This window comes from Diabrotica virgifera, chromosome 7, assembly GCF_917563875.1.
Source record: "Diabrotica virgifera virgifera chromosome 7, PGI_DIABVI_V3a".
In the NCBI taxonomy this organism is placed as follows: domain Eukaryota; kingdom Metazoa; phylum Arthropoda; class Insecta; order Coleoptera; family Chrysomelidae; genus Diabrotica; species Diabrotica virgifera.
In genome coordinates, this window is record NC_065449.1 from 174854122 (window position 1) to 174926210 (window position 72089).

The window sequence follows — 72089 nt, forward strand, 5'->3', positions numbered from 1 at the left end:
TTACATCTAAACGAACTTCCGTTACGCCACCTTTTAATCCAACTTGATGGTGTTACTCAAGGTCCGAAAGCTTTTTCTGGTGCCATTGGAAAATCAATACAAGCTTGTGAAACCCTCCCTTTAGTCAGATTCTCGAAAATTGTGAGTAACACTATTCCTGATTTAGATAGAAAGATTTTGAGTACTTATCAGCAATATTTGTATGATATGTTGCATGCAGTATCATCTGGAGAATGCAGCGAAGACCTTGCGAGGATTAAACCAGGACCAGTCGTACATTCAAGATGGGTGACAACGGCGAGTAGAATCCTTCGGTTATATGTCGCATCGGAGCATCCCTCCGAAAATCTGGTACACTTAGCTAAATTTATCATGAAAGTATATGGTCCATTATGGTTCAGTATCAAATGTAAGCCATTGTGTACTGAAGGTCCACGACATTTGTGGAGATTGATTGCATATTCAAGATATATGCCGACTGATTTAAGGAAGATAGTAGATGGGGTAATACAAAGGAATGGCTATTTTGGCCACTCAGAGAACCTGCTTCTAGCGATGTTGGCAGATACCAGAGAGCACATCCGCAAGTTAGCCTGCCGCAGAATAATTGCTTCTAGAAAAGAGAACAAAAATTCAACATCTGTCAGACAATTTCGCGTACCTCCTTTAAACATGCAGGCAGAGGATTATACAGATATAATTTACTGGTATGAAACAGATAGGTCAGAACCACCAATAATAAAGCACGTCTCCGACAAGGACCTGGAAAGTTTTGTATCTGGTCAAGAAACTGCAGCACCCTTTCTAGATTTGTCCAAGTTCCCCTGCCACACTCAGGCCACTGAAAGATGTGTACATTTAGTTACAGAGGCATCATCTAAAGTTTGTGGAGAGGAAAAACGAGATGGTTTCATAAAATCTCGAATCGAGTCCAGGAAGCTAATGAAATCATTTAATTCTAAGTCAGAATTTAAGTTTAAATAACCTTTTGTTCCTTTTAATAATAATATACGTTATAAGTTAAATATTTGTTAATAATAACATATTTTTTTAAATCGGTACACGTTTCTTTTAAGGTAAATACGTTTTGGCAGCTTAAGTGTTTTGTTGAATTGTTAGTTTTATTTTTCTTACCTACATTATTGTTCCTACACTCACTTTTAATATTTAATATTACCTTATAGAAATGTAACGAGTCGTATTACCGTCAATAAATGTATTATTTCGTTAATTTGTTTAAATTTCAGCTAAAATTGTATTATCTACATGAAATAGGATTTTTTTATTTTCCGTTAGGTCTTTGGGGCACCTCCAAAAATGTTCCGAGAGCCTCCAAATTTTGAACACAGACTTTTTAAACATTCAAGAAGAGTTTACATATAGGGCCGTATCGAAAAATTTTTCCAAAAAAAAAAAAATTTTTAGGAGGTTGGGGCACCTGAAGGGGTTGATGTAAAAAAAAATTTTTGGCAAAAAACTTACTTTTATGAATGGCAACTTTTGCCACAAGGGCCATTATCAAATTCGAAAAAAAGTTTTTTTCGATCCATCCTATTATATAGTATCCTCTACTCATACAAAACTCTAGAAATATTTTCCCATTTATATTAATTGTGTGTTCTCAGTGCCTACCTATAGCTCCTTGTCATTTCATGTTTTCGTTTCCCACTCTAGCGTTGAAATTATTGAATACAGAAGTCGTCATTTTTTAATTTATTTCTGTCAACCATTTTTAAATATAAAATGATATTTTATAATCATTATCTAATGAATTTTCCTATCTCGGAGTTCAGTAAATCGGAGCTGTTGATAATAACAAAAATTGTTATAATTATAACAGTAAATAAATAAATTCCGCATAAAAGATATCAAAACCCTAGAAATCTGGTGACAGTGGGTGTTAAATAATAGATTAGAATGTTAAAATGCGATATTCTTTTCCTGTGTAATCAAAATTATAAATACCAAATAATATATGATTTTTGTTTAGTAAGTCACCATGATTTCGTCTATAGTTATTCTCTTATTTATTTACTCGAGTGAGTATGTTGTGTCAGAAAAAGTAAGTTAGTATTCTTTTATTAACAAATTACCAGTGTTAATAACACTAATATTGAAAGTATCGATATTTAAACTAATTTTTTTATTAAATTTTTTATCCCAAATTATTATTATTTTTAGATCACTATAACATTCATAAACGACTTTATAAATTGGATCTGCTTAGTATATTCTACCATCATACGTGTATTATATTATTAGTGTTACTGTTTTATTCTATTTTTAAAACAACTGTTAGTTTAATATCATATTTTTTGGGAATTTATTACTTCTGTTAAATGAAATCTTCATCCTCATTTTCATATTTTTTTGTAGATTTTATAATTTATTTATTTACTTACTAATCCGTGGCTTTAGACGGCATATTCTGCTGGCCTTTTACCACAAACCAATCGTCATTTTTTCTTGTCGAATAAATCTTCTTAAGTGAGGTCCCTTTCTTCCATTGCTGTTTTTATTTGTGCGTTCCACTATAATCTAGAGCTTTCCTTTTTCTAGTTTAGTCCAGAAAGCCACTGCGCATCCGCTAGGAAAAATATTCCGATTCGGATGTTTTGCACAATCTTACTCAAAATGAACCCCTTTTAACAAATTTGCATGTTGCCAGGACCATGAATAGGTCAAAAAAATTTTAAACGTATTTTTTTTTGGTTTCTTCCTAAAATTATTTTTTTTTGCATGGTACAAAGTTTTTTTAGGTTTTTTGGATTATTCCAAACAGAAAAGGTCTTTAGTGACTTTTCTCTAAAGTTGATAGTTTTTGACATATAAGCGATTAAAAATTGAAAAATTGCGAAATCGGCCATTTTTAACCCTCAAAATCTCTGTAAAAAACTAAAAATTTGAATGTTGCTAAGGTAGGTAGATATTCTTTAATCTTCGTCGGGCGGCATAGGTACAATTGTAACTTTTGAGTTTTCAAATTCTGATAACTTTTTTTTAACGAGATAGAGACTTGAACTTTTGTGACATCTCTACTACAGTTATCCAGTAGATTATGTGAGCCAAATATAATAACAAAGAAATCTTTATTCAGTTCGCAGCAGGGTGCTTAAATTGTTCCTACCCCCATAAACGACGGCATAGGTACATTTGTATATTGTATTTTTTTTTAATAAATGTTATAAAAAACAATAGATGTTGTATTTAAGTGATAGTTTATTTGTTTCAAAATACAAAAATGAATGGTAGTGTGGATTTTCGCAATACATAGATGTCGGAAAAAGAATTTTCGTCACAAAGGTAAAAAACATACTACACAACTCTGTCTCGTTTTAAGCTGTTTTTTTTCTCTCGTTTTGGCAAACATGGCATCTTTCGGTTACTGGAGTAGATCCGCGAATGGAGTAGATCCAGTTTGGGCTGACTATCGGAGAATAGGCCATTTTTGGGAAAAGTTATTTACCAGCAACTTTATTGCTGGAATCGAAGCTTGTGATTATATATATTAATAATATAGGTATGCAAAGTCCGCAGATAGTGTGCTACTTTTTTTAAAAACAAAATGGCGCCCGAAAATCGTTTTTTTCTTCAATTATGGCTCTATAACTCCGAAGATTTTAACTTTACAACAAAAACACTCAAGTAAAAATTCACCGTAATTAAATTCTGCATAGAGATATGTTTTATCTGATCTGCTCCGACGAAAATTTTCCTCCGAAAAATCCGGGTTCTCCCAACAAAATCTTTAATTTTCAAATAAAGTTTTAGATAATTAATTATCTACCAATAATTAAATAATTTTGTGAGTTAAGGTGGTATGACACAATGTTAAAATTTATATAGTTTTTAGGTACAGTTACCGTCACTATTTCAAAACCAATCTTCAACTTAGGGGTATGTACGTGAACTGTAGACTTTCTATTTTAATAGTATCTAGTTAAAATTTACAAAGAAAGCAGTATATTTTTTATAACTGTACTTAAAGGAGTCCATGTCATAACTTACTTAGTAACTTGCTAGAAAAATTCGTTTTGCATAATAATTTTTGAACTTGGGTGGAAAATAACTACCAGAAACGATTAACTATGCAAAAAGCTTTATTTTAAACAAAATTTCATTGTCCATACTGCTATAATTTTTAAATTAACTGTACCTAAAAGTAAAAATTTTAGTTAAAAGCTGCAATCTGGGGATTTTGTTGAAATTACAGCAATAAGTTGGCATTTTTCTAGTGATAAATTAGTTCCGCTGTCACTTAATAGATGAGAAGATGAGTTCACGTGTTATTTAGTAGATGGCAGCAGTGATGTATTAAATGGAGACAGATGCGCGTTTGCCGGATTTTAAGAAAATCTACAAACAATTGAAAACGAGTTTTGTAACCACGGAAATACGATGAATCACGCGGTTTTGGTTAGAAAAGTGGCCCCACCACCTCCCAGTACACATTTTGGACCTTGTTTGACTTTCACTTTCAATCATGATTGTATAACGTCACAGTGTCTTAACTAGAGAATTAACATATCGGAAAAAAACGAGAAAAATTGGGAAAAAACAGGTTTTTTTCCGTTTTTTTCCAGACCATTGGAAAAATTGGAAAAAATGGGAAAATTTGAAGATATTTTTTAATTGAGACTTAAGTGTACTTAAATTAAGAGACTTTAATTGTAAGTGTCAAAACCAAAACTTCAAAAGTAGAGAGCACATTATTTAACCAAATTGCTTAGGGCCGATTTCTCATATCGAGTTCAACTCCAGTTTAACCTGAACTTTTAGTAAACGTCAGTTTAAAGTCAAAATCGTCTTTCTCAATTCCCGTTCAACCGATGGCAGTTTAAACTTGAACGATGCTTGAACGGTGGAATTCGGCCGTTCAAAGATTTCAGAACTCAGTTCAGATGATTTCATGGACTACGCATGCGTTGTATTAACACGAAACGCTGTCATAATATAAATATATCCTATTTTATTATATTAAGCCTAACGATAAACGATAACATTATTTGTGTTTTTATAATATTTATTTATAATTATTAAAATGACTATTTGACTATAAATACTTAAATTTAATTTTATTCAAAAACAGCATAAAAAAGGTAGTTCAAAATGGCGACAGTTTTTTGCCTTTTGCCATCTATTGGCATTTCTCGAAAGCTGTAGAACGAGCACTGACATGAACGCGCAATGAGAAATGCATTCCAAACAGAACCGGAGATCACCTGTGAACCCGGTTCAACTGAACCATAGATTAACGCAGGTATGAGAAATCGACCCTTAGTGGTATATTTTTATCTGAGTCTAAATCTGAATCTTCAGACCAAGCATGTGATTCAGACTCGATCTCCGCTTCACCATCCTGAACGGATAACACAACATGATTTTTGTCAGTCTCTTTTAAAAGTGGATCTAGTCTAGTATCGTAAATAAATATCTGTTTTTCGTTTATAACCAAATTTAAATATTTTATATAATATATATTTTAACTTATAAATTTTATCCTGCGATAACATATTTTTTTTTGCTTGTATGTATGAGGCCGTGTAAAGACCAGTTTCTTTCTGAAGAAGCGGAAGATGGAGGTCCATTTAAAATTCGGAAGGCAATTGGCATAAGTGGCTGCGATGTACATAAACCTGGCTACCATATAACGGGATTAGTAAATACTACATATTTGCACTATCCCATAAAGAATTTCGACTAAAAAATCCAGTTTTTGTTTTAAATTGGGCTAGATTTGCCACCACCTTCCCTACATCTAGGTTTAGGCCCAATCTTTTCACCTCCGAATAAATAGTTATCGGGAAGTTTATCCGGCAGATTACATGTAAATCTGTCAAATAAACTTTCCGATAACTATATATTCGGAGGTGAAAAGACCGGGCCTTAGTAGTAAACAAGCCATTTCAGAAATAAAGTCTATTGCTTCCATTAGTTGGTCTTCATTGCATCAAGAGGCTGCAAAGTGCAAATCATTAGCTTTGAACAAAATTCGTAGCGTTTTTCAACATACATAATTTAGCAAGCTTTCGATAAGAGAACTAGTCTGGTTAACTTGTTGGGGAATATTTTTTAATATTGCGTCTTTTTTATACCTACTTAAAGACAAATGGCACTTCTGATAATATAGATCTATCGAATTCTACTAAATTTATCGATTTTGATACGGGATGCAGAATTTGTTTAGTATATTGTAACAAATGTCAATTTTCCCGTATTTTTCCATTTTTTCCTGTTTTTTTCCGGAAAAAAACAGGTTTTTTCCTGCATCCAATTTTTCCGGAAATTTTAAATCTCTAGTCTTAACAATACCAAAGAATACTCCATCCAAGGAGTATTGGATGGAGTATTCTTTGACAATACAAATATATATTTTTTATGCCTGAAACCGTGACGTTATACGAATGGTTGAAAGTTAAACGAGGCTCAAATGTCTCAAAGTGTTTACTGGGGGATTATACTAGTTTTGACATAATACATAGATAACATAAGTAAGCTCTAGTATGTTATGTGGGGCGGATCTAAAAACAATTTCAGTTTTATTCACTTTCTGGCAAATTTATTTTTTATATGGCCACAAATAATGCATTCTTCGGATACAATTAGCGTCTCTTTGTAAAGACGATGACGTCGACATTTTTACACACATTACACATGCCAATGGCCATTAGTATTTGTTGAGGCATTATCCTAATAAAAAAATTGTAGACAAAACAATATTGTATAATCATTGATTAATTTATGTCAAATATTTCCGTAAGTGAAAAAAAATATTGAAATTTACTGGAGTAATAATTAGATAAACCGATATGCAGACGATACAGTTGTGGTTGCTAGCAGTACCGATTAACTTCAGCATCTTATGGACATGCCTGCCATACCCGGGTACCTACAAAGAGCGAGTGAAAAAAGAGAATTTAACCTTCAACATAAATAAAACAAAAATGGACACTGGTGAGCAAAACTCAAAAACTTGCCAGACAATTGAAAATAAAAAACCAATTCAACACGTAGAATTATATGTATACCTTGGAACAGTCGTCAGCTCGAAATGGGATCAAACAACCGAAATACGATGTAGAATCGAAAAAGCCAGAGCTACATTTAACATGAGAAATATATTCAATCATTGCGACATATCTGTCCCACTAACAATACGGCTGCTAAAATGCTATGTATTTCCAGTTTTGTTATATGGAGCAGAGACCTGGACAATAACGGAAACATCGAAAAGGCTAGAGGTATTCGAAATGTGGGTGTACCGACGTATCCTCAAAATATTCTGGACGACCCACACCACCAACGAAGAGGTATTGCGCCGAATGGGAAAACAAAAAGAAATATCTTTCACAATTAAAAAACGAAAACGTGAACACCTCGGTCATGAACACCTCGGTCATGTATAAATAGAGAGTAAACGTGGACCCGGAAGAAGAAGACACTCATGGCTTCAAAACTTACGCCAATGGTTTGGACTAACATCGATCGAGTTATAGAGACGCTGTAAACAAAATTAAAATTGCTATGATGATAGCCAACGTCCACAACGGACAAGGCACATGAAGAAGAAGAATTAGAAATGAGATGAAAATGTAAAATTTTCCGAGGAAAAAAACTTCCCGTGTTGACATTCGATATGAAAAAAATTGTTATTGTAGTGACGCTGTGACTTTGAAAAGGCGTTTTATTGTGTAGAATGTAGAATATTGGGCCACAATAAACTCCTGATACCTGATATAGGTACAGATATACAGACCTGATAGAGAACATATACAGGAATGCCTCAACTAGAATAAAATTATGTATATGTAGGAACAGAACCAGTTCAACTAAAACGAAGAGTTAGACAGGAATACAATATATCCAAAACTATTTAATCAAGCGCTGGAAGATGTCTTCAAAAAATATTTACTTACGATATGCCAACGATATAATCTTAATCGCTGATATAAAAGTAGCATTAAAAACCATGCTAGAAGAATTAAACGCTGAAGCCGAAAAAATAGGACTGAGGACGAAAACTCCTCGATCACGTTAGGTCAAAATATAATAGAACCACAAATCACGTGGTTTTGTTTAGAAAAGTGGCCCCTCCCCCTGCCAGTAAACATTTTGGACTTTGTTTGAGTTTCAATCATGATTGTAATCCGTCTGTGGCTCAGTGGTAAGAACGCCTACCTTTGGACCTAAAGGTCGTGAGTTCGAATCTCACCTTGGTGGAGAATTTTTCATTTATTAAAAATTAATAAATGAAAATAGTTTCTCTCCTTGTGGGATCGGTACTCACCGGAGGGACCGCAGACGTTCGGATACAATTAACGTTTCTTTGCAAAAACAATGACTTCGACTTTGCTAAGTAACAAGACATTTACCCAACACACACACTACACATTACACTCATATGTATACCTTGGAACAGTCGTCAACTCGAAATGGGATCAAACAACCGAAATACGATCTAGAATTGAAAAGACCAGAGCAACATCTAATAACATGAGAAATATATTTTTATCAAATTCAACATATTATTATCTATCCCACTAAAAATACGGCTCTTGCCCTGAAGAATGAGTAGCGGCAATCTCTGTTCATTCCTCATAACATGGCCAAGATATTCTACTTTGCGCTCTTTGATATAATGTGTGTTAATAATCTCGCATTCCTTGCCCATTCTACGTAAGACCTCAACATTAGTCACACGACACATCCACGAAATTCTTAAAATGCGACTGTAATACCACATCTCGAATGCCTTGAGTTTTCTTAAAGAAGTTTCGGAAAGAGTCCAGGCTTCTATTCAGTATAATAATCTAGAAAATACATAGGATCTGATAATAGAAATTTTGTTAACAAGTGGTAAATGTGACTTCTGAAACGAGACTTCATCATTATGAACGCTGATCTCGCTTTTCCTATGCGTTGTTTTATTTCACTAGAGTGGTCTCATTGACTGTTTATGTAGGTACCAAGGTATGTGTAGCTGTCCACTCTGTCAATTGGTTGTTGGTTAACCAAAAGCCGTGTATGTAATATATTTCGCTCTTAATGACTACCATTACTTTCTTTTTTTTTCGTATTGAAATTCCATGTTCACTACTTATGTCTTATATGCGCGACATTATTCTTTGCAAATCATCTAGGCTATCTGCAAAAACTACTGCGTCGTCGGGATATCTAATGTTGTTTAGATCTATCATTTAATCCAGTTTCCTCCAAGGTGGTTATGATGAGTATGTGAGCTTATCATGTTGTACTCTATCAAATGCCTTTTTGTAGTCGATAAAACAAATATATAGGTACGTCACAGTTGACATATCTGCACCTCTGCATAAGCACTTGGACAGTCAATAGAGCCTCTCGGGTGCCTAAGGGCAAGGCATTGCGGAATTCAATCTTTGTCCATGATACTTGTTCTTCGTATTTTTTATATATTCTGCCGTATATCACTTTTAAAAATGTTTTAAGTAAGTGGCTCATTAGGCTAATTATTATTCTGCTTCGCATATTGAAATGAGAAATGAAATGAAAATGTGAAATTTTCCGAGGAAAAAACTTCTCTTGTTGATAAAACATTAAATATGAAAAAGTTTGTAGTGACGCTGTTTTTCAATTGACTTACGTATTTTACATTTATTAAAAATACTAATTTTATACTCGATCTTCATTCTGAGAATTAGCATAATTCTTTTTTGGTCATTAGATAGGCACTTATTTGTATTTCAAATAATTGCAAATTTCTTTAGTTTGAAATCAATCTTTTTGAGCAGGTAAAGAATTACGAATTGCCGTCTGTAAATACAATATTAAATAATAAACTATTTCCAAATGAATGAACGTTTATTATCTAATAATGACAATTTACCCTAGGCAGGTAAAGAAAGGATTAAAAACGGTCGTATGTAAATACAACGTACGATTGAGAGCGAAATGTGCCGAATCGTAACTTGAGAGTGCGTGGCATCAATGCTGTGTCGTTCAGAGAACTAAATTTAATAATAAAATATATGTACGTGCTGCCATATATTCAAAGAATTGTTAAACGTTAGTTTACAAATTCGCCACCTATTTTGACCATAGCGTACTAATACCCCCTTAAAAGCTTTCTTGGTTTGGATTATAGTTCCAGAAGCTGGTGAAAATTGAACGCATATTTAAGCAATTATGATATTCTGATCAAACTTTGAAATCTTATAAAGATGAGATGCATATTTAACATTTTGTCGACAAAATATAAATTCTTTATTTTTTTGCATAATCTTTAAATGATTAAAAAAAATAGTTATAAACAAATTAACGTTTATCAGAAAGTTTTTATTATATTCTAATTTTAAAAAATAGTTAAAATGCGTATTTCAAATATCTTGAAAATGAATGTTTTAAAACGTTTTTTGAAACCATTTGCAAAAAAGTAATGAAACAGCAAAGTAAACATACGATTACTGCGTTTTTTATAATTTTTTTAATTCTTTCAAAGCGTAAAAGTGAGTTTAAAGTACAAGCTAATTACTTACAAAGAATTTGTAAATAAGGTTTTGGCTTCTGCAGTTATAATCTATACCAAGAAAGCTTTTATTTCACTAAGTTATTTAATTATTGATAAGTAATTACTTGCCCAAAAAATTTATTTGAAATTTCGAGATTTTGTTGGGAAACCCACATTTTCCGAGGAAACTTTTCGTCGGAGCAAATCGGGAAAAACATGCCAATATGCAGAATTAAATTTGGGTGAATTTTTATTTGAGTGCTTTTGGTGTAAAGTTAAAATCTTCAGAGTTATAGACCAATAATTTTAAAACACACGATTTGGGGGCGCCATTTTGTTAATAGAAAAAGTAGCACACTATCTGCGGACTTTGTATACCTATATTATTATTATATAGGATCATATTATTCGATTCCAGCAAATGAAATTGCCGGTAAATAACCTTTCTTTGTACTTTCCTAATTAGACCAGCGTATTATAACTTTTTTTTTTCATAATTTAATAATTATGAAAAAAAAACGAAAAATTTATATTTTGTCGATAAAATATTAAATAAGCATCTCATCTTTATAATCTCTATAACTTTGATCGATGTATCATGATTATTTTGGTAATTATTGCGATCGTAAATTGTTAATTAACAATTGAATGGTTGCTAAAATATTCGTTTAATTTTCACCGGCTTGTGGAATTACAATCGATATCAAGAAAGCTTTGATTTCACTAAGTTATTTAATCATTGATTAATAATTACTTACCTAAGACTTTATTTGAAAATTAGAGTTTTTTTGGGAAAACCCGCATTTTTCGAGGAAAATTTTCGTCGGAGCAAATCGGGAAAAACATACTAGTCCAGGGCGGATCTGTTTTGAGATGGACGTTGAGAGGTGACTCAAATTTTTTTGCAGAAATTGCTTAAAAATAAATCAAATAATAATATTTGAGTTATCCTCCCTCTCAAAAAGGTCCGGAACATTGTTTAAATAATCAAAATGTCAAAAATTGAAAGAAAAATTCGATTTTTTTCTTCGTTTTTTGATTATAACTTTAAAAGTATTCACTTCCGAGAAAAGTTGTACTGACATAAAAGTTGCGTATTTAAATTTTCTACAATATAAAATTGGTTAAGAATTTAAAGAATAGTCACCCTAGTTGCAAAATAGCAATAATTGCGAAAAAAACATACAAAAACAAGTATTCGCATTTTACGTTTTTCAACCATTTATGCTACAATTAGGACCTTTATATTTCACCCAGAAAAACCTTATGATACAGTAAAACAATACTGTAAATTTCTTTAAGATCGGTTTAACAGATTTTGCAAAATAAATTTTGCAATCCAGCTTTCGCAAAAAAAATTCATTTTTTCAAAATGTTACAGGACTGAAAATAAAGCAGATAGCAAGTTAAACTTTTTTTTGCTTATAGCAGTATACTGTACCTTTCATATGCAATTTTCAAAATTAAAATCGATTAATTACCACGGCGTCAGAAAATTTTTGAAATAAACAATAATTTTTGGTGCTACGCGCAGGACAGCGGTGTTCGATTCACACAAGTTGATTTCCACCAAAACTTCTTCCAATCTTTATCTAATATATTATTTTCTTACTCTATATTTTGTTGTATTTTAATATTTTAATTCCACAAAAATCAAACTAATTTTATTATTGTTTGTGAAATATTGTTTAAACAATTGCATATGTTTAAAAATAATAAACTTTTATTATTTAAGTTAAAATATATGAACAAATAAAGTTTTTGCTAATAAAAGTGTTATTTCAAAGGATAGAGTATGTGTTTTTATTTTGCAATAAACAAATTTATTTATTTATATCGAAATGTAATAAAAATTAAAATGTATCAATCATTATCAAAGGTCATTGCAATGCTCAATCAGAGCAAACTATCCGCTGTCCTGCGCGTAGCACCAATAATTAATGTTTATTTAAAAAAATTCCTGACGCCGTGGTGTTAATCGATTTTAATTTTGCAAAATGGCGAATAAAAGGTACAGTACATTTCTATAAGCAAAAAAATTTTCAATTTGCTATCTGCTTTATTTTCAGTCCTGTAACATTTTGAAAAAATGAATATTTTTTACGAAAGCTGGATTGAAAAATTTATTTTGCAAAATCTATTTAACCGATCTTAATAAAATTTACAGTGTTATTTTATTATATCATAAGGTTTTTCTGAGTCAAATATGAAGGTCGAAAGTATAGTATAAATGGTTGAAAAACGTAAAATGCGAATACTTGTTTTTGTATGGTTTTTTTCGCAATTATTGCTATTTTGCAACAAGGGTAACTATTTTTTAAATTTTTAACCAATTCTGTATTGTAGTAAATTTAATTATACAACTTTTATGTTAGTACAACTTTTCTCGAAAATGAATACTTTTAAAGTTATAATCAAAAAACCAAGAAAAAAATCGAATTTTTCTTTAATTTTTTGACATTTTGATTATTTAAACAATGTTCCGGACCTTTTTGAAAGGGAGGATAACTCAAATATTATTATTTGATTTATTTTCAAGTCATTTCTGCAAAAAAATTTGAGTCACCTCTCAACGTCCAAATGTACTAATATTTTTACAGATGCGCCCTGGTCTATACCTCTATGCAGAATTTAATTGCGGTGAATTTTTATTTGGGTATTTTTGTTGTAATGTTAAAATCTTTGGAGTTATAGAGCAATAATAGAAAAAAATACGATTTATCGGCGCCATTTTGTTTATAAAAAAAGTAGCACACTATCTGCGGACTTTGCATACCTAAATTATTAATATATAGGATCTTATGATTCGATTCCAGCAATAAAATTGCTGGTAAATAACTTTTCCCTGAATTTTGCTAATTAGCCCAGAGTAGTATATCTACATAGTAACTTTTATACATCTACAATAGGGAAATTTTATTGCTCACTTCCTCAGTTTGTCATATATATTCCACAAATGCGACTAGTACATTTTATTTACTTTAAAAATACAATCGATTTTTTTCTAGTTGTCTGCTGCTACCCCTGCTGATGTAAAATTAACAAAACTATTAGACGTTAAATTTGAAAGTAGAACCAGTTCGTTGAGGAGTGATTTTGGAAGGTTCCTCTATCCTCAAACTGAAGATATCGATTTAGGTAAAGTTCTTGCTGGCTTCTTGAAACAACATAAATATACCTTTTTTCATTAGAAATTCATAAAATATTATTCTAGTAGGAGAGGAAAGTAGGTTAAATTTGCAGTTACTCGAGCGTTATGGGGCCTATTGGGTTGTGAAGATTAGGCCCTAAAACCAAACAACGTTAAGTTTTTCATTTATGTGGGGACTTTTCCTTTTTTGATTTAATTTTCCATTTCCAACAATCGCTTATTCGGATTATAGCGCCATCTGTCCGAAATTCGAAAAAATATCTCAAATAAAAGTTTCTTATATTTTACGTAAGAAATCCAAATCTGCCATAAAAATTGGGGCCCCTTTTTAAGATTTGAGAGTAACCGCCCAACCCAACTCCATGGGGGTCGTGTTTGGTGTTATTCGATAGATTTTTCAAAAATACGAAATACTAATATTTTGCAGTTTTCGATCTGATGTTTATTTCGCGAAATATCGTCGGGTTTCTATTTAAAATTTTAAATGTACGCCCACTCCTTTCCGTGGGGGGTGGTGTTTAGTATCAATCGATATATTTTTGAAAAACATTAAACATGTATTTTTAGTTTTTCACTTATTAATTATTCACTTTTTATGTGAAATTTTGTGACTCACACATTTCCTTACGCCCCGCTCCGTCAGATTTAAACATACACTGTTCTGTATACCTTATCTTAATCTGACAATTTCGAGATTTTCTAAGGATATATTTATTTTTCGAGTCCCCCTTAACGAACTCCCCTGTATTAAAATCCAATATATGCTAGGGGTACATTAACAGTGTACAAGGGTTCTCCCCATATGTGATAATCTGACACGCTCCCCTACCAGTGCTACTCCTCGTATCTAATACAAAATGTTATTTTATGGTGCACAACAACGCTAAATACAGACACATCGATTTTGGACGGTCGATTTTAAATCAGCCGTCCAAATTCCGATACTGAACCACATTATGTTACAACCTTAGAATATAAAATAAACTAGGAAGGAGTACAATGCGAAATGATTTCTCGCCAAGAAGAAGGTTGCAAATGGCGATCAGCTGTCAGATTTGTTTTCTATCTCCAGTGACGTACATTTGAAAGAGGGAAGAAAAGAAATTCTTAACGATTTTATTACATCTTTGATGTTAAACAAACAGCTATATATCAAGTGAAAATACGTATTAATATAATGTTTTGTTGAAAAGTCAGTTAAATAACATTTTATTATGCTAATAACTTTAGTTAATTAATTGCATATACAGGAGCATTACCAGATGATACGCCTATGCACACAGCTAATCCAATACACAAAACACCTTCTACCTCGTTGACATAAACTTATGAGTCATCCACAGACGTTCAAGATGGCCGGTTACGCTAAAAATTTAAGGTGTTGTTGATATATGACAGACTCCTTGCTGTTTATTTTATATTCTAAGGTTACAACAGGACATCTCAGCCATGCCGGCACCGATAAGCGGTCGGAGGAGGGTGTGAAATGTCGCGTTCTCACACTATGACATGACATGTGGTAGACTATCGGAATTTGGACGGTCGATATAAAATCGACCATCCAAAATCAGTATTAGTCCATTGAAATGTTACATTTAGTGTGCATTTCTTAGAGGACTCAATTTTATTTTTTTATTGTCTAGGGGGGCTTAATAGAAGCTTAAGATCAAGTTTTTGGGATTGAGGCCCTTGTCCCCCGGCCGTCATCTTGGAAAAAGTGATGCAAAGGGCTTTCGCGCCGTATCTCGTAAACTAGCTACCTTCAGAAAATTTAATTTCACATAAAATGAAGCAAATTAAATTTTCTAAAATTGTATATCTATTACTTTTTATCGTAAAGTGAACAACAAAAAAGTTATAAACAAATATAACAGAAAATTTTGTAAGAAATTTCCTTTTGGAGGTTATAATTTTTTTTACGTTCATTTCACAATAAGATAACATCATAGCGATTTTGTAGAGGATTTTTCAATAAATAATTTTCACTATAAAGTTGTTTAATTTTATTTATTATCTAGGTTTTACAGCGCTCCAAACTTGACCAGATTCTCGAATTCTCGTAGAAAAATAATGCTTTTCTATCTATATATTAGACGAGCGGCATTAACCGTTATGCCAACCACGAAAATCAAATTTAAGGTGAATGATCAATTTTGGTCTATTTTTGTGTTTTCGAGGTCGCTGAATCCGAATGTGAAGTTTATTTTTATCTAGAGTTGGTGGAACATGTTAAAAAAATAAATTTTATACAAAAATGCCAAAAATCGATTTGTCGCTGTAAATATTTCCTTTTAAAGATTTTACTGTGTCATCTTTGAAGTATGTAGATAACAATGAAATTTGTCCAAAATGTTTAAACACATTAAAAAAGGAGTTGTGAATTTATTAACATTTTGTCATCATATTTCGTTAGTTTCATGTTTACTTAAAAAAGTTGAGCGACAAACTTTTTAGTTTATAATTTTAACCAACACAACAATAAAATATAGTTCATGAAGAAGTTTTTTGGAAAATTTTAAGTCAAAATATTTAATAGGAAAAAAGTTATGTTACTTTATATACAAGCGGCACACTCCAAAAAACGCTTATATTTCGAGATCCTGACCACGGTATGGTGAATGGCTAATTTTCATCATACTTTATGATTTTGATCTCAAAAATCGTTTTTTTGCTCTGCTTAAGAATTTTGCATTTTGCGGTTTCGTCATTCTTCTTCTGAAGCGGCGAATTTGTCCTCAATCAACTTCTTGGGCCTTTTCTATATATGCTTAGAGTTATAAGTTTTATAGTGGGAATAAAAGTCAAAAACAGATTAATAATAGCATAGAAATGTTAAAATCATGATAAATTGTATGAATAAAAATATATACAGGGTGTCCAGAAACTCTACCGACAAACGAATACAGGAGATTCCTCAGATAATTTTAAGATAATTTAACCCAATTCACCTAGTCCAAAAATGCTTCCTAAGGGAGCTAGAGCTCTTTGAAGATGGCGTCATGTAATTAGTTTTTCTTAAATACCTCCAGAACGCTTCTATTTAGAAAAACGAAAATTGGTATACGTATTTACTTTCCAGAAATGAATCGATTCCATCCATTGCGAATTTCTAGTACAACTCATAGGCGTCCGTTTTGGGTAGGGCAACGGTTATTTTATCGCCTAACTTTTTTGTCTTTAATTTTTAAGCATTTTTGACTCTGAATTATTTAATTGTGAGTTATTCTAGTACTAAAAGTTACTCTTAGTTTAAGTCGATAGGATACACCATTTGATAGAAAAATCGATTTGAAAATTTTTCGTTCCTTGAATTAAAAAAAAAGATACAAAAAAACTATTTAGAAAGATGAAAACTGGTACATTTATTTATATTCCAGAGATTAATCGATTTCATTAATGGCTAATTTCTAGTACCGGTCATATTTGTCCGTTTTGGGTAGGTCAACAGTTATTTTATAGCATATCTTTATTGTCTTTAATTTTTAAGTATTTTTGACACTAGATTATTCAATTATGAGATATTCGAGTACTAAAAGTTACTCTTTCTTTAAGTTGGTAAAATACATCGGTTTTTTTTAACTGTTTTTTTCAAATTCCCAGAACTAAAAACTTTCAAATCGGTTTTTCTAGAAAACGGTGTATCCTATCGACTTAAAGTAAGAGTACCATTTAGTACTAGAATACCTCACAACTTAATAATCCAGTATCAAAAATGCTTAAAAGTTGAAGATAAAAAAGTTATGCGATAAAATAACCGTTGCCCTACCCAAAACGAACGCCTATGACCGGTACTAGAAATTCGCAATGGATGGAATCGATTCATTTCAGGAAAGTAAATAAGTATACCAATTTTCGTTTTTCTAAATAGAAGCGTTCTGGAGGTATTTAAGAAAAACTAATTACATGGCGCCATCTTCAAAGAGCTCTAGCTCCCTTAGGAAGCATTTTCGGACTAGGTGAATTGGGTTAAATTGTCATAAAATTATCTGAGGAATCTCCTGTCTTCGTTTGTCGGTAGAGTTTCTGGACAGCCTGTATAGATAGAAAAGTAAGCCCAACTTTTGTTTTTATTGTATCCCTATGAGCATTTGAGAATCTGGTCAAGTTTGGAGCGCTGTAAAACCTATATAAATAAATAGAATTAAACAACTCTATAGTCGAAATTGTTCACTGAAAAACCCTCTACAAAATTGCTATAATGTTATTTTATTTTAAAATAAACTGAAAAAAGTTATAACCTCCAAAAGGAAACTTGTTAAAAAAAATTTACATATTGTAACGTGACTATTGTAATTACTTATAATTACAATAAAACTAGCGGTTCGTATTTATTTACGACTTTATTATTTATTTATACAAGTTTACTTTACAAACTTTAGCTTAAGACTAAACTGTATTTACAAATATGCCCGTATTTATACCCAGTTGTTATTCTGGAACAATCGACGCCCATCTCTAGCTATCAGCGTGTTCCGCCTACGGGTCGTATGTTCGAGAAGTTCCTCCTCCTTTCCGCCGAGGCCTAGATCATTCGATGACGTCATTCTCGAGGTGTTTACTGTTATACGGCGGTCGGCCAAGTTTTCTCTTTTGTTACAATATTTTTGGTTATATCTTTTTTGTTGGTCACTTGACGATAAAAAGTAGCAGATACAAAATTGTGGAACATTTAATTTGCTACATTTTATGTTTAATTAGATTTTCCGTGGGGTTGGTAGTTTACGAGATATAGCGCGAAACCACTTTGCACCCCATTTCCAAGATGACGACCGGAGGACAAGGATGGCGACCCCAAAAACTTGAACTTAAGCTTCTACTGATCCCCTCTACACATTAAAGAAATCAAATTGACTCCTCTAAGAAATGCAAGGTACGGCCTAAAAAATGTAACATTTTAATGGACTATATTTGTGTGTGTACTTAGCGTAAGGCATTAGAATTTTATAATACATATATTATCAATCAGCTTATGCCTGAAAAGTTTTTTTAAACTATTTAAACCATGTCAGCTTTTTTAAAAACGTCCTTTTATGTTTTTATAACTATAACAACTTGAGAACGACTGGATTTATTTGGCTTAGATAATGTAAACGTAGGATATATGACGCACAATTCGGGTTTTTGTCAGATCTCAAACGGTAATACCGATAATAACAAGATGATTGGTGTTTATGGACTATCAGGTACTCCCAGAAAATTCCAGCTAAATCGTACAATAAGAACTACTATGTATAATTTAAAAAATAAAAAAAGTCAACTTTTGCGTCACATTCCCCACAAGGGGGTGAGGGGAATATGCCGCACTAAAATCCGTCCCACCTTGACTTTACAGTATAAGGAACATAGGCAATGCAGTTGTTATTGTTATGAGTGTTTTAGCGCCGTGATGCCGATTTGATCAAAAATAATTTGTAATCGAACATTACGGAGAATAAATTAATACTGCTTTAGAAAGGCATTCTCAAATTTTAGGATTCATATGCGTTTAAGTTTGTTTGATACACTATAGTTATTACGCATATGAATCCTAAAATTGTGGATTGTCTTTCTACAACAGTTTTAATTTAATCTCTCTAATGTTCGATTACAAATTATTTTTAATAAAATCGGCATTACGGCGCTAAAACTCTCATAGGGACTGTATTGCCTATGTTCCTTATACTGTAAAGTCGAGGTGGGACCGACTAAGGTGTTAGGGATATGGCTTATGGGAAATTGCATGTACCTAAATCAAAAATAAAAGCTCAGAGTGATTAACCTTGCAATTTTTAATGGGATTGGATAAAATAAAGCTGTCTACATAACTGAATCAAAATTTAAATATTCAAGACGAACATTAGATTTTGGCAAGATTTTCTTAATTTGTTCCCTTTTGACAATGCCGATGTGAGAAAGGCACAAGGCTAGTGGAAAGGCTAGTGGAAAGATGAACTGAACCATTCTTTTCTTCATGAAGTTAACTTCTTCACCATCATTATTGATGCTAATGACCCCCACATAACATAATGGTTTGTTCTTTCCTGGAAACTCAATCAATACGTAGTCGTCGACGTTAACACTTTTTACACATTGGAGGAAATCTTTCTCATCTAAAATTTCATCATCGGAGGATTTTTCATCCCACTTCCCCCCCCAGATGATGATGGCAATTCTTCTTCTAGTGAGATTTTTTATGTTATTAATTATTATTTTTTTTCTGATATGACGCGCGTCATATCCCCCACAACAAAAGCGCGTCATATCCCCGACTCTACGCCATTTTAAGCAGAAAAATGCAAATACATAGTAAACAATAAAGAGTATGTGTCTAAATAAGTCAATAGAACAAAAATTTTTAAAAGAAGACAAATTATAACACTTTGAAATTAGTAAGATGCAATTTTTATGGTGTTTACCTGCAAAAATGTACATAACATCAAAGCTCCCTCCACAATGGATCGCTATACACTAACTTAAACAGGCTTCACCTGGTGGCAATGATGGGTACTACCGCTTCACAAGACCTTTTCCGCGCAAGCATGCAGAATTTGAAAGATTTTGAAAATGCGTCATATCCCCCGCGTTTACCTACTAACCTACAAGTTATTTTTCACAAAAACAGTTATTGAAATTGTTTTAGGAACCAAAGATGAATACTTTCAAGTTCCCTTAAAGTTGTTATTTGGGATAGATTATAGGCAAAACGGAATTCAAGGGAATGAAAAAACTGTTTCAAGTATGTTTGACCAATGTAAATATTTGGTTGGTAGAAGTCAAACACCATTTTGTCGTTTGAACCTGGTTGCGAAAAATTCAGAAACTAATCATCCAAGAAGTTGTAGAGAAATTCTAGAAGCTGGTGAGGCAATATTTTTTAATAATCAATTTATTTATCCTCTGAAACACATCATTTTAGAGGTTTCTGTCTAGACATTATTATTTGCTTTATTTAATTGTGAGAACTGAATATTTTATATTTTTATTAGAAATAAGGGGTATACTAATAAAAATCAATATTTAGGAAACAATAAATCTGGTGTATACCAAATTAAACCACGGACCAGCAGCAAACCATTCGCTGTACTGTGTGATATGGAAACTAAGGGTGGCGGCTGGACCCATATCCAAAAGAGATTTGACGGATCACAGGACTTTTATCTACCTTGGAGAGATTACAAATTCGGTTTTGGTGAACTATTGGGTGAATTTTGGCTTGGACTTGAAAATATTTATCACATGACTGGTAATACCTTATTCATAGATTTTTTATCAAATTAGCTTAAGGCTTAAAATAGTATCATCTGCACAGCGTTAACAGTTAAGAGGAAGAGTAACAAAGTTATCAACTTTGTTACTCTATGCTGGTAACTGTCACTATAATACATTTTTGTCTATTTTATATGCATAAGGGACATTTTATTTTTACATCATTTTTTTTTTATTTTTCCTCATAGAATTGTTTCGGGTTATCACTACTTATCAAAGAATAATATTTTTTTCATATTTTTAATGTTATTTTCTTATTTAAAAAGAAATATTAAAATACTAGTTAGTGTGCACCTATTGGACATCTTACGTAATTGGAAAGATATTTAAAGTTCGAACTTCCATGTTATACTTGCCTTGCTCATGATTATCTTTTGAAACTTTAAATCAGATCAGACCCACACTCAACCAAACTATTAATATGAAATCATCTGATATTTTTTATTATTTTAACAATTTATTGCTAAATTAAATTTTCTTCCATCGCATCTCTCAGGAGCCTAACTACAGGTTATAGAACCAAATCAACATACCTGCGAGCTCTTACAGTTGGTTGGATGAAGATAAAAGGATTTTTTTACCCGTGTTGAGCTGCCCCCCCCCCCCCACTTCCAAAAATTAAAAACAAACAGCCCTGATTTTTGAGCTATTTATGAGCTTTCATATTCCGCAAACTAAAAATTTTGAGCTCGTTCCACTGAGCAGGAATTTAATACTTTATTGGGGGGCTGAGTCAGCCCCCCCCCTACTTAAAAATAGGAATATTGAATCGGTTTTTGCGGCAGAATTACGAGCTATTTATGAGCTCTTGAAATTATATAGTTTCGATTTTTGAGCTCATCCCCTTCACCCCCCAAACAACCCTTTAATTGATTTAACTTAAGAGAAAAATGCTGAGAAAACTTAAAATATATCGTATTGCGGATATAATTCCTATAGCTTATATACTCTAAGAATAAACTATTAAATCACGTGCATTTCGATTATTGAGCTACAACCCCTTCGCAAGAAAACCACCCTATCTTCCCGGCTTAAGAAAAAGTTGTACTTAAAATGCATTAAATTAATTATTTGGCGACTACATACCATTTAATAATTTATAAGCTACCAAATTACGCGCATTTAGATCAGTAAATTGCAAATTATTTTGTATAGTGCAGTCACTGAAGGTAAAAATCAACGATTACCTTCAATTTCGGTGAACCTTCATCGATTTTCACGAAAATTGGTCAGTGGTTAGAGGATACCTCAAGAAACAAAGGTGACATGGTACCACCTTGCGCCTTTACCCTGAGGGTGAATACCGCCCCTTCTCAGGGGTGAAAATTATTTTATAAATAATAACTGCACAAATCTATAAAAGAATAAATTATAAGCAAAATTTATTATATAAAGTTAATAAAATAAGTCAATACTTTTTAAGTTATTAAAGACCAAAAATTTTAATTATTCGTGAAAAAAATGCATGTTTTGAAGTGGTTTTTCGTAAATCACTGAAAAACTGTAAGTTTTTACAAAAAAGTTAATAGAAGTTTAATTCGTTTAGCTTATATTATAAGAATAAACTCTTAAACCACGCGCCTTTCGATTATTGAGCTACAAGCCCTTCGCAAGAAAACCATCCCATATTCCCGGCTTAAGAGAGAGTTGTACTTAAAATAATTTAAATTAATTTTTTGGCGACTAGATATCGTTTAATAATTTATGAGCTCGCAAAATATACGCATCTCAATTATTAAATTGCCATTTTCTTTCTATTGTGCAGTCACTGAAGGTAAAAATCAACTATGACCTTCGATTTCGGTAAATCTCCATTCATTTTCACGAAAATTGGTGAGCGGATAGAGGATACTTCAAGAAAGAAAATTAACAATAATCACTTAGCCGGGGGTATGTCACCCCTTTCCGGGGGTGAAAATTACTTTATTAAAAATACCCCCACAAATCCAGAGAGGGACAAATTCTAAGGAAAATTTGTTATATAATGTTATTAAAATACATCAATACTATTTGAGTTATTAAAGATCAAATATTTTAATTTTTGTGTTGGTTTGTGCCCATTGAATTGGCAAGTACCTAGCATCTTCGAGCAGGGAAACATGGTGCACTTTTAGCATGTGTTCCGTTATATCTATCAACATCGAATTGTAGTCATAAAATTTTACCAAATTATATTATGTAAACCATATATTATGGGGTTACCACTATATACAGTGTGCTAGTTTCAAACTACTCGGCAGAATGCACTGAAGATGTTGTGTATTAGAACGGAAACGTTTTGCAATCCATGACATTTTAGATATTTTTTAAATAAACGATTTTATACCAGAATATATCTCGAAGTTTTTTACTTCTGTATGAGTTTTTTTCAAAAAGTATTGATTTATTTTAATACCATTATATAACAAATTTTGCTTACAATTTGTCCCTCTCTCGATTTGTGGGGTTATTTTTAATAAAGTAATTTTCACCCCCAAGAAGGGATGACATATACCACAGGCTAAAACCGCAAGTTGTTATTGTCAATTCGTGAAAATGAATGGAGATTTACCTAAATCGAAGGTCATAGTTGATTTTTACCTTCAGTTACTGCACTATAGAAAGAAAATGGCAATTCAATAATTGAGGTGCTTATATTTGGCGAGCTCATAACTTATTAAACCATATGTAGTCACCAAATAATTAATTTAAATTATTGTAAGTACAACTTTCTCTTAAGCCGGGAATATGGGATGGTTTTCTTGCGAAGGGGTTGTAGCTCTATAATCGAAAGGCGCGTGATTTAAGAGTTTATTCTTAGAATATAAACTATACCAGTTAAACTACTATTACCTTTTTTGTAATAACTTACAGTTTTTCAGTGATTTACGAAAAACCGCTTCAAAACATGCATTTTTTTTCACGAATAATTAAAATCTTTGATCTTTAATAACTTAAAAATTATTGACTTATTTTAATAACTTTATATAATAAATTTTGCTCTTAATTTGTTCTTTTATTGATTTGTGCAGTTATTTTTTATAAAATAATTTTCACCCCCGGGAAGGGGCAGTATCCACCCTCAGGGTAAAGGTGCAAGGTGGTACCATGTCACCTTTGTTTCTTGACGTATCCTCTAACCACTGACCAATTTTCGTGAAAATCGATGAAGGTTCACCAAAATTGAAGGTAATCGTTGATTTCTACCTTCAGTGACTGCACTATACAAAATAAATTGCAATTTACTGATCTAAATGGGCGTAATTTGGAAGCTTATAAATTATTAAATGATATGTAGTCGCCAAATAATTAATTTCATGCATTTTAAGTACAAATTTCTCTTTAGCCGGGAAGATAGGGTGGTTTTCTTGCGAAGGGGTTTTAGCTCAATAATCGAAATGCACGTGATTTATTAGTTTATTCTTAGAGTATATAAGCTATAGGACTTATATCCGCAATACGATATATTTTAAGTTTTCTCAGCATTTTTCTCTTAGGTTAAATCAATTAAAGGGTTGTTTGGGGGTGAAGGGGATGAGCTCAAAAATGGAAACTATATAATTTCAAGAGCTCATAAATAGCCCGTAATTCTGCCTCAAAAACCGATTCAATATTCCTATTTTTAAGTAGTGGGGGGCTGACTCAGCCGCCTCCCACTAAAGTATTAAATTCCTGCTCACTGGAACGAGCTCAAAATTTTTAGTTTGCTGAATATGAAAGCTCATAAATAGCTCATAAATCAGGGCTATTTGCTTTTTTATTTTTTGCAAGTGGGGGGGGGGGCAGCTCAACACGGGTGATTTTTTTTTACCGATCATAATTCCTCTCCAGAACATGACCCTTACTGTTTTATATTTATGAACAAATCTCGCACTTACGGTTCTTCCTTATCTTTATCGCCCTCTTCCGTTCCGGATGTTGGCGATCAGCATGGCTATCCTAACTTTGCTTGCTGCTATTCTGAATAGTCCGGTTGTCGATGTATTAAACCACTTTTTAGGTTTTGAAGCCAAGATATTCTTCTTCTCCCTGGTCCTTTTTTCCAAATACCTTGCCTTGAAGAATGAGTTGCAACAAGCCATATCTCTGTTCATTTCTCATAACATGGCCAAGATATTCTAGTTTGCGTTCTTTTATTGTGTTAATCATCTCTCATTCCTTGCCTATTCTACGTAGAACCTCAACATTAGTCACACGATCCACCCACGAAATTCCCAAATGCGCCTGTAACACCACATTTTGAATGCCTCGAGTTTTCTCAAAGAAGCCTCGGAAAGTGTCCAGGCCTCTACTCCGTATAATAACATAGAAAATACATAGCATCTGATGATAGAGATTTTGGTAGCAAGAGGTGAATCGTGGCTTCTGAAAAGAGACTTCATCATTATGAACGCTGATCTCGCTTTTCCTATGCGTTGTTTTATTTCACTTGAGTGGTCCCACTGGCTGTTTATGTTGGTACCAAGGTATGTGTAGCTGTCGACCCTGTAAATTAGTTGTTGGTTAACCAAAAGCTGTGTATTTAATATTTCGCGCTTACCATGTACTTTGTTTTTTCACATTGAGATCAAGTCCGTATTCTCTATTTATATCTGATATGCGCGACATTAATCTTTGCAAATCATCTAGACTGTCTGCAGAAACTACAGAGTCGTTGGCATATCTAATGTTGTTCAGACTCACTCCATTGACTAATACGCCTTCCTGTAGTTCTCCCAGCGCTTGCTCGAAGATATATTCAGAGTATATATTAAACAGCACTGGGGACAGGATGCATCTTTACCTCTCTCCTCTATCTATGGAGACTGCCTCTTTCAATTGGCCATCCACTTTAATATTGGCAGTTTGGTTGTAATACAAATTATATATGATTCTCAAGTCTCTATCATCTACTCCCGCTTCTTTCAAGATGTTTATGAAATTATCATGTTTTACTCTATCAAACGCCTTTTTGTAGTCGATAAAACAAATATACACGTCACAGTCAACATCCCTGCATCTTTGCAGAAGCACTTGGACAGCGAATTGACAGCGAATAGAGCCTCTCGGGTGCCTAAGGCATCGCGGAATCCAAACTGCGTCCATGATACCTGTTCTTCGCATTTTTTATATATTCTGCCGTGTATCACTTTCAGAAACGTTTTGAGTAAGTGGCTAGTGGCTCATTAGGCTAATTGTTCTGTAGTCTTCACATGTTTTGGCATTTACTTTTTTGGGTAAAGTTACGAAGGTCGACTTTAACCAGCTTTGGCGTATTTTTCCAGTTACGTATATTTTGTTGAATACAGTTGTTATCCATTTTATTCCTTGTTCATCCATAAGTTTTACGAAATCTACATAAAACTGGTCAGGCCCTACAGCTTTACCATATTTAGTTAATAGCTGACGTGACTTCTTCAATGGTAATCGGGGGTCCTGTTTGGCATTCAGTGTCTACAATGGTATTATCTCTTTCATCTGCAAATTTACTTTCACATATTTCTTCCACGTGTCTAGTTTTTCTTCCACACTTAACAGTGGTTTGCCTTGGTTATCGGCCAAACATCCAACTCTTCCAGGTTTGTATAAGCATGCAGCTTCTTTAAATTTTTTGTGCATATTGAATAAATCGTGTTTATGTTGCAATTGCTGGATTTCCGCACATTGTTCTCTTAGTCGTGTATCCTTAGCTATTCTAATTGCTTTTTTGATCTCTTTATCTATTTTTTTGTGTAATGACATGTTCTGATCTTTGGACTTTCGCCTTTCTTCCATCATATCTAAAATCTCGTTTGTCATCCACGATTTCTTCTTTATTTTTGGTGGTTTGAGGAATTTCTCGCCCTCTAAGTACACGAATTCGTTAATCGTCTGATTTTACACATCCTACTTTTGTTTGAAAATAGCACACTTTTTCAATTTCCAATGTTCCAGTTTTGGTGTTGAAGGTACCAATTTACGTGATCAATCTTGCGCTGTCTTGTTAACTCGGCATCCCGTAACTGCCTCCTGCTATATAGTCCTTGGACATGGAATTCTTTTTCTTATCGTTTCAACTAAAATATTTACACCTATAGCATCCAAAAGCTGCAGGTCTCAACCGAATAATGATTCCATATAAGTTTGGTTGAGTGTATTAGATTCTTCTTCTTCTTCTTGTAATAGGACTATGTCCTGTTTCTTCTGTTACAGTCTTTGCTGCGATCCGGAGCTCCAACTCTCGTACCATCGTTTTTTGGGTCTTCCTATGGGTCGCTTGGTGTTGGGCTTCTGTGTTTTCGCCCAATGCGCCATAGGTTCAGGGTCCATCCGATCTACGTGGTCCCTCCACATGCGTCGTCGCGCTCTTGTCCATCTCACTACGTCCTGAACGCCTAGCTCTCTCAATGTGTCTTCGTTTCGTACTCTATCTCTGAGTGTGATACCTCTTATGGATCTTAGGGTTTTCATCTCTGTTGTTCTCTTATGTGTATTAGATTATTATTTGTTAATATTGTCGTAATGTGTTGTTTTTCTCCTTTTACGGTTCGTATCCATTCCAAATGTTGTCAATTAGCATGGCTATTCTAATTCTATATAGTCCGACTGTAGACGTATTCATCCTGCCCAATATCTCACTGTTCCTCTCTTTCCAAATACTTTGCCTTGAGTGATGAATTTTTATAGCCTTTTTTCTATTCGAATTGTCGAATAAGGCCTCTCCCATTTCTCGCCTTTCATTTCTGTTTAGTCGAGGCATTGAAGGATTGAAGTGTCGATTTTTTTGCAGTAAGACGGATTTTAATGCGGATTGGTGCGTTGGATTCGTGAGAATATTAGGAAATTTTGTGAACTAATGTAATGAATAAGAAATCTCAAATTGCATTTGTGCATAAGAAAAATGCATTTCAAAAATGCATTTCGGTAAATAGTGGGAAAAATTGACTCAATTTTCTTACTCGGGGGTTTTTGGGGCCGCTGAAAACGAATATGAGGTCGGCGAGAGTGTGCAAACTACCTGGGGCCTGCAGCGGGTGTAATAAACGTCTTCCTCTAGAGTCTGCTTTATTATGGTAATTTGTTAAATAATTGGCCTAATCTTGTAACTCGGGGGTTTTTGGGGTCGTTGAAAATGAATATGAGGTCGGCGAGAGTGTGCAAAGTACCTGGTGCATGCAGCGGGTGTAATAAACGTTATAAACGTCTTCCTCTGCAGTATTATGGTAATTTATCATATAATTAATTTAAACTCGTTACTCGTGGGCTTTTAGGGTAATCTATTTTCTTCGATGTAAATATAGCGATCGAAAAGGGTGGTATTTTTATTATAAATAAACATAAATTTTTATTATTATAATATATCTATGGTTAAAAAAGTTCATTAGACAAAATTTATCGTAATTTATCTTTAAAATTCATTTTATTCATCATTATCATCTTCTTCTTCATTATTGCCTTCCTCTCTCGAGTCCAATGCAATATTTGTGCAATCAGAGCCTGCACAATTTTTGCAGGCTAAATTACAAACTAACCCATACTTCCTGCACCCGCATGAGTTGCCGCAGTCTGACTTACAACTACAGAATATTAAATTTAAAATGTTTGGAGGACCAGGTGACTGAGTCAATGTAACTGGAATTAATACATTATTTTGTAATTCCCATCCTCAATCGGTTGGTTGGTTTCTGTCCTCTCCATGCAGCCAAATTTGTGTTTGTAAATATTCCCTTTTTAAATGCTGGGTAAATGCATCAACAGACGAAAGAATTTTTCCAATGACAATCTTTTTATTTTTGGCAATAGCCATAAAGTACATTCTGTATCTAGTAATTTTCTCTCAAGGCAAGACCACATCATCCACTTGCGCCTTAATTCAAACTGTTTTAAATGATATGAAATTAGAATTTAGTCGTTGCGATATTTATTTTCAGTGACCCCAAAGATCTTCGAGTAACAAGTTTGGGCCAATTATTTAACAAATTACCACAATACTCCAGAGTAAGACGTTTATTACACCCGCTGCCGGCACCACTGGCACCAGGTAGTTTGCACACTCTCGCCAACCTCATATTTATTTTCAGCGACTCCAAAAACCACCGAGTTACAAGTTTGGGCCAATGATTTAACAAATTACCATAATACTTCAAAGGAAGACTTTTATTACAACTGCTGCAGGCACCAGGTAGTTTGCACACTCTCGCTGACCTCATATTCCTTTTCAGCGACCCCAAAAACCCCCCGAGTAATGAGTTTAAGCCAATTATATGATAAATTACCACAATACTCCAGAGTAAGACGTTTATTACACCCGCTGCAGGCACCAGTTAGTTTGCACACTCTCGCCGACCTCAATATTGGTTTTCAGCGACACCAAAAACCCCCGAGTAAAAAAATTGAGTCAATTTTTCCCACTATTTAGCGAAATGCATTTTTCTAATGCACAAATGCAATTTGAGATTTCTTATTCATTACATTAGTTTATAAAATTTCCTGACATTCTCACAAATCCAACGCACCCAACTGCATTAGAATCCGTCTTACTGCGCCAAAAATCGACAGTAAGGCATTTTTTTGTGCTTCAATGCCTCGACTAGTTATGTGTGAGGCGTTTCCACTTTGGTCCTGCGACTCTTTTGATGTCGTCGCTCCAGCGTATTTGAGGTCTTCCTCTTGGTTTCTTCGCTTCGTACGGTCTCCAGTTTTCAAGTTCTTTGCTTCATCTACCATTTTCGAGACGTCCGTTGTGTCCAGCCCATTTCCATTTTAATTTAGTTGCTTGTTCCACGGAATCCCTTACTTTGGCTTTAGAATAGAATAGAATAGAATAGAATAGAATAGAATAGAATAGAATAGAATAGAATAGAATAGAATAGAATAGAATAGAATAGAATAGAATAGAATAGAATAGAATAGAATAGAATAGAATAGAATAGAATAGAATAGAATAGAATAGAATAGAAATATGCTTTATTTTCACAGAAAATTATACAATTTTATTGGCAAAGCTTAAAATATACTCACAACAAACAAACTCACAAAAAAAACTCACATTATCAAATACAATTTTCTGAAATTAGATAAATCGTCAATAAAAAAAATATAAACAAGTTAAAAAAGTAAAACAAAAAACAAAACCAATATATTGCAAAATTACTATAAATTGCAAAATTGAACATACAACGTATAATAAAACACAAACAAAGGAACTAATAAGACTAAACTGCTGTATGTGACACCCAAATATAAATAAATATACTTTAGTTATTTGTACATTACTGTAATTTCTTAGTTAGTCATTAAGAAACTCTTCTACTGAATAATATGGTCTTTTAGATAAATGAGCTTTTGTCATTTTATGGAAGATGTGGAAAGATGTTGCAGATTTAAGTTGTAAAAGGAGATGGTTGTATAGTTTTTTTGCGGAATATATTATAGATTTTTTTACTAACTCAGAAGACGGGATTGGTAAATATACATCAAAAGTTTAATTTCTGGTGGAGTATTCATGATGGGGCCTTGCTGGAGAGACATGCAGGTGTTTACGAATTAAGCAAACAGTTTCTAAAATATACAAAGATAGAAGGGTTAAAATTTCGTGATCTTTAAAGTAACTTCTGCAATGGGTTTTTCTTCTGAGGCTAAACAGATCTCTTATTGCTCTTTTTTGTAATTTGAAAATAACATCAAATTGGGCAGCTGTACTAGACCCCCAAAAAGGAAGACCATATCGAAGAAAAGACTCGAACAAAGAAAAATATGTTATTTTAGATGATGCTAAATTGAGTTCCTTCGAAACAGATCTTATGACATAGCAGGCTGAGGCGAGTTTTTTACTTAACAAATCGATATGAAGGGACCATTTGAGGTTGCTGTCTAAAAGAATACCAAGAATTTTTACAGAATCAACGGTAGAGATCTGGCTGTTATTCACAAGCAGGGGTTGAAGAGCACCTTTATATCATAATGCTACCGTTTTATCCACGTTAAAGGAGAGTATATTAGAGTCAGACCAGGTTTTTATCGTAAGAAGATCAGAAGTTATTGTTGCAGGAAGAGTTGCAATAGTTGAGTTGCTCCAAGTGATACTGGTATCATCAGCAAAAAGAAAAATTTCTCCATAGATTTTTAAATTAGTGATATCATTTTTAAAGATAAGGAAAAGTAGAGGACTCAATACTAAAACTTGTGGTACTGCACATACAATGTTTTTGAGACTAGAGTCAGTATAATTTGTAACCAGTTGTTCCCTATTATCTAAGTAAGATTTGAACCAATTCAAAGAAATACCTCGAACTCCATAGAAATTTAGTTTTTTAATCAAAATGTCATGATTTACACTATTAAAAGCTTTGGCATAGTCACAAAAAACAGTGGCAGTAAAAAGATTATTGTTTAGTGCTTGGTAAACCTCGTGAAGTACAGAAAACATGGCATCAGTAGTTTATTTATTATTTAAAAAGCCGAACTGGTTTTGTGATAAAATATTGTTATCAAAGAGAAAGGACATAAACCGGGTTTTTATGAGCTTCTCAATAGATCAACCAATATTTAAAGATTGGTGCTATAAAGAATGAATTCGAGACAATTCCTGAATTAGGGAGACAGGAAATGGGATCCTAATGAGACTGAATAGTTGATGTTATATTTTTAATCACGTTAATGAAGTATTCGTTTAGAGTTTAGATTTTCAGGGTTTGAAAGGGCAAATGTTTGAGCTGCGTGGGTTTTATTTCGAAGATCGTTTATTATGGACCAAGTTTTTTTTGCAACACTTTTGGAGCTTCCCAGACGACTTTGATAGAGGCTTTTTTAGTTGATTTGATGAGTTTTAGGTAGGTGACTCTGTAATTGGTAATATATTGAGTGACAGAGACGTTGGTAGTAAATTTCTTGATATACAGTAGTGAACACATATTTTTGGCTGATATGCGGATACCTTTGGTAGTCCAGGGTTTGCGATGTTTTGGCTTAATCGTAATTAAAGGAAATGCCTTATTAAAGATACAGACAAGTTTCTCTAGAAGATCACTGAAATTATAGTCCACGTCCGTAGAAGGAAAATGCCAGTCAGAATTTAAACAAAAATTTTGGAATTTATGAAAATTCCAAGCGGAAAAAATCCTACCTAAACGTCGGGTTTTCGAGGAGGGTTTGCTGAAGATGTTAGATTTCGTATATACTGCTTCATGATCCGATAGTTCCGCATTAATAACTGTAGAGCAGACATCAAGGGGTGAGAAATCGGAGACAGTATAATCGATTATGGTAGATGTAGTTTTTGTAATCATTGTAGGAGAATTAACGTGCATTGAGAGACCATGTGATTCAAATTTGTTGACCAAGAACATTTGGGTAGTGTAAGCAGCAGCATAATTTATGTTAAAGTCCCCGCATATAATTTTTCTGCTTTTGTTTCGGGTTGCTTCGTTTGTTTGCCGATCTGTGATGAGTTGCAACAGGTCATATCTCTGTTCATTTATGAATAACATTGTCAAGATATTCTAATTTTAGCTCCTTTGGTTATTGATGATCATGTATTCAATATTAATTCTACCTAGGAACTCAACACTGAACTTGATTTTCTTATACGTTGTTTTAGTTCAGTTGAGTGGTCCCATTAACTGTTTATGTTAGGACCAAGATATGTAAAAGCCGTTTACTATCTCAATTAGCTGTTGGTTAACCAAAATCCGTGTATTTAATATTTCGCACTTATTGACTTAAGAGGTTCGCAATAATGTTTTTTAAACTGTCCAAGCTCCCAGCATAAACTGCTGTGTCGCCGACGTCGCGGTCGTGACGTCAGCATAATATCTAATGTTGTTTACACTCACTCTCTCGTAGTCCCTCTCACTCCGTCTTCCTGTAGTTTTTCCAGTGCTTGATCGAAAGTATGTTGGAAGTACATAATATTAAGTACAACCTTATTAAGTACATGTTAAGAACATAATGAATATTTGTCTTACTCCTCTACCTATGGATATTATCTGTGTTAACCTCTTTAATGTTGGCAGTTTGGTTGTGATATAAATTATATATTATCCTCCAGTCTCTATCATCTAATACCACTTTTTTATGGTGGTTATCAGGTTGTCATATTTTACTCTATCAAATTCCTTTTTGTAGTCGATAAAACAAATATATACATCACAGTTCACAACTCTGCATAAACACGTTCGTAATTTGTTTTTATTTTAATGTAATTAACTCTAAATAAAATATTTTTTTAATACATAACATTTTAATTTCAGCATTCGATAGAAACGAACTTCTTGTAGAGTTAACAGATACGGACAAAAATATTAGTTATGCACAATATTCAACGTTCTCCATTGGCTGCGAAAAGGACGGTTACCCGCTCAAGGAACTTACTGGATACTCAGGCAATGCAGGGGACGGTTTAAATGCTCATATCAATGCCAAGTTTACAACACTGGATGTGGATCAAGATAAGCATTCTGGAAATTGTGCACAAATGTTTGGTAAATGAGTTTTTATTCTAATTAACAAGAAATATCAATAATTGGACCGCCTTATGCAATAGCGGATTAAGTGCCAAAATATAGTTTTGAGATAAATGGGTTAAAGATTTTAAATTTATTTTTGGTGCTATTTCTAAAATATAGAAATGACATGTTTCATATTTGAAAGGTTAATTGAAATATAAAACAACTCTTACATGTTTTTTAAATTTTGTAAAAATAATTTATATTTATTTTAAAAGTTATTCGAACAAATGTCGCTTAATTCGTTATAGCCCAGTAAATGAACGGGAAATTCGGCGATGCCGTGTAATTTTCAGGGGCAACTCCGAATTGCATGAAAATTTGGATGTAGGTTCTACTTTCCCACCCCTTCAAAGTTAAAATTTTGCCGTTGGTTGCTTTTACTTGGGGGGTGACAGTCACCCCTTCTCCAGGGTGAAAAAACATACGTTCAAGATAAGGCCGTAAATGGATAAATTGACTGATTTTAAACAACTTTTGTTTTATAGAGTTTTTTACTTAAGTCAATACTTTTCGAGTTATTTGCCATTGAAAATGTTGATTTTTCGACAAAAAGACTACGTTTTTACACGGTTTCTCGCAAATAACTCAAAAAGTAAATATTTTATCGAAAAAAATATCCTTAGCAAAGTTGTAGCTTATAAAAAACCCAGAAGAATGGTGTATCAGTAAAGTCTCTCAATCAAATAAAAACAAATTTGTAGCTCATGAAAAATACGTTCTTATTCGTTTAATTCCAAATCGAATATTTCAAGGTAAAATCACCAAAAAATTAAGCACTTTTCAGGAAAAAACCATTTAAAACTTTTTTAAAGTTTTTATAAAAAGCTTTGTTTTAATTGTTAACAAAAGTTTTAGCATTAAAAATAAGCGAGTTAAGCTCAACATAAAGTTGGCCCTCTTTATTTTTTTGTAAAAAATCATGAAAATCTCGCCGTGTTTAGCTACCCAAATGAAATTAATCTACTTACCGATCTATTTTTTATATGATCTGTCAGTCTCACCATTTTAAAGTGTTTATTTTTGAAAGGGTTATAATTGAGAAAGCTTGAATGGGTCACTAATCACGAGTGTATGCAAATTTTGAACAGCCATATCTTAACCAATTGTTGTCTTACGGAGAAACAAAATGAAACTAGCGTATTTATAATAGCAAATCTACATTTTTTACTCTTTAAGATTTTTCTTATCACTAATACTTTTTAAGTTATTTTGAAAAAATTAAATTTTTAAAAAATTTTTAGAAATTTTTTTTACTATATAACCAAATGTTTTCAAAAATAAGCACTTTAAACCAATTAAACTTACAGATCATAATATAAACAAAACATATACAGTTAAAATAGATGGTAAAGTCAAACGATTAATTTCATTTAGGGTGCTAAATAGAGGGAAGTTTTCACGATTTTCTTTTACCAAAAAAAGGGGCCAACTTTTTTTTTCAGTGTAACTCGTTTATTTTTGATGCTGTAACCTGTTTAAAAAACAAATAATAAGCTTTTTTTCGATACTTTAAAAATGTTAATAAGGTTTTCCCGAAAAACGTTTCTTTCTTAGGTGATTTCGCGTTGAATTATTCGATTTGGAATTAGACGAATAAGAACGTACTTTTCATGAGCTACAACTTTGCTTCTACTCAATTTGTAAAATTTACGGGTACACCATTTTTTTTTCGTTTTTTTATAGGCTACACTTTTGCTAGAATTATTTTTTTCGATAAAATATTTACTTTTTGAGTTATTTGGGAAAAATGGTCTGAAAACGTAGTTTTTTTGTCGAAAAATCAACATTTTAAATTGCGAATAACTCGAAAAGTATTGGCTTATGTAAAAAAATTTATAGAACAAAAGGTGCTTAAAATAAGTCAATTTATCCATTTCCGGCCTTATTTTAAACACGCGTTTTTCACCCCCGAGAAGGGGTAAATGTCACCCCCAAGTAAAAGCAACCAACGGCACAAATTCAACTTTGAAGTGGAGGGTAAATAGAATATAAATCCTAATTTTCATGCAATTCGTAGTTGCCCCTGGAAATTACACTCCAAAACGGTCATTTATTGGGCCATTAATGATTTTTTAAGATGTGCATGAGGTAAGATCTAAATACAGGATTAAAAGACATATTTGGCGCTAAATCTGATGTTTCAGATTAAAAAGTACGTGTTATAATAAGGTTTTTTTTAAATTTTTCGCTTTAATACGTATAAAAATTTATGCCGTTTACATAGAAAATACACCAAAAACAATCCACTACGATTGGTTTTCAATATCGAAATCCAATGATCCATTAAAGCCGTCAATGTCATCTTGAATGCCTTCATTCCCTACAATTTTCTCATAGAAGTTTTTAGCATCCAATGGAATAAGTTCCAATAACGACATGATGTCATTAAATTTTGGGATAGACAGGTTTTCCATTAGGCCACAAAATTTGCAGTTTGAAGGAATACAAAAGTTCTGTAATTCTGGTTGCATTTCTTCTGACTCGTTTACTTCTGGAAAATTTCCACCGTGATTTTTGCTAAAATATAAAATATTTCGGATATTGATATTATTAGTAGACGACACCAAAAAGAAAATTGGCAAAGGTATTATCGAAACACGAGAACTGGTAGTAATTACAAACAAATGCGACCTGAAATTCCCATTAAAAGATGGTTTCATTCTGTATCAAATCGCCATTTTATAAGAGTTATAAATAGATTGAGATGTAATCATGCTCTTACCCCGCTTCATATGTACAGTCTGGGTCTCACAGAGTCACCTAACTGTGAGTGTGGAAAAGAAGGTAATCTACTACATATTCTCCTCGAATGTTCACATCAATCAGTAAATATAAACAAATTTTATGATAATCTTAATATATTAAAAATTCCACTTCCCGTCTACCTGAACAATTTGATATTTTCTGAAGATATTAATATATTAAAAACAATTTACGAACATATCAAAAATTGTAAATATAGATTGTAGCAATAAAATTTACCCTGTATTTAAGAAATTTTGTTAAAACAAAGCAGGCATGTTTGTTAAAACAAAACAAACATGTTTGTTTTGTTGTTATTTTGTTTTAAATAATCCTGTAGATTTAAGTAATTATTGTATATTATAATTGAAAAAAGAAAAGATCAAAAAAAAGAGAAAAAGAAAAGAAAAAAAAAAAGAAAAAAAAAACAGAAAAAATAAAAAAAGAAAAAAAAAGCAAAAAAAAAAAATTAAGAAGATGTAAACCTCCGCGAGGATGAATCGGGTTTACGTCTTAGCGTAGTACAAAAAAAACAATTTATAAAAAATAACAATAAAGAATTAATAAAAAAAAAACAAATTAACAATATAAAAAAATGCAAAAAAATACAAAAAAAAATAAAAATTTCCAAAAAAAAATGAACAACCAAAATAGAGTATTATTTAGATAATAATTGTAGATAATAATGTTAGTTTGTTATGTATTTAGAGTTAGAAATACAGAAAAAATTCCTCTGATTGAAAAATCAAATTTGTTTGTTTTTAAAATAACAAAATGTCTGGCTAATTGGCTCGGCCAAGGCCATCAAATTCACTCAAAAAAAAAATAAATAAAATATTTTAAAAGGATGTTCTTTCAAGAGCAGTATTTTTTAGTTTGAAGCCAGTTAATCGAATTCTCATATATATACAGTAAAACCTCGATATAACGGACTAATTGGGGGACGGGATGTCCGTTAAAGCCGAAAGTCCGTTATATAGAAATATGTTTAAAATCCATCAATTTTTTTTGTAAATACATATGTACTATATTTACACATTGTACAAATCTGTAAGTTAAAAAAGGAATCAAGTTTGGTTTGCTAATTTTTTTACTTTTCTACTTCATCCAAAAACTTTCTGCAATATACCTAATCGTTTCTTTATCTAAATTATTCAGTGATCCATGGGTTAAATAAGCGATGAATTTTTTTTGGCAAAAACATACAATTAAAGTTGTCGTCTTCCAAATGTCGAATATTTTCAAGAGGCTAAGCAGGAGTGTTTTCTAAAATCAATATATATTTCACCTCTTTAGGCGGTATTTCCAGTTTCTTCTCTTGAAATTTTCTCACTGCAGGTACAAATTCTTTAAAAAACCAATTTTTGAAAATATCTGTGGTGAACCATGCCTTATTAGAGCTATAATATGAAACAGGCAGATGATGCATTATATCTTTGGCAACTCTAGGTTTACAAGATTTGCCAACAATTATAGCAGTCAATCCATGCGATCCATCGGCATTAGCATTAAATAAATCAGTGCCGAGATCCTGTTTTTGCTGATTTTTCTTCCAGAATTCTACTTTTCATTTTTTTTATTCAATTTTTTTTTACATTTGATCTAATTTTTTGTCCGTTATATCCGAAGTCCGTTAAATAGAGGTCCGTTCTATCGAGGTTTTACTGTATTGTCCTTTCTATTTACAATATTCTTTAAATATCGCAAACCCCTTTAAACTCTTCTTTTTGTACTATTTGAACCGTTAATTTGTTTCGTGTTCTGCAATTTTTGATAACGGTTATACAGGGTGTCCCGAAAAGATTGGTCATAAAATATACCAAACATTCTGGAGTCAAAAATAGTTCGATTGAACGTAACTTACCTTAGTACAAATGTGCCCACAAAAAAAGTTATAGCCCTTTGAAGTTACAAAATGAAAATCGATTTTTTTCAATATATCGAAAACTATTAGAGATTTTTTATTGAAAATAAACATGTATCATTCTTATGGCAGGGTCATCTTAAAACAAAATTATAGTGAGATTTGTCCACCCCATAAAAATTTTATGGGGGTTTTGATCCCTTAAACCCCCCCCAAACTTTTGTGTACGTTCCAACTAATTCATTATTTTGGTACCATTAGTTAAACACAACGTTTCTAAAACTTTTTTGCCCCTTAGTATTTTTTTGGTTAACCGAGTTTTTATCGAGATGCAGCTTCTTTTTTAATATATTTACATAAAATTTTTATGGAAGTTTTGTTCCTTTAAACCCCCCAAATGTTTGTGTACGTTCCAATTAAACTATTATTGTGGTACCATTAGTTAAACACAATGTTTTTAAAGCTTTTTTGTCTCTTAGTCTTTTTTTGGTAAGTCACCTTTTATCGAGATGTGGCTTCTTTTTCAAAATATACCTAAAAATGTAAATTATAAATACATTTTCAGATTATTAACAGGTCTCTATAATGGTACTTAACCATATACAAATATGTGGTGGATTCGATAAATATTCAAAATATCTCGATAAACACTGGCTTCTCAAAAAAGTCCTAAGAATCAAAAATGTTTTAAAAACAGTGTGTTTAACTAATGGTGCCACAATAATAATGAAATTGGAACGTAAACAAAAGTTTGGGGCGGGGGCGTTTAAGGGAACAAAACTCCCATAAAATTTTTATGGGGTGTACAAATTTCACTATAATTTTGTTTTAAGACTTTTCTGCCGTAACAGTGATACATGCCCATTTTTAACAAAAAATCTCTAATAGTTTTTGATAAATTGAGAAAAATCGATTTTCATTTTGTAACTTCAAAGGGCTGTAACTTTTTTTATGAGCACATTTGTACTAAGGTAAGTTAGGTTCAATCGAACTATTTTTGATCCCAGAATGTGTGGTATAATTTATGACCAATCTTTCCGGGACACCCTGTATAATCGTCTGGAGCATATAACCGATTTTGGAGCTTTAGTTCTGACTCTATGTACCCAAATTCGGAGTCAGTGGGCATAAAACTGGGTCCTGTTACTAGAAAGCGCATCGTTATTTTTTTTAAAGATGGTATAAGCTCAAGAGCAGATTTTAAAAGCATTACAATTTTAATATTGACATTTTGTCCTTCGCAACTGTTAAACTATAATATTAATTCAGTTATTTGAGGTGTTTGGTTTCCTGGTAAATATTTTAATTAAATTGAGTTTACTTCTTATGCTCCTTTTCCTGCTGTGCCTTCGACCCAAATATAGAAATGGTCTCTCCCAGTTTTTTTTAAATATTTACCACAGTTATAAAGCCACAGTTTCCTTTTGTAAAATAAGTTGTTCGTTCGTTGGAATTCGTGGTAAAAGTAGGATTTTTCCAAATCAAATGTCAGTACCTCCACATTTTGTTCATTTTTAGCTTTTTGGAGATCTGAAGTTATGAGATTTCTAGCCGCTTTTGCTTCATCTTGATGAGTCTCGGTTTCTAAAATGGTTTTTTCTCTAAAATGTATTAGATTTATTACATGTGTCATTTTCAATTCGTTTTCTTTTTAAATTAAAATTGTCATAAGATATGCCTTTATAGTAAGCAAAAGAAACAATATCCCGATGTTCTTCTTTATATTAAATAAGTTAAACATCATGTCTAAGGTTACATCACTATTTAAAAAAAGTCGTTCACTTTACCATTTTATTTGTAGTAGCTCCATCTTTAAATTAACATTCTAAATACTCTGTTTTTGTCCTACTAAGTTTTAAACCTTTTTCCTCCAGAGCTTGTCTCCACTGTTCCAGTTTTTGTTCCAAGTCTCTTTCACTATTTCCTACTAACACGACATTATCAGCATACATTATGCACCATGGAATGTTACCCTATAATTTCGCTGTTATCTGGTCAAAAACTAATGAGAATAAATACGGACTAAGCACAGAGCCTTGGTGCAATCCTACTTTCACATGAAATTTATCAGTCTCTCCCACACCTGCCCTAACACTAGTCGTTACTCCCTCATACATATCCCTCACAATCTTTACATATTCACCAGGTACTCCTTTTCTTATTGAGTGCCCACCACAGAATCTCTAGAGGAATTCTATCATATGCTTTCTCAAGATTAATGAATACCATATGAGCGTTTGTTCCTTTACTCCTGTATTTTTCCATCAACTGCCTTATAATGAAAATTGCATCTATTGTTGTGTGGCTAAGCAGTTTTATAGCGCTGTAGTTTGTACATTGTTGTATATCTCCCTTGTTTTTGTAAACAGGTACCAGTATACTGCTTCTCCATTCGTCTGGCATTTGTCCAACTTCCATAATTCTATTAAATAGACCTGCTAGCCACCTTGTTCCTGTCTCTCCCAATGCTCTCCATACTTCCCAGGAATATCATCTGGTCCTACCGCTTTTCCTTTCTTTATTTTTTGCAGCGCTTGAGCCACTTCCTCGTTGGTTATTTTGTTGACCATTGCTGCTACTGTCTCCGTTGACTATTCTCTGATCTCTATTAAATTCTTCATTTAATAAGCTGTCAAAGTACTTTCTCCATCTCTTTTTGACATCCCTTTCGTGAACTAGTATTTTATTATTTTCATCTTGGATACATCTAATCTGATTAAAATCTTTTGCTTTCTTTGCTCTCTGCTTGGCTATTTTATATATCTTCGTTTCGCCTTCCCTGGTATCAAGTTGATCGTATAGGTTTGAACATGCTTCTGCTTTGGCTTTGGCTACTGCTACTTTCGCTTCTTTTTCGCCACCATATAGTTTTAAAGATCTGTGTCGGATCTGGTTTCTTGCCACTTTTTATATAATTTTCTCTTCTCTTTTATTTTTCTTGTATTTCGTTTGACCACCACCAAGTCTCTTTATTCTCAAACTTTTTCCTGACGTTTTCCCAAGTATTTCAATGAAACTGAATAGACATTATTTGGCAGCTAATGTCAATATACAGAAAACCAACCTTCACCGGCCTGTATATAAACGCAGATAGCTTCATTCCCAACAAATACAAAACAAGTTTAATCAATATACTTGTTCACCGCGCTTTCACTATCTGTTCAACCTGGCAATTCCTACATCAAGAACTAGAAAACATAAAGGTGATCTTAAGTAAAAATGGTTTTTCGTTGAACTTCTTAGAAAGATACATCAGACGTTTTTTCAATAACAAATTCCAACCAAACAGCAAAGTAGAAGAAATCAAAGAAAATATCTATATCAAACTTCCATATACTGGTTACCACAGCTTACAAATCCGACGCAACATCCGTAGAACAATTAAAAAAGCATTGGCCTCTATAGAATTAAGATTTGCTTTCACGACTTTGGAAAGGATAGGATCTCGTTTCCATGTGAAAGACATGATTCCTAGTGATCTCGCATCTAACATTATATACCAATTCAAATGTAGTAGCTGTGCAGCTACGTACGTTGGGAAGACTCGACGTCCTTTAATGTCAGATGTTGCGAAAACTTAGGTGTCACTCCTCACTTAGGAAGACGATCAAGAACAGTTCCAAATTCAGCGGTATTCCAACATATGACTGATTCTGACCACCCTATTAGTCGTAAGGACTTCTCAATCATTGGTCATGCAAGTTCTCCAACGGAACTCAGCATCAAGGAGGCATTATCCATATTTCTTTTGAAGCCACCCTTAAACACGCAACAAGACATGGCGTGTTTGAAATTATTGACTTAACCCAATGATTGTCGATGTCATTTTTACGTTTTCATTAATTATTGTTTGTTCCTTTAAAATTATTTTAAAGCATCCGCTCAAGAAACTTATCATTCTGACGATGATTAAAGTAATAATTGAAACGTCACCATGAATTTTAATTTAGTTATGGGTTTTATCTTTAAGTTTATTATTTTTATCAAGTTATCTATTCTTATAAGATGTCCTGCGCAGCCCAATCTTTGTATTTTTGATAATGACAAATTACAGAATGAATAATGTTAATGATTTTGTAATAACACAAATCACAGAACAAATCAACGTCTTACAGTTTACACCGACTGTACAACAACTGTCTATAACTTTAATCAAACTCATTCATTCTTACCTCTCAAATCAGACAATACACGTCAAAGTCGCAAATCAATTCTCTACACCATTCACTCCAAAAGCTGGAGTGCCACAAGGGTCAAATTGACCCGGTCAATATTAGCTTAATTATACAGTAAACAACAGTGACATTCCCCACCCCATTAATCGAACCGATCCCATCCTACTATACGCCGACGATACTGCTTTGCTCACTGCAGGCACTGCATACAGTGCATACGGTACTCTGAGACATCCTTATGTCTTCGATAGGGCCTAAACACAATTAATGTTACATAGTGATAAATGGAGAATCACCCCCAATACAACCAAAACTCAAACGATTGCCTTTAGACATCCTAATAGTTCGCGTAACGAACGGGCTAGGATAGATATCCAGGGGGAAGCTGTTAAATTTCGTTCATCGGTAGTCTATTTAAGAGTCCATTTCAACAGGACACTCAACTGGAACGTCGATATTCAAAACGCCTTAAATAATTTAAGGAATAGAGCTAAACTCCTTGAAGCTCTATCTGGAAGGTTTGGAGGCACATCAAGTAAGACTCTCCTACACACTTACAAAACCAACATATAAGACCCATTGTCGACTACAGAGCTTGTCTCTATGCCTCACTTAACCACTCACACAATAACATAATTCTTGTTTGTGAGCGTCAAGTCCTCATAAAGTACCTCAAGAGAGTTATCCGTCGGCATTAGTACACCCACTAGCAAAAATTCCGCCCATAAATCAAATAATCCGTTCTCTCAGCAACAAGTATGTATCGTGTACGATTAACGGTACAAATATTAGAGCACTCACCAGGATTCCCAAAAACAAAGTTCCATTCCCTCCAGCCAATCTTCTACAATTGGCCAGAAACGAACTTCCTGATGAGTATTATGAAATTATAGAACAAATACCCCTAATACATCGCAGCAACATAAGCTGCATCCCTACAATCTGAATCCAAGAGCCGTTCCCCATTAGTGGCAGCTTGGTGTCCTCGCTGGTTGGTTTGGACAAGTTCATGGCAACAGTTCTTCGCCTTTAACCTCAATAGCTTCTGCGCTAAAACATATCAACACCTCCTTCTAAAGCTCCTGCTTCACTAGCATTTTTGCTCCTCCATTTACTTTGTTCTAATGTCTACACTCTGGCCTACTCTATATCGTCTCTACACTCCTGAAAAGGAGTTTTCAGTAACTTGAATAGGCTTAAGCCTAAACGGGGATGAAATAACGTGTGTTCGTTCGTTCGTAGCGCATCTTCTAATGACACACTCTTACTTGTAGGACTTCCAAGATTCCAAGACCCTATCCTAATTTTTCTAAATAGTGCGGCAGATTCGTGCAAATATTATAAGAACTGTGCATTTAACGATATAATCATATAATTTGGACCACATATACTACATACATAAAGGTTCGAAATTAGATATGAGGCCATTTAAGATTTTACCTTTTACAAAAATGGCGGTCAGTCAAAATGGCGACGATACATATGTGACTAATACCACGACAACTTTTAAACGAAAAGTCCGACTTCAACTAAATATGGTATGTGGGTTTTCTTTTTGATTTGTAAGATCGAGCTCCTCAACTGGAAGAATGGATTTTCTAGAAATTGTGTTTTTCCTGATTTTTTATGTAAACATAATATGTTGTTTTTTTTCAATTTTTTCACCCTGTATATATTAATTTTTCAGAAAGGTACTACCGGCATTCAACAGAGCGTAAAAATATTGTTTAGGAAATATTTTGAACTTTTAGTTATGTTAATTACTATGTAATAGATGCATAACTTATCTTCACATGTACCTATGTGCGGCAGATTCGTGCAAATATTATAAGAATTATTGTGAATTTAATGGTAAAAGCATATAACTTGGACCACGTATACTACACATACAAGGGTTCAAATTTAGATATGGGGCCATCTCAGATTTTACCTTTAAAAAAACGGCGGTCATTCAAAATGGCGACTTTACATATGTGACTCAAAGCACGATAACTTTTGAACAAAATGTCCGATTTCAACCAGATTTGGTATATTGGTTCTATTTTTGATGTATAAGATCTAGCTCTTAAACCAGAAGAATCGGATTACCAAAAGTTGTCTTTTTCCTGATTTTTTGTTATATGGTTTATTTTTTCAATTCTTTCACCCTGTATTTATTAATTTTTCAAACAGGTAATACCGTCGTTAAAAAGAGAAATCTTTTGAACTCGTTAGTTATATTAATTACCATTTAATAATTGCATAACGTATCTTCACATGTAGGTATATATATGCGGCAGATTCGTGCAAATAACAGTATAAGAATTATTGTGCATTTAATGGTAGAACCATATAGTTTTTACCACACATACTACACATACAAATATTCAAATTTAGATATGAGACCATCTCAGATTTTGTCTTTTAGAAAAATGGCGGGCATTCAAAAGGAATATGCTGCCCATAGGTACATGTGAACATACGTTATGCATTTATTAAATGGTAATTAACATAACTAAAAATTCAAAATATTTCATAAAAATATTTTTACACTCTTTCAATGGCGGTATTACCTTTTTGAAAAATTTATATATAGAGGGTGAAAGAATTGTAAAAGAAACAACATATTTTGCTATTTTGAATGCCCTTTTTGTAAAAGGAACAAAAACTGAGATGGCCTCGTATCTAAATTTGAACCTTTATAATATGTGCACTATATGTGGTCCAAATTATATACTTCTATCATTAAATGAAAAATTGTTTCAAATATCGGCTGCACTAAAACTGTAATGTTGTTTTTTTCCTTTGCTTTTTTACAAATAAGTATTGAATATGTATATATCCTATCTACTGCTAAACTTATCCTCTGGTTCATTAGTTCTTGTAAAATTTTAGTTGGAAATCTTAAAGTAGTAGCTAACAAGATTATACCTCTATAGTTTTATGGCTAGTTCGCTAGTTCTTCATTCTTCCCGTATTTTATTGAGTTGTATAATTTTGTTAATTCTTATTGTTATTTGTTCTATCATTGCTGCTCCACCATATTTCAGTAGTTCATTTGGTATTATGTTTTACTTTTTACCTGCAGATTTTCTGTTTTTCGGCTTTTTAAGCTTTTTATGAACTTTCTGTGTAGTTAGATCAACTTCTTCATTTCTGGTAATTTCTATTGCTTCTAACCCCATTTGCTTTTAATCTGAAGAGAGATTTTTAGATAGGGAATCCATGTATTCTATTATATGTTTTTTGGTCTATTAGTTACTTTACCTCCACTCTTTGACCTCTTATAAAGCGTCATATATCTTTTTTCAGACATTCCATGTCATATTCCATTTCTTTAGAAAAACGTTTTCAGTGATAATTTTTTATTCATCTTACAATTACATGGGTTTTTGTTTCTTATCGTCTTGTAATTATCGCAAACCTCTTGGACTTTGGTTGACATTTATTTTAGTTAAGCCTTTTTTTCTACAATGTACTTTCACTTCTGTACAAAACCATGTAGTTTTTTGCCTTGGAACCGATTTATCCTTTTTTTTTGTGATATAAAATATGTACCTATCTGGTTCTTTCTGTTATTTTTTTGGAATATATATGGGTGATTCGCCAAAATAGACGGCAATTTCGAGGTAGAGAAATTGAATTTAAAACATGGTTTAGAATTACATAGTTCATTTTTAAACATTTTTTATAAAACGAGCTATTCAACTTACCCATGATACCAGCAGAGATCATTTTAAAATATTTTCCGAAAAACGGAAATGTGACTTCGGAGTTGACTAAGTGTCCACGGTGTTGACGTAATTATCTGTTAATTGAAATTTATGATCGTAACAATTAAATAAAAATTGGTATGTAATAAAACTATACAAAACACTTCCATTTTGATATAAACTACTACAGAAAAAATGAAAAATAGGTAAAATATCAATTGCGTCGGAGTTGATTTAGACCGGCTTTCGTGTTGACAAAACTTTCCAATATGTAGCCGTGTCTTCTCCGTTAAACCTCAAAAATCTAATCTGCTTTTGAACAAAATCTTAGCATTTCCTTTCTATACATTCTTCAGTCTTTTCTGCGCAACATAATGATTTGTTATCCGCTTCCACACATGAGCACCATTTTTTCACATATTGTGCCTACATAGACATATGTCTCTTTTATCAACATTAGAGAAGACTACCCAAAATGGTATATTCTTACAGAAATGAGCATAGCTGCATAAAATATTACTTTCTTTCACACAATCTTTATTTAACGATTTTGGGGGTTTTCGCCTTCATTTTTCCTTCGTACTCCAGTGTGTACTCCGTCGTACTCCAGAGCCATTTTCTATAAAAAGAAGGTAATATTACCAAACCGACCGAAACATCTTGAGAGCTTGCACAGTAACCCTTTTCCTATATCAAACTAAATTTAAATTTTATTTTTTAGTTTAAGAATGACCACTCACATACTTTCAACAACTCCGAGGCACGTTCGTCAACTTCGAGGCACGAATCGGCTTCGGAGTTGATGGCTTCGGTGTTGATGATTTCATACATTTTTAATTCTACTTTCTACAAATTTTAAAAATAATTCTGCTTTATTCATGTGGTGTCAAAAAAACTTTATAGCGCATACTTAAAAGAAAAACAAATTAAAAAAATTAGCAAAATTAAGTTTTTACGAAGGCTTCGGTGTTGACTGTATAAAAACATACGCTTAGCTTAAGAAACCTTAATAAATTTTCTATCGCTTAACGATATCATGTTCGTCCACTTTCTTCCACAATTTGGGTTAGACTGAAGCGTTCCTCTCTTGTCAAGCTGCCTGTCATACAGTATAGTGCAGTTTTGCCTAAATTTTCATATATTTTCATGAAGCCTCGGTGTTGATAGACTAAGAGCCGCTATAGGTGAAATTTCTTAATCATTTTAGGCACGATGGGACCCTATAACTTAAATAGTAGAACCTAAAAGAAAACGTTTGAACACTGTGCCGTCACTTTTCGGTGGCACATGCGTAGACAGTGGAGCATCAAACTTTCCACTTATGGACGGGATTAGTGTTGCCCAAATGCAAGACCAAGACGAGACTTAGACAGTCTTGGTCTTGGTCTTGCTCCAATACACCTGGTCTTGGTCTCGGTCTTGGTATTGCGCTCTCGGTCTTGGTCTTGGTCTTGCAGCAAGAGTCTTGCAAGTCTTGCAGTTACACATTAGCCTATTGCTATTCTTTAAGCGTTACTTCAGATCTTAGAACAACGTAGGTTCAGTGCACAGATTCTAAAGGTGCCGGTGGGTGACGCCGTCTATTCGCAGTATTATAGTCGGTCTATGAGAGAGGAAATATTCAAAATCATGAAGTAACAAATTTTATATTATTTGTTATTTCATTATTTCGAATACGTTCTCTCTTTACACCGACTATAATAATGCGCGTAGACGCCATCCCCCACCGGCACTTTTAGAATATTATGTAAACTGTAACAGAGTAGGTACATTTTAATCTTGAATTATCATAGCCATGGTAATGACCAACAAAATTAATAAATGTCTAAACTGACATTGGGTAAGGTATGAACTTACGATCTAAGCGATCCGTGCCTATACTCTAACTCTAACTAACAACTATATACCATGGCCCACGGGAGACAGTCTGTTTCTTAATAAACGTTTGCATTTAATAAGCTTACATGTGCTAAAACATGGTTAAAATACAAAAAACCAAATTAATGACAATGACATAAAGTTGACTGTATTTCAAAGAACATTATCTGTCTAGAAAAGGATTGATCGACCCTCACCTTATATGAAATGGAATAAAAGAGTTATACAATTTGCCATTTATTTAAATAAAAAGTAAAATACAATACACATTAAATTACAGAACAGTGCGCAATTGTTTTGACTTTACTTTATCTTTATATTAATTTTTTTGACCAAGAATTAATACAAAGATCCATTTATACTCATCGAATACCCTAAGTAGGATATTGTTGTGTGTGTGGAATGATGAGTTTAAAGTTCTTTATCAAAGATATACATTATTATCGAAAAGGTAACATAAACTGTTTCGTGATTAACAACGCGACATATTATGTGTCCGTGTCATAAACAATGTCAAAGAAACTTATTGTTCATTATATAGAAATAGACTGGTAATAATAATTGATAGTTAGCCGCGCTTTTTCAGCAAATGGTTTGTTTAACCGATATCGCACACTCAGCACAAACGATGTTTAGTCTTAATAATTTGGGCCGACAAGATTTATTATATCTATTATTATATTTTTTTTATCAGCTAAGCTAAGATGACATATATTTTTAAACGATTAGACGGCGGCTATTGGGGCGCCTATTATCAAAATCTGGACAATTAATTTCAGAGCGAAAAAATCGTCTGCTGTTAAAGCATGTTTAAAATGTTTTATTTTTACATTGTAGTTTTATGGCCTCTCAGTACGTATCAAATGTGCCAAGTTTTCTTTTAATCCTCGTAAGGCGGTGCTTAGATTCTTACGTAAACAACGGTGCGGGGTGCATTTGCACCCCATCTGTATATCCATTTTTTTTATATGTGAACGTTGGGGAAATTAATTTGAAAGATAATTAGGACTTATTATTTATTATAGTACGAAACATAATTTTACAAAAAAGTACTCATTTACAAAAGACAAACGCATGAAATTTTTCACAGAATGAGCAACACAAAGTTTTTACACACAATACAGTTATGCCAGGACTTTCGGTCTTTTTTCTCTGACATAAGTAACACCGATCTTGTCCCGTAGCTCTGTTAGCTCCAGGTGGAACATCAGAAACGTCCAATTCAGGATACGAAATTTTCATCATTTGCACCCAAAAGTAATTTTTTCAAAAAAGCACGTAAACGCAAAAACTTTTAAATGCTGTAATGGGTGGAATACGTTTAGAATTGAATTTAATACGAATAATAAAATGGACAAAAATAAAAAAAAAATTATTAAAAAAGATAGGTGAGAAAAACGAGGTCTGGGGTGCAGCCGCACCCCGCATCGCCTTAGGAGGGTTAATGGATATTTTGATTGGCTATGTATGCTTATGGTATTGTTCGTAATGCGCGTAAGTCCAGTTTTCCAAATTTTTGTTACATATTTTTTTGCGTCTCATAGAGCCTCTATACATCTAAGCATATACCCGAACTACTATACTTCCTAAAACGATATTCGGTCCTAACTGCAAGACGCAAGAGTCTCGCAGGGTCAGTCTTGTTCTTGCTCAAATCTTGCACGGTCAGTCTTGGTCTTGGTCTTGCTAAAATTAGGCGGTCTTGGTCTTGGTCTTGGTCTTGCGAAAATGCAAGAACAAGACCAAGACTGCAAGACCAAGACCGATTTTGGGCAACACTAGACGGGATAAATAAATTAAAAGTTAACAGAACTTACTAACAGAATTAATTTTTTTTATTTTTTTAAGTTCTATGTGATTAACACATAGGATTCATCGTGATTTTAATCCACCACCCCCTTCCCCCTGCCCCCGCCATCAAAAACTTCATTTTTCGTTTTTATTTTTTTTTGTCGGTTGCAATCAATTCTAAAATTTCAAAAAATTCACACGCATAGCTGAGGCTTTTATAAAACATGCCTATTTTTTATAGACCCATAGGTAGAGTGTACATAACCTCAAAAAATTAAAAGAATTTTTTTTTTTTCAAAAAAGCGTATAACTTCTTTTGAGGAATAGCTGCATCTCTAATTTTTTTCTTAATCTTGTGTGTTTTATCAAGCACTATATTTTTAATTTTTTTCAGATTTTTCCGTAAGTCTCCCCACCTTCAAAAATCCGAAAAACTGTTTTTGGGGGGTATTGGGGGATTTTCCCTATTTTATAGACTTCATAATATATCAAATCAATTTTGTTTTTATAGGTTATATGTAACTTGAAATAACTGAGTTCTTTAGAATATTTAAAAGTCAGAAAAACACGTTCAAACCCCCCAAAACCCCCTTAAAAAACAGTTTTTTGGATTTTTGAAGGTGACTAACGTTACAGAAAAATCTGAAAAAAATTATAAATATAGTGTTTGATAAAATACACAAGACTAAGAAAAAATTAGATCTGCAGCTATCCCCAAAAAAAGTTATATACATTTTTTCAAAAAAAAAAATTTTAAAATTTTGTACACAAATGTACACTCAACCTACAGGTCTATAAAAAATAGACGTGTTTTATAAAAGCCTTATCTATGCGTGTAAATTTTTTGAAATTTTAAAATTGATTGCATGTCACCAAAAAAAAAAATAAAATCGAAAAATAAAGTTTTTGATGGTGGGGGCAGGGAGAAGGGGGTGGTGGGTTAAAATTACGATGAATCTTATGTCTTAATCACATTAAACTTAAAAAATGAAAAAAATTAAGTTCTGGTAATGAGGGAGGGTATTTTTTAATTTATGTATCCCGTCCATAAGTGGAAAGTTTGATGCGCCACTGTAGACGCATGTGCCACTGAAAAGTGACGGCACAGTGCTCAAACGTTTTCTTTTAGGTTCTACTATTTAAGTTATAGGGTCCTGTCGTGCTTAAAATGATTAAGAATTTTCACCTATAGCGGCTCTTATGCTTAGTCTATGATGCACAAAGTTGGTTACAGTTTTTAGTAGTAGATTTTTATGGTTTGATTTTAATAATGAAAGTTATTAATTTGACAGTTTTAAATTACATTGGGTATTTAATTAATTATTGATAAAATAATCTGCACTTTTGTAACTTTTCAGTGTGTAATGTAATACTATAAAACAGATCAAAAAACAAGATGGGTTACAGCCTCGGAGTTGATATTTTGACATTAAAATTGCATAAAATGCTTGTAAAAATACTTTTTTTAAAATTAATGTTAAGTGGCGTACATTCATCTATTGTATGACTTAACTTTTACAACATAATTTGAAACACAGTATGTAAAGGACTTAAGAAAAAAGCGAGTTACACAATATGCCGCTTATTTTGGCGAACCACCCATATCTGGTAGAGTCATCTTGTAAGCTTTTGATTGATATCTTTGTAGTGTACTATAAAATTCAAATAAGTAACTAAAAATTTCACAAAAATTTATTATAGCGTTTCTCATGGCGACTCTTCAAGCTGAAAGGTTAAGTCAATTAGTTTCAAAATGCGCAATTCCATTTTGATTATATATGGCATGGTATAAGTCGATTTAATAAATTCAGTTTGATATAGCGTTGTTTTTCGGGATATATACATTGTAATTTTTATTTAAATGTGTAAAATGGACATGTACTAAAAATATAATATTTTAAGGAGTGCCCTTTTATTTTTATATGTATTTAATTTTTGTATGTTTTTAGAGGGTGCTTGGTGGTATGTAGCTTGCCACAACAGCAATCTTAATGGGAAATATATGACAGTAGTACTTCCTGATGCATATACAGCACATGGTCTTAACTGGCATCCGCTGAAAAACGCACACGTAAATTTGTCGGGCTCCAGAATGATGATTAGACCAATTGGAGGAGAATAAATACCTAGTTCTTAATAAAAGAATATGTGCATTATTAAGTATGACCTTGTGTGTAATAATGTTTTAATATAATTTCTGTGCATTATTTTTGTATTTTATTTTCCCGAACATAAATTCTATACAACTATATTTTATAAATATTTTACAAAATTTGACGTACGTAACATATTATAATGAATTAATTTAAATGGGAAATAAGCCACAATTTTACTAAAAAAATGAATTTATGAACGTTTCGACGCCCAAGTCGGGTGTCGTTGTCAAAATACAAAATAATACTAAATAAACAAAAATGTTGTTGCTTAGTAAAAAATTCTTCTAATAATTCATTTAACCTGACTCACTTATATCGGCAATTCAGGCATGTATTATACATTTTAAACGTAGAAGACTTTAGACAAGTAGAAGACTTTAAAATCATATTGCCAATATTGATGAGTTGCGTTCCTGGGACGACTTTACTAAAATATAGTTCATTCGATTACATAAAATCAACCCCAACTCAAGAATATTCGCCACAAAAAATCATAGCATGTAATCTCTGTCTTTAAAAAGACAACAAATGCAAAGATGGCAGTAAAATTCTCGCGCTAGAGATTCCATAGTAAATCACGACGGAAAACCAGGAAAAAACCTCGTGATACTATCCCGACATCGTAAGTATTTGGGCATACATTTAGTTTACTCTCAAAACTAATACCAAATTCTGACTTTAATGTACGTATGCTATTTTAAATTGTAAATAATATTAATAATACATAGATATTATATAAATAAAATTAAAATATAAAATATGTACTAACTCGATGTTAATGACTTACTAATCGTGGTATTTTTTTTTTTCTATTGACTTCCAATTTTAGTATGGGTAACCACATCCTACTGCATTCTACCGAGGAATTTGCGACACAATTGTTTTCATTTAGCATAATTAGAGCCGCTTATTTGATTTTTCTCTTTTTACTATCTGTTTCTTTCAGGACTATACTTGAATCTCTCCACTGAACTCTATGTTCATTATCCCATGCGTGTTGACATATTTGAGATCTATCAAATTCTCTATTTTTAATATAAGACTGATTTTCACTTATTCTAACGTCTAATGGTCTTGATGTTTCACCTAAATAAAATTGTTCGAATTCACAAGGTATTTTATAAATACAATTCTTTCTTCTTTCTTGTTCATTGTTAGGTTTAGTTTTAGATAGAATAGATTTCAATGTGTTTGTTGTTTTGAATGTTGTTGAAATGTTGAATTTATTTCCTATTGTTTTAAGTTTCTCGGATAGTCCTTTTATATATGGTATTGATATTTTCCTCGTATTATTTCTTGTGGATGTTATAGGATCCCGTTCTACGTTGTTCTGTTCCATTTGATCCAATCTTGACAATTCCTTATTTATAAACGATAAAGGATAATCATTTCTTAATAAAACAGATGTTAACAAATATTTTTCTTTTAAAAATGAATTTTCGTTAGAACAAGTATTTTTGGCTCTATCATATAAGGATTTAATGATTCCTTTTTTAACGTTGATGTTGTGATTTGATTTGTAATTGAGATATCTGTTAGTGTGTGTTGGTTTCCTATACACTTGAGTCTCATATCCAGTATCGTACTTTGAGACTAAAACATCGAGGAAAGGTAGAGTGTTATTATATTCCTTTTCCATTGTAAATTTTATTGTCTCTTCTTGATCGTTTATAATATTTAGAAATGTATCCAACAATTCTGATCTATGAGGCCATATTGAAAACACATCATCTACATATCTCCACTAGTCCATTAAAATGTTACATTTTTTAGGCCGTACCTTGCATTTCTTAGAGGAGTCAATTTTATTGCTTTAATGTGTAGGGGGGATCAGTAGAAGCTTAAGTTCAAGTTTTTGGGGTCGTCATCCTTGTCCCCTGGTCGCCATCTTGGAAATGGGGTGCAAAGGGGTTTCGCGCTATATCTCGTAAACTACCAACCCTACGGAAAATCTAATTAAACATTAAATGTAGCAAATTAAATTTTCCACAATTTTGTTTCTATTACTTTTTATCGTCAAGTTACCAACAAAAAAATATAACCAAAAATATGTAAATTTTTTTAACAAGTTTCCTTTTGGATGTTATAACTTTTTTTCAGTTCATTCTCAAATAAAATAACATTATAGCAATTTTGTAGAGGGTTTTTCAGCGAACAATTTCCACTATAAAGTTGTTTAATTCTATTTATTTATATAGGTTTTACAGCGCTCCAAACTTGACCAGATTCTCGAATGCTCATAGGGATACAATAAAAACAAAAGTTAGGCTTACTTTTCTATCCATATATATTTTTTATTCATACAATTTATTATGATTTTAACATTCCTATGCTATTAATAATCTGTTTTTGACCTTTCTTCTCACTATAAAACTTATAACCCTAAGCATATATAGAAAAGACCCAAGAAGTTTTTTGAGGACAAATTCGCCGGTTCAGAAGAAGAATGACGCAACCGCAAAATGCAAAATTCTTAAGCAGAGCAAAAAAACTATTTTTGATATCAAAATCATAAAGTATGATAAAAATTAGCCATTCACCACACCGTGGTCAGGATCTCGAGATATAAGCGTTTTTTGGGGTGTGCCGCTTGTATATGAAGTAACATAACTTTTTTCCTATTATATATTTTGACTTAAAATTTCCCAAAAAACTTCTTCATGAACTATATTTTATTGTTGTGTTGGTTAAAATTATAAACTAAAAAGTTTGTCACTCAACTTTTTTAAGTAAACATGAAACTAACGAAATATGATGACAAAATGTTAATAAATTAACAACTCCTTTTTTAATGTGTTCAAACATATTGGACAAATTTCATTGTTTTCTACGTACTTCAAAGATGACACAGTAAAATTTTTAAAAGGAAAAATTGGTTTTTGGCATTTTTGTATAAAATTTATTTTTTTAACATGTTCCACCCACTATAGATAAAAATAAACTTCATATTCGGATTCAGCGACCTCTAAAACATAAAAATAGACCAAAATTGATCATTCACCTTAAATTTGTTTTTCGTGGTTGGCATAACGGTTAATGCCGCTCGTCTAATATACAGTGAGGTTGGAATAAATTCATTTTCTTGAGAATGGACAATTTTGGAAAAAAATCCTGAGACAGATCAATTTTTATTTTTAAATTACGACTTTTTGGCATATATATTATACTAGTGACGTCACCCATCTGGGCGTTATGACGTCATCGATGATTTTTTTAAATTAGAATAGGGGTTGTGTGATAGCTTATTTAAAAGGTTATTCAATTCTCTATTCAGTAATATAAACATTAATATCAATATTTATACAAGGTGTACAAAATTTTTTTTTTTTTGAATTAAATTTGTTGACATAAGAAGAAGAATGTGTGTAATTTATTTAATTCAAAATACATTTTACTGCTAACCGAAAACAGGAAAAAAATGTTTATTCGGCAAATAAATATGGTTTTTTGCTTAAATTAAATATTAAACAGCCACCCACCAGTCCCGTGACAATTTGAACATTCAATTTAAGCGAAAAGCCATGATTATCTTTCAAATAAACATTTTTTTATGTTTTCTGAAAGCAGTAAAATGTATTTTGAAATAAATAAATTACTTACATTCTTCTTTTTACGCCAATAAATTTAATAAAAAAAAATTTTTTTGGACACCCTGTATAAATAATTATGTTAATGTTTATATTACTGAATAGAAAGTTAAATTACCTTTCAAATGAGCTAGCACACGACCCCCATTCTCATTTAAAAAAATCATCGATGACGTCATCACGCCCAGACGTGCGACGTCACTAGCAAGACGTATATGCCAAAAAGTCGTAATTTAAAAATAAAAATTGACCTATTTCGGGATTTTTTTTCCAAAATCGTCCATTCTCGAGAAAATGAATTTATTCCAACTTTTACGTGATATAAATATTACGTGGCGCGAAAATGTATTTTCAAACGTATTGACAAGTAGTATCTGATGCATCTAAGGTCAAGTATGATAACTAAAGGTATTACAGGAATTATTGAGCTCAAAAAACCGTATTTTCCCATAGGAAATAGATTTGATCATACTTATGAACCTATAACTTAACAATTCAATTTTTTCTGGATATGCAGTATAAACCGTTAGTTGCGTCTAGAGCCCTTCTACAAACGCTCAGTTATTGGGGCAGATCGTAGGTTGGAATTTTGAGTTATTGTCGAAAAACCAAAATTTTTAAAGCTTAGTTTTTCAGTTTTTTGGCTACACTGAGCGGTATCTTTGTCTGATCCTGACGTGTCGAACAACATTTGAAAGCTTAACTCAACACTATTGATGTGATGTATTTGCGGTTCTCCTGTGCCTTCTTGAATCGTAAATCTATAACCCCAAAAATATGCCGTTTTGTACCTACTAAGTCTATTAGCTGGCTTATGCGTGGTCACAAGTCACAAACTACACAAACTACACAAACTACACCGGTTCTGAATCAGCCCTGACTCCCTCTTCAAACACAGAAAAAAAATCAGATCGGTTTAACTTTTCCACATACATACATATATACACACATTACCAGAGAACGGCAGTTCTCGCCAGTGGCGCACATCCACACTTTCCTACACGCGACACTATATATACACGAAATTTTCGATTTTCTAAATCTGACTAAATTGAAAATTGGGCCAACTCCCATTTTAAAGTTTAGAAAAATAATCACCCCATCCATTTTGGTCCACGGGTGTGGATTTTACTGCCCTTCCTATTTAGGGTCTGTTTTTCGTTCTCGTCCCCAAAACTCCCAAAAACTTCGAAAATTTAATTCCGACCTTTACGGCTTTTGATAGTACTGATCATTACCTTTGTAACGCATGTCTAATTTTGAAAATCGGTTATACCTTCAAAAGTTACCGAGCTCAGAATTATGACTCAATTTTTATTTAAAAAAGGGAAATGTTTGTGGATATGTATGTATGTAGTATTTATGTATGTATGTGGAAAAGTTAAACCGATCTGAATTTTTTTCCTGTGTTTGAAGAGGGGGTCAGAGCCGATTCAGAACCGGTGTAGTTTGTGACTTTTGACCACTCATAAGTTAGCTATAGGACTTGGTAAGTACAAAACGGCATATCTTTGGGTGTATATATCTTCGGTTCATGAAGACACAGGAGAACCGCAAATACACCAAATCAATAGTGTTAAGTTAAGATTTCGAACAGTGTTCACCTTCAGCCTTCAGGATCAGGCAGACACACGGCTCAGTATCGCCAAAAAACTGAAAAACTAAACTTTCAAAATTTTGATTTTTCGACAATAACTGAGCGTTTGTAGAAGGACTCTAGACGCGTCTAACGGTGTATACTAGGGTGCATCGACTGTTAAGTATTTTGGTAAAAATTTTTCGAAATTGGAAAATATCTTTTGCTCCCCCAAGACAATTAAAAATTTTAAAAAAATGTTAACAGACGAAAAAAATTTTTATTTCGAAACGAAAATGTAATAGCTCACAAAAGTTGCCTAACACACTATAATTTAGTATTTTAGTAAAATTCCGTTGAAATAAAAAAATATTTTCTGCCCCCCACGGCAACTAAAAATTAGAAAAAAATACATTAATACGCGAATTTCTTCTGTAAGGGAAATGTAACACCTTATATGAACTTGAATATATAAATTCGGTTTAAATTGGAAAATATTTTCTGGTTTCTAAAGGCAATTAAAAATTTTACTTAAGAACAGTATACTAAAATATTCTTTTTATAACAAAATAGCCTAACTTATCCGTCTCCCTGACGTCAGCCAAATTTTTTAATACTAAAATGAATATAAAGCAAAGTACAAAATTAGGTATATAGATATTACAAAAAAATATGGAAAAACCATTATATTCGAAGAAGTCTTCCGATTTAGCATTAAAGTGGGGCATAGTTTTTCTGGAATCAATTCGAGTTTTTATAAATCCATCCCTCGAATACGCTCCACAAACTGCTACAGAAGCTTGTGTCACAAGCTTGACATCGTTCTACACATTTTTTGTGGGAGTGATATTTCTGAATCTCAATGTTAAAACGGTCTAAGTTCGGATTCTTAATAAAATCTCGCAGATTTTCACTCGAAACTCTAGAGAATATAGGTACGGTGATATTCTTGTTAGTTAATTAACTCAAAGTAGTCCTTTGAATTAAAATTTTTATAGGATAAAAAGTTTGAAGACCCTCACGTTTTTTTATTTGGTCACTGGCAAACTTATTTTGATGTCCAAGAAGTAGATCATTTGAATGTCGCAGACATACAAACCACTGAAGCGGTTTTTTAAGATGTTCTTCTAACAGCCGTATTACATCACCCTTAACGCCAGTATTTACGACTGTTTCGCCACATGCAATAGCTGGATTTGATACATTCTGATATACCAGACAGCGGTAATATCCGAAATATTTGCAACCTGGCTCATGCACAAATGTTATGTGTTCTTCCACGATCGATTGACCATAAAACTTGGTATTGTTTTTTACTTGAGCTAAAGTTTTGTCTTTGCGTTGGTAACTTTCTTCTTTTACCGTTGTTCTCTCTGATTACATTTGTTTTTGTTTACCCTATTAATCGAGCTTATCACCATTTTTCTGGGATCTCTTTGATTTAATAGAAATTGGCGATCATCCAAAGGCACTTTTTGAGATTTGCTACAAAGACAATTAATCAGTGTGTCACTTTTGCATGCTGCAAGATCAAAACGTGTAGTTTTACTTTTGTTCTTATAGCATTGAATTTTATTTTTGTAAAATTCACTGTTTTGCCTGTTCTTAAATGGTTTCATAGGTTTCACATAATTGTCATGATAGGCTTTTAAAAGCTGAATAATTCTTGTACGTTAAGTTATTGGGATTAAAGCCTTTTTCCATATTTCCTCCCAATTTACAATTTAATTGCAACCTGTTCGGCAATACCAGAAAATTCTGGCTCTTTCTTGCTGAGTTTTTTATCCTCTTGCAACCACAAAACTTCATCGCTTGTTTGTATTTCGGTAAACATTTTCAGGTATATTTGGTAGTGGCCCAAAAATGGGGCGGTCCACAGCACATCTTGATTTTATTCCCCATGGTCCTGGTTTATCTACTTTAAAAATATTCAATTTACAAACAACAATAATAACAAAGTAATGCATCGCACCAAACATAAGTGAAAATTACACGCACGGACTCACGAAGCGGGACATTTCAAAGGGGTTGGGGAGACTGAAAAAACAAATATAACTTTAAATATCGTTTAAATTTGTAATTGACAACATTTTAAGTTTTCTTTAATTGATCTTAGATCGAGTTAGCACGTATTTTATTCCAAATAATGTAAATTGAAATTTACATAAAAATAAGATATTTAAAAAAATTCAAGGTCGTTGGGGGACAGAAAATTGGCTTGGAAAAAAAATTAAAAATACTAATATGCTGAAAAATAACACTAGCAACTTTTTCACGCTATTAGATATAACATTTCCAACTTTTATTTTTTCGATGCACCCTAGTGTATACCTCATATCTGGGAAAATTCGATTTTTTAAGTTATAGGCTTCATAAATGTGATCAAATATATTTCCTATAGTTCTATTAGTCGCATGTCTAAGTTAAATAGTAGGTTTATAAAATATAGATTTGGCCACAGTTGATTGTAATGACAATATAATAAAAATATTTGATGTTTTACTTTACACTCCGGAATTTAATTTAAAAACAAATATTGAGACTTTTTGGGTTTTTGCAACACAATTTCTTTTTTCCATAATCTTTTTTTTTTAATGATTACCGGACTTGAAATTAATATAAACGTCAATTTTTTAGGTAAAAATGTGATTGTCATTATAATCGACTGTGGGTAGTCCCATATATAAACATAATATTCAATAACATAATATTAATATTTGCAGACTTTGATAAAGCTTTTAGCAAAGTCCAGAGCTGCATGATTAGAGCTCTTATAGAATGCAGTATTGATCATAGGTACACAAGTCTTTGGAATATAAAAAAAGAATGTGTGTAATTTGCAAGCACGTAAGAAGTTATACTTCTATTATATGATTTCAACGAAATCAATATACTTTAGACAGTTTATTTATATTTAATTTAAATATTAAACTAATTTTAATACTTACTACTTTCCAAAAATTTTTATGAAAACAGTACCAAAAATTAAAAAAATAAAAGAATAAAACACACACAAACACATTGAAAAATACCACAAGGAAATGATTTCTGAACAATAATTGTTGCCAAAAATTTTAACTAAATACGTATTTTCTGAAAAAAAAATATAAAATAATATATTTACAATCATAAAATTTATAAAAAAAAAATAAAAAAATAGTAACTGCGCCAAATTCGCGTATCTGTCATGTGGAAATAACACCAACTAAACGTTTACTGGTTGATGAGAATACATCTCTTTCACTTCAGTTGAGTGACAATAAGGTAGATAACAGTTTTACGAATTTATTTAAGAACTGACTACTATACAATTTTACAAATGCGTGACAAAGAACGTGTTTATTCTTCACAGTCTCGAGGCCAAGTCATTATACATAAAAATAAAAATATATGAAAACCGGCTGGTTCGGCACTAGATTTTGGATCTATATGTTGTGACAAAAACAGTCCAGGCCCGTCGCAGCGGGATTTAAATAAATATTAAATAAAATATAACAAATTAATTTAAATCGTAAACATGCCCCCCACCTTGAAAGGGAAAGCTTTCAATAAATTAAAAATGAAATTAAACGTAATATATTACAGTCAATAAATAATCACTGTCACCTGGCGACTTTTATTCACTTGGAAGTGGGCAAATGTTCACAACTGCTACACGAACGAGTCCTTTAGCTGTTTTAAGTGTGACAACCCTTGAAATGTTGTCAGCCCCTGGATGCAACTGTTCCACACGTCCCAGGGACCACTGGAGAGGAGGTGCGTCCTTACTTTTAATTAGGACAAGAGCACCAACCTTGATTTGGAATTGATTCACTTTCCACTTTTGTCTCTGCTGCATCTCCGAAACGTACTCCAAAGACCATCTTCGCCAAAAATGTTGACGGAGTTGCTGAAGATGTTCAAATCTTGATAACCGAAGAGGGTTGACATTAGAAACGTCTACTTCTGGTATGGAATTCATGGACCTCCCAATCAGAAAGTGAGCCGGGGTTATAGGTAAAAGGTCTGAAGTATCGGAGGACATAGGACTTAAAGGGCGTGAATTTAGTATACCTTCCACCTGAGTGAGCACAGTTGAAAAGTCTTCATAAGTTAAATGAGATCCCGTAACGATTCTTTTTAAATGCGATTTCATAGATTTTACTCCCGCCTCCCATATTCCGCCGAAATGAGGGGAATGCGAAGGAATAAATTGCCAATTGATTTCATCATTCCAGCATGATTCCGCGATTTGTTTTTCATTAGATTTGATAAACTTACCGAGATGCTTAAGCTCGTTACGACAACCTACGAAGTTCGTGCCATTATCGGACATCATTTGAACTGGCTTGCCTCTTCTAGCTATAAATCGTCTTAAAGCAGCGAGGAAGCAAGACGTAGTTAAGTCTGTGACCAGTTCCAAGTGTATAGCTTTAGTAGCTAGACAAATAAAAAGACTAACATAAGCCTTGTAAGTACCTGGGTTTCTACCTTGTCTTGTTTTGAGAGTGAACGGGCCTGCATAGTCCACTCCCGTGATTGCAAACGGAAACGATGGATTTACTCTAGATGCAGGAAGATCTCCCATCATGGGTGTACATTGAGGAGGATTGGCACGAAAACAGCGTATACATTGACGAACAACCTGTTTCGCAATAGATCTACCTGAAATAGGCCAAAAACGTTCACGAACGACGGACAATAAGTGCTGAGGACCGGCATGCAACAACCTTAGATGCTCCGACCGAAAGATCATAGTCGTAACAGGATGATTTGCAGGAAGAAGTATTGGATGTCTTTTATTAAAATCATATTTAGAGTTGCGTAATCTACCACCAACTCTGATTACTCCATCACTATCCAGAAATGGATTTAAAGAAAGAATTTTACTTTTAGAAGACAGCGATTTTCCCTTGGAAAGGTTATGAAGTTCCTTTGGAAATATCTCTGCTTGAACCATCTTTGCAACACATATGACAGAGGCTTGAAGCTGTATGGTGGTGAGAGGATCGGAAACTCTGCATCTTGACCCTGAACTATTTCGGAAGAGACGCAAACAACGAGCAATGACTGTTGTGAGAAACGAGAAATTGCTGTAATTCTGGAATGGAAAGGATTGCACGAAGCTTGTGACCAAAGAATGAGTAACTTTCTTAGTCTCCGGAAGATCTTGCTCAGGCTGAATGATTAGGACCGGCCAACTACTAGGAGATTCCATGAGGAAGGGAGGACCGTGCCACCAAATTTTTGATGACACAAGTCGACTGGGTTCCACACCTCGGGACAATAAATCCGCAGGATTATCCTTGGTACCGACATGTCTCCAAGCGCTAGACGAAGTGCTGGATTGAATTTCAGACACTCTATTAGCCACGAATGTTTTATGAATATGTGGCGAGGTTCTGATCCACCCTAAGACGATAGTGGAATCTGTCCAAAGAACAATATCATGAAATTGAAGTAATCAAGTATATTAAAATGGGAAATAAGCCACAATTTTACCTAAAAATGATTTTATTAACGTTTCGACGCCCAAGTCGGGTGTCGTTGTCAAAATACAAAATAATACTAAATAAATAAAATGTTGTTGCTTAGTAAAAAATTCTTCTAATAATTTATTTAATCTGACTCATTTATATCGGCAATTCAGACACGTATTATACATTTTAAAGTAGACGACTTTAAAATGATATTGCCAATATTGATGAGTTGCGTTCCTGGGACGACTTTACTAAAAGATAGTTCATTCGATTACATGAAATCAATCCCAACTCAAGAATATCCGCCACAAAAAATCATAGCATGTGATCTGTCTTTAAAAAGACAACCAAATGCAACGGTGGCACTGAAATTCTCGCGTTAGAGATTCCATAGTAAATCACGAGGGAAAACCAGGAAAAACCTCGTGATACTATCCCGACATCGTAAGTATTTGGGTTTACATTTAGTTTACTCTCAAAACTAATACCAAATTCTGACTTGATATTTTAAATTTTAAATAATACTAAAATACTAAATATGTACTAATTCGATATGTTACTGATTTACTAATTGTGGTATTTTCTTTCTATTGACTTTCTCCTTTAATATGGGTAACCACATCCTACTGCATTCTACCGAGGAATTTGCGACACAATTGGTTTCATTTAGCATAATTAGAGCCGCTTCTTTGATTTTTCTCTTTTTACTATCTGCTTCTTTTAGGACTATACTTGAATCTCTCCACTGAACTCTATGTTCATTATCCCATGCGTGTTGACATATTTGAGATCTATCAAATTCTCTATTTTTTATATAAGACTGATGTTCATTTACTCTAACGTCTAATGGTCTTGACGTTTCACCTATATAAAATTGTTCGCATTCACAAGGTATTTTATAAATACAATTCTTTGTTCTTTCTTGTTCACTGTTAGGTTTAGTTTTAGATAGAATAGATCTCAATGTGTTTGTTGTTTTGAATGTTGTTGATATGTTGAATTTATTTCCTATTGTTTTAAGTTTCTCGGATAGTCCTTTTACATATGGTATTGATATTTTCCGCGTATTATTTCTTGTGAATGTTGTAGGATCCCTTAAATATATCCCTTTAATAAACAGAACAACTTAGAACGGGATCCTACAACATTCACAAGAAATAATACGCGGAAAATATCAATACCATATGTAAAAGGACTATCCGAGAAACTTAAAACAATAGGAAATAAATTCAACATATCAACAACATTCAAAACAACAAACACATTGAGATCTATTCTATCTAAAACTAAACCTAACAGTGAACAAGAAAGAACAAAGAATTGTATTTATAAAATACCTTGTGAATGCGAACAATTTTATATAGGTGAAACGTCAAGACCATTAGACGTTAGAGTAAATGAACATCAGTCTTATATAAAAAATAGAGAATTTGATAGATCTCAAATATGTCAACACGCATGGGATAATGAACATAGAGTTCAGTGGAGAGATTCAAGTATAGTCCTAAAAGAAGCAGATAGTAAAAAGAGAAAAATCAAAGAAGCGGCTCTAATTATGCTAAATGAAACCAATTGTGTCGCAAATTCCTCGGTAGAATGCAGTAGGATGTGGTTACCCATATTAAAGGAGGAAGTCAATAGAAAGAAAATACCACAATTAGTAAATCAGTAACATATCGAATTAGTACATATTTAGTATTTTAGTATTATTTAAAATTTAAAATATCAAGTCAGAATTTGGTATTAGTTTTGAGAGTAAACTAAATGTAAACCCAAATACTTACGATGTCGGGATAGTATCACGAGGTTTTTCCTGGTTTTCCCTCGTGATTTACTATGGAATCTCTAACGCGAGAATTTCAGTGCCACCGTTTCATTTGGTTGTCTTTTTAAAGACAGATCACATGCTATGATTTTTTGTGGCGGATATTCTTGAGTTGGGATTGATTTCATGTAATCGAATGAACTATCTTTTAGTAAAGTCGTCCCAGGAACGCAACTCATCAATATTGGCAATATCATTTTAAAGTCGTCTACTTTAAAATGTATAATACGTGTCTGAATTGCCGATATAAATGAGTCAGATTAAATAAATTATTAGAAGAATTTTTTACTAAGCAACAACATTTTATTTATTTAGTATTATTTTGTATTTTGACAACGACACCCGACTTGGGCGTCGAAACGTTAATAAAATCATTTTTAGGTAAAATTGTGGCTTATTTCCCATTTTAATATACTTGATTATAAAAATGCCACAAGAAAATAGCTTCAGAGCAACATTATGAAATTGAAGACTGAGCGATTTTGTGACTTTCTTCACGAGCCGTGACAATATCAAGGCTCCACAAAGTTCCAATCGAGGAAGGCTAATTTTTTTTAAAGGAGATACTCTTGTCTTGGCACAAAAGAGACGCACCGATATATTACCTTGGTGATCAATACTTCGAATATAAATAACGCCACCATATGCAGCTTCGCTAGCGTCAGAAAAGCCATGCAGTTCAATAGTTGAAGCATTTGCAATGATAGCATGTCTAGGAATTCTTACATTGTTTAAATGGCAGAGCTGATCCCGAAATGAAAGCCACTTCGTGTGGATGTCTAGAGGTATAGCTTGATCCCACTCCAAGCCTTCCAACCACAGCCGTTGCATTAAAATTTTTACAATGATAATTGTGGCGCTAAGAAGACCAAGAGGATCGAATATATGGGCTATCCCAGAAAGTATAGACCTTTTAGTAACCGTTCTAGGAAGAACGTCAGAGGATATATGATACTGAAGAAGGTCGGATTTTGGACACCACTGCAGTCCCAGAGTTCTTGTAATTTCAAAAGAACCTAGCGAGAAAGGAAGATCTGAAGGGACCAAAGAATCCTGAATATCTGTAAGAAGTGAAGGGTCGTTCGAAACCCACTTTCGAAGAGGGAAACAACCTTTTGATAATATATAATTAATTTCTTGACAATGTTGAAGAAGCTCTGAGGCTGAATCAGACCCCGTCAGGAGGTCATCCACGTAGAAATCATTTTTAATAATTTTTGCAGCTTGAGGATACTGCTCAGAATTTTCATAAGATAATTGAATCAGGCATCTTGTAGCAAGAAAGCTGGCAGAGGCAGTGCCGTAAGTTACCGTGTTCAGAGAATAAGTTTGCAAAGGCTCCTGAGGATCCCGTCTCCATAGAATTAGCTGGAGGTTTCGTTCAGAAGGACAAACGAGAATTTGCCGATACATTTTGGCGATGTCAGCAGAAGCCACATAAGTGTGTTGCCTAAATCGAAATAGAATTGATATAAGATCATTTTGGACGACTGGTCCGACCATTTGAAGATCGTTAACTGAAACACCTGAAGTGGTAGGGCAAGAACCATCGAACACTACACGCAGCTGAGTAGTGAGACTATTCTCCTTAAGGACTCCATGGTGTGGAAGATAGAAGTGAGCTTGGTCTGTAGGCTCCTCAACCTTAACCATATGACCCATTGAAATATATTCGTCCATAAATGAAACATACATATCTTTCATGATAGGATTATTCGGAAGTTTTCGTTCTAGATTAAAGAATCTTTTTCCAGCTCTGCTCCTAGATTCACCCAGAGTATCAGTCGAATTCTTTAATGGAAGACTGACTACAAAACGACCATCCGAATTTCTTTTATGAGTCGATTTAAAGTGTTCCTCGCACTCTATTTCCTCCTTTGAAAGAGGTGGGAGAAGTGGACACTCTTCTATTTCCCAGAATCTTGATAGATGATGACATTCATTCTGCTGTGCGAAATTGCAAGTGACGATTTGATGATCATACCTTTTGGGCAGTGGGCCAGAAATTACGCAGTCAAATTTGGTTTTTTGTAAAATGGGTTTCTGAGGACCCAATTTGATTTGTCCAACGCACAGAAGATCCCAGAAAAGCTCTACACCTATGAGAAGATCTATGCCGGAAGGAATGTTGAAATTTGGATCAGACAAGCGAATATTCGATGGAATATAGACAGAGTCTACGTCGATCGGAATACTTGGAACGTGACCACAAATTGAAGAAGTAACAAGACAGTTTAAGGTTGTCGAAAAAGAAGAATATAACGAATATACTGACAACTTACTCTTGTGCTTTATCCTTGAAGATATTTGAGTGACACCGACCACTGAAATGTCGGCAGGTTCCTTGGAGAGACCCAATTTGGAAACCAGACTATAAGTGACAAAATGTGACTGAGAACCACTGTCTAGAAGGGCTCTACAATTATGTTTAACTCCAGACCGATCTCGAATTTGGACTGTGACAGTTGACAGCAGTGCAAACGAATTCTGAACTGCATGACATGACAATGTTTGTGGAGTTTGATTATCCGAAGAAACGGATTGAGTATCATTTGGAGAATTGCTGTTTTCTGCATTAACGTGGAGAAGCGTATGATGCTTCTTCCCACATTTCTTGCACTTACCATACTTGCAACTGGTATTTTGATGTCCTATAAATAAACAATTAAAACACGCTCGTACCCTTTTGACCTCACGCATGCGCGCATGCACATCTAAATGTTGAAAAGAAGTACAAGTTGACATTTTATGAGGACCATTACAATGTGGACACAGATCTGAAGAAGCTCCATTATTGACGAATGATTGACTTGTATGAGTTTTAGACATATGAGATGAAGAATGAGAATGATCTTTCGAACTAGAACCTCCCTTGATAGATCTTGCTTCGAACTTTTCTAAAGTATCAGCTCGATGCTGCAAGAATTTTAGAAGATCGTCGAGAGTAGGCTTTACCGACGTAGGGGTATTACCTCGACTCTCCTTGTCGCAATCTTTGACAGTTTCAGGATCAAATTTTTCTAGAATTATAAAAATTATGATTGAGTCCCAAGTGCTTACTGGCTCCCCTAAGGATTCTAGAGATCGCAGATTACTAGTTAATCCATCAATTAGATGTTGGAGACACTTAGAACTGTCACGATTAACTACCTTTAGATTAAAAATGGACTTGATGTGATTACGGATTAGTAAAGGCTCATTAGAATACCTGTCACAAAGAAGCTTCCACGCTACTGTAAAATTAGCTGCAGAAACCTTAATAGAATTTATTATCTTTTCAGCTGTCCCCGATAGGGATGATTTTAAATAATGAAATTTCTGAATGTCACTTATACCATTATTTTTAACGATTATTGTATCGAAGCAATCATGATAATCTAACCAGGTTGAATAGTTCCCGCTAAATTGACGCAAATGAAGGGTTGGGAGCTTAATCCCTGAATTGAATGAGCTATTACGATCAGAAACTGAACTTTGATTTGCATTTTCGTTGCTAGATATAATAGGCTTAGGCTGCAGAAGCTCTTTTGCCTTTGCTATAGTAGAAAAATAAACATTTTCAAAATCTTCACGATATTTTATTTCATCTGATACATCATCTACTAACGCGTCTATTTTACCCTGAACAACTTCAAATTCCTCTATTATTGTTTCAGCCCGATCTAATCTGACTGAAAGTTCGGTGACCGGCAAATTATCCGACGACCCCGGTATAGCTATTTTATCAATGTATTTTGCGAAGGTATCGAGACGATTTCTAACAGATTCCCTATTTTTACGCAACCTTTCGGATTCTTTCGTTTCTTTTGATTCCGGCATTTTATTTTAATTAAATGAATAAAATTTATGCTTAAAATCAATCCTATTCCGAAATAATTCAAATACTATTAATTAAATGAAAGCAATTGATACCAAAAAACCGATTCTAATTTTAAAATAATTCAGGTTTCAGTTTATTACAAATAAAATTGGCAATCTCATTTAAAAATATAAAGTTCAAATATCATTAAATATAAATTTGAATAAAAACTGGCTCAACAAAGCGAAAGATAACGAAATATTATTTAAAAATATTGGTTAGAATAGGAATAAATCAATACAAAGGAAAAACTCACATTTGTACAGCGGCAAACAAACTTCTTCCAAAACCTGCTCGTTGTTGATCGAAGATTTCACTAACTTTTACCGTGATGATATGCCGTCTTGAACTGGCTGATTGAATTTACTGGTAATAGTAAAATTTAAACTGGTAATTTATTATTGACGCTGAATTTCAATAATCTTATGCACTATACGGCGAACAAAGGACCATTGGTTGATGAGAATACATCTCTTTCACTTCAGTTGAGTGACAATAACGTAGATAACAGTTTTACGAATTTATTTAAGAACTGACTACTGTACAATTTTACAAATGCGTGACAAAGAACGTGTTTATTCTTCACAGTCTCGAGGCCAAGTCATTATACATAAAAATAAAAATATATGAAAACCGGCTGGTTCGGCACTAGATTTTGGATCTATATGTTGTGACAAAAACAGTCCAGGCCCGTCGCAGCGGGATTTAAATAAATATTAAATAAAATATAACAAATTAATTTAAATCGTAAACATTTACACCATAAACTTTTTGACAGTTGTTTATTACTTATATGAATTTAATCAAATTAGTTTGATTTTTGTGGAATTAAAGGAATATTTTGTGGAATAACAATGTATTAGGTGAATATTGGTAGAAATTTTGATGGTAATCAAAGTATGTAAAATCAAAGCAATACATGCACTCAGTGGCGACTGGTCAGAGGAGGCAAGGGAGGCTTAGCCTCCCCATACATTTTTTACACATACTACACTATTTTGTTTACTTTGCTATTTTGCTTCGCGTTAGGGATATCGGAAAAAGTTATTTGAACAAGTTGTTCCAAATGTCTCAACCCCACATACCAAATTTCATCACAAAATTCGCACTTTTAAATTTTTCGTTATGTGTAGTCAGGATCCTAAAACTAGGCCGGAAAATCTCACTTGCTATTGCTCCGTGCAGCGCAGCAGCGTTTACGGAGACCAGGTCTCCTTAGAGCTGCATTATAGTTGAACGCACACGCTGCCCGGAAATTGGGCAAGGGCGGCAGATCGGCCAGCAGCCTCCTCAGCAATTTTAAGATCCTGACTACAAATAATGAAAAAACTAAAAGTGCGAATTTTGTGATGAAATTTGGTATGTGGGGTTAGAATAATATTTGAAACAACTTGTTCAAATAACTTTTTGCGATATCTGTAATACAAAGCAAAATATAGGTAATTTACCGTGTTTTTGGATTCGTAGTAGGCCGCTTTTGGAATTAAAAAAATTCAGTTGAGTATTTTAAAAAATGTGAACCTTCAACCTGTATGAACTGCAAAAGTTCAAATCTGTATTTATTTTGATATGCATATCTACTTACAGAGATAGAATTGTTAACTAATAAACGACACAAACTTTGTTAATACACTTTTACAATTTGACTAACTATTTTTAAAATGATATGATATTATGGAATTATGAATTATGATGATATTATAAAATGTAAATAAAAAATGGTCAAAAAAATGGGGCCTTAAATTAGATTTTGTAGAGAGTCAAGCAAACTTTTTAGCTTTATTTTGCTTCTTTTTTATTGTGCAACAGTGTTAACTACGCCGCTGCTTTTTATCCACTCAGCGCATTCCGGGATTAACCTTCGTTATCGTATGATCCAGCCGGAAAGTGAACGTCGAGGCGCGAATTCAGGGTCAAAAGACCCGTGTTGAGCTGCCCCCCCCCCCACTTGCAAAAATCAAAAAACAAATAGCCCTGATTTATGAGCTATTTATGAGCTCTCATATTCCGCAAACTAAAAATTTTGAGCTCGTTTCACTGAGCAGGAATTTGATACTTTGGTGGGGGGGGGGGCTGAGCCCCCCCCACTACTTAAAAATAGGAATATTGAATCGGTTTTTGCGGCAGAATTACGAGCTATTTATGAGCTGTTGAAATTATATAGTTTAGATTTTTGAGCTCATCCCCTTCACCCCAAACAACCCTTTAATTGATTTAACTTAAGAGAAAAATGCTGAGAAAACTTAAAATATATCGTATTAGGGATATAATTCCTATAGCTTATATACTCTAAGAATAAACTTTTAAACCACGTGCATTTCGATTATTGAGCTACAACCCCTTCGCAAGAAAATCACCCTATCTTCCCGGCTTAAGAGAAAGTTGTACTTAAAATGCATTAAACTAATTATTTGGCGACTACATATCATTGAATAATTTAAAAGCTTCCAAATTACGCGCATTTAGATCAGTAAATTGCAATTTATTTTGTATAGTGCAGTCACTGAAGGTAAAAATCAACGATTACCTTCAATTTCGGTGAACCTTCATCGATTTTCACGAAAATTGGTCAGTGGTTAGAGGATACGTCAAGAAACAAAGGTGACATGGTACCACCTTGCGCCTTTACCCTGAGGGTGGATACCGCCCCTTCTCGGGGGTGAAAATTGTTTTATTAAAAATAACTGCACAAACAAATCAATAAAAGAACAAATTTAAAGCAAAATTTAATATATAAAGTTAACAAAATAAGTCCATAATTAAGTATTTTCTATGGGAAATAAGCCACAATTTTACTAAAAAATGAATTTATTAACGTTTCGAAGCCCAAATCGGGTTTCGTTGTCAAAATATAAAATACTATTAAAATAAATTATTGAATTAAAATAAATTGTCAAAATAGAAAATAATTAATTATAAAAATGCCACAAGGAAATAGCTTCAGAATAACAATAAGTCAATACTTTTTAAGTTATTAAAGATCAAACATTTTAATTATTCGTGAAAAAAATGCATGTTATGAAGCGGTTTTTCGTAAATCACTGAAAAATTGTAAGTTTTTACAAAAAAGTTAATAGTAGTTTAATTCGTATAGCTTATATTCTAAGAATAAACTCTTAAATCACGCGCCTTTCGATTATAGAGCTACAACCCCTTCGTAAGAAAACCATCCCATATTCCCGGCTTAAGAGAGAGTTGTACTTAAAATAATATAAATTAATTATTTGGCGACTACATATCGTTTAATAATTTATGAGCTTGCAAAATATACGCATCTCAATTATTGAATTGCCATTTTCTTTCTATAGTGCATTCATTTCCACGAATTAACAATAACAACTTGGGGTTTTAACCTGGGGTATATGTCACCCCTTCTCGGGGGTGAAAATTACTTTATTAAAAATAACCCCACAAATCGAGAGAGGGACAAATTGTAAGCAAAATTTGTTATATAATTTTAACTATTTAGAATGGGAAATAAGCCACAATATTATTAAAAAATGATTTTTATTAACGTTTCGATATTTTTTGTGACGGATATTCTTGAGTTGGGGTTGATTTCATGTAATCGAATGAACTATCTTTCAGTAAAGTCGTCCCAGGAACGCAACTCATAAATATTGGCAATATCATTTTAAAGTCTTCTACTTTAAAATGTATCATATGTATCTGAACTGCCGATATAAATGAGTCAAATTAAATAAATTATTAGAAGATTTTTTTTTACTAAGCAACAACATTTTTGTTTATATTAATAGTATTTTGTATTTTGACAACGGCACCCGATTTGGGCGTCGAAACGTTAATAAAAATCATTTTTTAATAATATTGTGGCTTATTTCCCATTCTAAATAGTTAAAATTGTAAAAATGCCACAAGAAAATAGCTTCAGAACAACATTAAGAAACCGGTATGGGCCTAGCGTGTGTCAAAATTTTAGGAAATTGGAAACCTTCTACGAGAAACTGGCACACTGTCAAAATTCTATCAAATTCTTAAAACGATGTAGAGATAACAACTTAATACCGAAGGGCTTGAGGTTACGGCCAGCATACTCAAGCAGAAGACTCCAAAATATTCTACATAGAGCCAGTTTGTCAATGATCCGGGAAAGGTTACAATTTCACAGGTCAAATTTATTTTTTATTGAACAAGACATC

General features: G+C 33.0%; 1 protein-coding gene across 1 annotated transcript; it reads left to right on the forward strand.

Moving 5' to 3' along the window:
* The first annotated feature begins 1954 nt into the window (after positions 1-1954).
* LOC126887980 (microfibril-associated glycoprotein 4-like) lies at positions 1955-51674 on the forward strand. Its single transcript, XM_050655951.1, has 6 exons — positions 1955-2062; positions 13492-13621; positions 20254-20472; positions 20635-20856; positions 33068-33298; positions 51417-51674. The coding sequence occupies exons 1-6, from the start codon at positions 2000-2002 to the stop codon at positions 51587-51589; spliced, it is 1038 nt and encodes a 345-aa protein (XP_050511908.1). The 5' UTR covers positions 1955-1999; the 3' UTR covers positions 51590-51674.
* Positions 51675-72089: the final 20415 nt, after the last annotated feature.

Bases quoted from the DNA above. Each gene is read 5' to 3' on its own strand.
- LOC126887980 (XM_050655951.1), top strand. From the start codon at position 2,000: ATGATTTCGTCTATAGTTATTCTCTTATTTATTTACTCGAGTGAGTAT. The intron at 20,473-20,634 runs GTGAGGCAATAT...ATCAATATTTAG, and splicing joins TAGAGAAATTCTAGAAGCTG to GAAACAATAAATCTGGTGTA. The intron at 20,857-33,067 runs GTAATACCTTAT...TTTTAATTTCAG, and splicing joins AAATATTTATCACATGACTG to CATTCGATAGAAACGAACTT.